The 72,089-nt window shown below is 37.2% G+C and overlaps 1 long non-coding RNA gene across 1 annotated transcript; it reads right to left on the bottom strand.

Moving 5' to 3' along the window:
* Positions 1-34,130: 34,130 nt before the first annotated feature.
* LOC116600683 lies at positions 34,131-45,680 on the bottom strand. Its single transcript, XR_004289751.1, has 3 exons — positions 45,525-45,680; positions 38,686-38,688; positions 34,131-34,141 (listed from the first exon to the last, which is right to left on the bottom strand). It is a non-coding gene; the product is annotated as an uncharacterized LOC116600683 (long non-coding RNA).
* Between the last annotated feature and the right edge of the window lie 26,409 nt (positions 45,681-72,089).

Below are 72,089 nucleotides of genomic sequence, written 5' to 3'. Positions count from 1 at the left end.
GGAGGGCTGGTTCTGAGGGGTTCATATAATGCTTTATTTTATAAGAGTGATGATGGGTATATGGATGCTTTTTTAAAAAATATATGTTATAACTATTTTGAAGCTATTCACTCTTCCATTAAAAAAAATGTAAAAGTAAACCTCTGTATCAGAGGCTTACCTCAGAGAGAAGTTGTAACATAACTGCTATGCAAAAACTTTTTGAACAGTAGAACAGAATGTAAACAGACAAGTTAGTATCTATTATTGTTCCTTATAACTTTATAATTGGAAGGTCCATATGTGCAGAAGTTGCCACAAGATAAAGACTTGAAATAGAGAGAACTGAGCAATACAAGAGAATGTAAACTGTTAGTTGATACCCACAAAACAGAAGAGGAGAAATGGAAAAAAATCAATAAGGAAGAAAGAAATCTACATAAGTGGCAACAGAGACATGTGCAAGTCTTGAAGGGTGACCAGCTGTTGCATCTCTGAGATTTGTCAAAAAAGACTTGTGGGGGAGAGTCACTTGACAGGAAGCTGTCACGGAGGCTTGGGAGGGAATCAGGGCGGTGATATCCTTCAGGGTGGGATGGAGAGCAGTAAACTATACTGGGAAAGAGCCCCAGGCAGATGCGGTACTTGAAGCAGGTCCTAGTCTGCTGCACAGACTGTCTACACACAAAGAGTTGCGATTGGCAGCAGAAGCACATGCTTGGCAGAGTCAAGGCGGCTTCTTTTTCTGGCTCTGCCACTCTTCCATTTTACCATTTTCAGTAACTGGCTTGAAGTAGAAGAAATGAGCTCTCTGCAGTGTTTCTTTCTCTCCTAGGATGAGATGATAAAAAAGCCAGAGTATGCATGACCCTGTAACAGGAGCAGAGAGCTATGTGGATACAAGGTGAGCCTGTTCTATGACCTGTCTCTCATCATATGTGTATAGGAAGGTAAAGGAGTGGTAGTCAGGGACTAGGACCACCCAAGTCTTCCCAAACAGTATTCAAAATGAGGTCATAACTAGTGTCCCTTCTTTAGAAGATCACATGATCATTACAGTTTCTGACTCTTCAGAAACAGAGCTAAATTTCATTCAGACTCTGGTCTGAGAGAACTGTGACAGCCATGAAAAAAGAAAAGAAGAAAAATACTTCTTTGATTTTTACTATGAAATGTACATGATAAAGAGTTCTGAAAACATGTGCAAAGGTGCCTACAGATAAAGTCTGAGTGTTTTTTGGGAATATTTAATCAGAACATCTGCAAAGAAAATGATACCACAGTCTAGCCCTAAGCCCTCCCCCTGCGAGTTCATATCTGCTGTGTCCTTTACCTCTTGGTGTCCTTTATAAAAGCTTGGGAAGTGCCTGAATCAAGACAGGAACTCAGCAAAGGAGAGTTAATAAAGCCTCTGCCTAAACATGAGCAAATGTGCACTGTCTCCTCGTATTTGTGATAAGCCCCCATGTATACCACCAGAAGTCTCTTCAGATGCATAATTTAGCTCAACCTTCAGAACATGCCCGAGAGAAAGAAACTTTCCTCTGTATCAAAGATGAGAAGACTGAGGCCTTTCCTCTGTATCAAAGATGAGAAGACTGAGAGAGAGGGGTCTTGCCCCCAATAGGAAGCTGAGCTTGGACTTGAACTCTTTTTAATCTATGAGATTTCAAAGTTAACATTTGTCTCATTGCATTACACTATGTACTAAATTTATTGAATATAAACTTAGTGTAGGTGTTTCTAAACAATTTAATCCTTGCAACCACTTTGAAGGCACAATTCTCCTTCCTTCCCAGCCTAGATAACCGACCACTTTAGGGAGCCAGTTCTAACACTCTCCAACTACTTTGCTAGTGCCACATAGCCCACACTGACATTCCATGTGGAGCCACAACTCTCAACCTGCCAATCTCAGCAGGCTTCCCTCCAAAGTGACTCCTGTCTTATCACACCTGCCAGGCAGCCCTGGCTGGGACCAGCACTACTCCAAAGTGACTGCTGCCTTGGGGAGGAAAGAAGAGAATGCTATGCACGAGCACAACCACAGTTCCTGCAGCTGAGCCACTCAGCTGGCTGCATAGGAAGCAAGCCCTGCCCATTGCTGTGCCTGTAGCTGTGAAGGAGAGGCTAACTGCAGACAGCTAGGCTGATTGCTGACACCATCCACCAATGAGCCAACTGCTGCCTTGGCCAGGTCTCTTAATAAAACAAGGAGCAGACTCTACCCAGTGCACTCATAGCAAGCAAAGGGGGTCATTGCATCTGACTGCACTGAGGGCATTTGTGGCTCAGCCACAAATGAAGGCCATTCTCAGCCCACACAGGGACAACCCAGGAATGAGTTTGAAGCAAACATTACTAGAGATAAAGAAAGAAATTGGTATTAACCCAATAATAGCAGTAGAATGTACATCCCACTTACTTCAATGGATAGATCATCAGGACAGAAAATCAACAAAGAAACAATGGCTTTGAATCACATATTAGACCAGGTGGACCTAATAGATATGTATAGAACATTTCACCCGAGAACTGCAGAACACACATTCTTTTTAAGTACACATGGAACAGTCTCCAGAATAAATTACATATTAGGTCACAAAATAAACCTCAACAAATTTAAAATGACTGTAATCATATCAAGAATCCTTCCCTACTACAACAATATGAAACTAGAAATCAATTATAAGAAAGAAACTAGAAAAAATATATAAATATGTGGAGGTTTAACAACATGCTACAACTCAACCAATTGGTCAAAAAAGAAATCAAAGAAGAAATCATAAAATATATGGAGACCAATGAAAATGAAAACATAGCACCCAAAGTCTTTGGACCCAGCAAAAACAGCCTTCCCTTCTGAGAGGGAACTTTGTAGCAATACAATTTTACCTCAAAAAATCAAGAAAATCTCAAATAATATAATCTTATACCTAAAGGAACTAGAAAAGAAAAAAAAATAGCAAGGCCCAAATTTAATAGAAAGAAGGATATAGTATATATTAGAGGATAAATAAAGACTGAAAAATAGAAAAAATAGGGATACCTTGGTGGCTCAGTAGGTTAAGTTGTGGCTCAGATCATGATTTCAGGGTCATGAAATTGAACCCCAAATAGGGGTCCATATTCAGTGGGCAATCTGCTTAAGATTTTCTCTCTCTTCCTCTGTTCTTCCCCCACACATACACAGGTGCTCTCTGAAAAAACAAACACAGAAAGAAAAAGAAACATTAAAAAAAAATGAAACCAAGAACTTGTTCTTTGAAAATACAGACAAAAATGGTTAACCTTTAGCAGAATTATCCCACCTGCCCACCCAAAAAAAGAGGAGACAGAGAACTCGAATACAATAAAAAATGAAGGAGAAATAATAACACCACAGAAATAAAAAGAATTACAAGAGAATCCTATTAAAAAAAACAACTATATGCCAACAACTTGAACAACCTAGAAGACATGGATAAATTTCTACAAACCTACAATCTTCTAAAACTGAATAAATACAAAACTTAAACAGATTATTAGTTGAAAAGTTGAATTGGTGATGAAAAAACTCTCAATAAACAAGAGTTCCAGACCATATGGTTTTACTGGTGAATCCTCCAAACATTTAAAGAGTTAATATATATTCTTTTCAAACTATTCCAAAAATAGAACATAAAACACTCAGATTCATTCTATGAGGCTAGCACTACCCTTATACCAAAACCAGATAAAGATACTTCAAAAAACAAAAAAACTATAGACCAGTATCTTTGATGAACATAGACACAAAATACTCAACAAAATATTAGCTAACCACATTCAACTATATAGCAAAAGGATTATTCACCACTATCAAGTGGAATTTATTACAGGGATGTAGGTGTGGTTCAATACTCACAAATCAATCAATATGATACATTCCATTAACAAGAAAAGGATAAAAATCATATAGCCATCTCAATAGATGCAGAGAATGTATCTGGCAAAATATACATTCATGATAAAGTCTCTGAATAACAGGAGTTTAGAGGGAATATACCTTAATGTAATGAAAGCCATATATAACAAATCTACAGCTAAGATCTTACTCAATGGTGAAAAAGTGAGAACTTTTCCTCTAAAATCAAAACAAGAATATCCACTCTCACCATTTTTATCCAACATACTTGCATGAGTCCTAGAAACAGCAATCAAACAAGAAAAGAAAAGTAATTAAATGCATTCAGACTGGTAAGGAAAAAAAAAAAACTGTCACTATTTGCAAAAGACATGATACTATATGGAGAATCCTAATGACTTCACTAAAAAACTGTTAGACTGTTTGAATTCAGTAAAGTTGCAGAATACAAAACTAATATACAGAATCTGTTGTGTTTCTATAGGATAATAATGAAGTAGCAGAAAGAGAAATTAAGAAACTATTGAACTGATGAAAGAAATTGAGAAGGACACAATCTATAAAATCATCTACAAAATCAATAACCTATAGAGATGAAAAGTAGAGCTTAGGGAATATAGTCAATAATATTATAATATGTTCTATTATGTTCACAATACACAATATGGTGTATTATAATCACACAGATGGTGATTACATGTATCATGATGAGCACTCAGTAGTGTACAGAATTGTCAAATAACTATGCTATACAACTGAAATTGATATTGTGTGTCATCTCTATTTCCACTTTAAAAAAGTGAAAATCAATGCCCTATTAGAGAAAACCGATAAGTCCAGTAACTGGAATATCAGAGATGATATCAGAGATGATCGTTTCAGCAAATAATTTAATGTATTCCAAATCATCTATCTACTACCTATTCTCACTTTCCTTCCTTTTATCCTCTAAAAATATTCTTCAAGTCAATATTTCAAATGTTTTTTTATTAATTAATTTATTTATTTTCAGCATAACAGTATTTATTATTTTTTCACCACACCCAGTGCTCCATGCAATCCGTGCCCTCTATAATACCCATATAGCTTAGTGCTTAAGAGGACAGCTTCTAGAGCCAAGACTATCTAAGTTCAAATGGGTTTGACCTAGAACTGAAATCTGTTTTTTTCCTATTGAGCTTCTTCTACATGAAAGCATCATTAATATAATGGCAGGTAGGTGGGACTCAGATATTGATACCCAAGTCACAATTCTAGAAAAAAATTTTAGAATGGAGCTCTTGAAAAACTTTTTTTTTTCCTCCTCCAGCCCAGTATGACAAACCATGCTACTGGAATAAGGCACATCACTAAAGGAAAATGATTGGTATTCTCTCTCTCTCATACACAAACTCATAAGAGAATAAGACGTTTTTCCATATTCTGAAATATACTCAAGAAACATTGTGTTTCTTTCCCTATAGCTTGCTTCTAATCCCAATTGAAGTAATACTATTCTGGCTCAAACTTTCACTTCTTTTGACATTATAATTTCACATAAACTAGTGACTCATCAGGAGAGAAGCTATTTTTTTTTTTTTTTTTTTTTTAGTCCTTCTCCTTCCCTTCACCTAAACTAGGAATAATTTGAACTTATTGACTTAGCTATTTCAAGAAACTTACATTTTCAGAAACTTACATTTCCAGGATTTTACTATTACTAGGGATCTCCAAATATAGTCAGGACCATTACCTTCACTAAGATTCTTGGAAGGATTCTTGAATTTGGGCAAAGTTAGGCTTGGTTGTGCCTGCCTCCACCATTAATTTTGCTTTAATCCCACACTCCTGGGAAGAAGGGGAAAACAGAAAAAAATGAGGCTCACAAATAGGTCAGTCCTGGATAATTTGGTGAAGTAATTACCATCCCAGAGGCCACATAGTACAAGAAACAACCTGGACTTGGAGCCCAAACTGCAGGACTCAGGGCTTTCCTGACCTGCTATTCCACATGTCATGTATGAGTTCATTCACCTGCAACAACCACATGGTATTGTATCTGCTTCATTATCTGTACTCTCCACTGGACTATAAATTCCATAATGAAAAGATTTATGCTTGACTTGTTCAGCATTGATTCTCCAACCCCAACCACAGAACCCAGCTCTGATTTAGAACTCTAGGCTTACATGAAACACAGTTCAATGAGGCCTCAAAAGGATTTATTTAGAAATGCCCTGAAATTACTTTAACCAGTTGTGTAACTTTTGGCAAGAAGCTTTATCGTCACTGCAGTACATCTTTAAAAAGAAGTTATTGAGGGGTGCCTGGGTGGCTCAGTGGGTTGGGCCGCTGCCTTCGGCTCAGGTCATGATCTCAGGGTCCCGCATCGGGCTCTCTGCTTGGCAGGGAGCCTGCTTCCTCCTCTCTCTCTCTCTCTCTGCCTGCCTCTCTGCCTACTTCTGATCTCTCTGTGTCAAATAAATAATAAAATCTTAAAAAATAAAAAGAAGTTATTGATATGGGCCCAACATATTTCAAAGTGTTGCAGTGAAAGTCAAGAGTCAAAAAAGAAGAGGTAGATATTCCAACATGCTAGGCAAGGGAGAGGTCTGGTCTCCCTATAAGTCTTTTATCTGGAATGCCTAACAGAAGGTATAGGCATTCTCCAAATGATTGACTCTGGCGTCCTTTAAAGTTCGTTCCAACCTTGAGATCCTATGATTCTATAATTCTAAATAATAGCTTCTGTATATTTGGAGTTACACATGCCTAGTTGACCCCATTGAAGCATAAAGAATAAATATCTTAAAACATTTCTTTGAAGCAACTAATAAATCTCTCTGATATAAGTTTATCTCTAGGACTCTACAGTATCTCCTGACCCACAGCTAAACTGGTTAGAGTGTTAATATTAAACATTTAGCTAATTCTAACCTTCACATATGTAAAATAGACTTTAATACAGCATATCATTAAGAATTGTTTTATCACTAAGTTCTCTAACACCTATTGTAACTTTCATGCTGTGGAGGAAAATGAGGGTCTTACTTGCAATGCTATTTTCCTGGAATAGAAAATAGCAGGAAGAATCATACATTTACTTTGGAAACATTATCATTGCTAATATATGTGCAAATTAAACTTAGAAAGTCAATTCTTCATCATTCCTGAGATTAAAAGTTTCTATTGGGTCTGTATGAGTTTCCTATTGTCGCTGTGACAGATTACTATAAACCTAGTGGTTTAAAACAACACAAGTTTATCATTTTATAGTTCCAGAAGTCAGAAGTCTAAAATGGGTCAGGAGGGCTATAATCCTTCTGGAGACTCAAGGAGAAAAACTGTTGCCTTTCTTTTTCCAACCTGTAAACATTACCTGCCTTCCTTGGCTTGTGGCCACTTCCTCCATCTTCAAAGCCAACAGCATAGTATCTTATCTCTTCCAGACATTTTGTCTCCTCCTGCTTTACTTTTAGAAAGGTCCTTGTGATTATATCTGGCCCACCAGATAATCCAGGATAACACCTCCTCTCCAGATCTTGAAATTACAACTACAAAATTCATTCTTCATCTAAGATAACAGGTCACAGGTTTTGGAGACCAGGAGGTCTTTTTGGTGGGGTAGACATATTTGGTGGGGTAGGAGAGGTAGGGGTAGGGGGGGCTTTATATCAACATTCTACAAGCTTATTTTATAAACTCAGTTTCTTCGGCCCCAAATGAGATGCCAAAAAAAAAAAAAAAAAAAAGACTCTACCAGGACTGTTTCACAGCACAGTGCTAATCAGAAGGACTTGTTCTGAAAATGTAAAAACTTGGTGTTAAATGTATTTCTTTAATTGGTGACCTTGATATTGTCACTTATCTCTTAATTTTTCATTTTCTCTCCAGGAAAAAAAAATTAGAGAGGCTATCATAATCCACCTGTACCTAGCAAAAAAAAAAAAATGTTATTAATAATCTATTATGCTAGCCTGTGTTAGGTGATTTCTGCATTTGTGATTTAATTTTCCAACTGATTTATACAAAGTCTTCATTTTTCTATCTTCATGGATAAGGAATTGAGTTCCAGAGAGGTTAGGAGATTTGCTGAAGATAACATGGTAGTAAAGGAGCCTGGATTTGGGCCCCAATCTATCCCATTCCAAAGCCTTCTCTTTTCTCCTAAGTTTAGGTTGCCTTCCTCAAAAGGCTGTGGGAGAGTCCAATGAGACCATGTTTGTGACAATATTTTTACACTGAAAGTACCACTTAGATGAAAGGCATTATTATTATTACTGCAAGTAAGAGACTTTGTTCTGACATTTCTATTAATGTGCCTGCCAACATCATAACTCTGTATGTGTATTTGCATAGTTTTAAAAATATTATTCAAAGAATAAAGCCTGTATTCTTATATCATTAAGTTAATGTTTTTCATTTAAAGTGGACTTAAGAAGGCTTTCCAAATATGTTATTAAATACCTCAAACCTCTTAACCACAGAAGTATCCCCTGGGAAGCCCCTAGCCCTGGGCAGCAGACATCAATCAATGAAGTCTCTTCAATTCTTGTGTTCTGCATGATCCTTAATTTTTCTCCCCTGAATCATTTTCTTTGTTTCTATAGATGATAATCTCCCTCTGTTGGGGCTGTGTGGATCAACTCACTTCAATACATACATGTATACAGGTTGGCACCTTGCTGATTTCTAATTCCCCCTGAGGAAGCAAAGCATCTCTATTTCAATTCACATTGTTTTTGACACTTGAGAAAAAATATTGTGTTCTTTATATACTTCAAGACATAATGTTAGTATTTGCTTAATATTTCCTTCCCTAAAGAGGATACCACTGAGACATCACCATTGATGGTGAAACACTGTTATGTTATTAGAGCAAAAAGGAGAGGGGCCGTGCATAATGGGGAATGAATATAGATCCTAAATAAGCAGTTGAAATGCTTATGTACTTATAGTATCACTGAATTTTATTTGCATGTATCCACCTTTCAGCACATTTTGCTTCCTCTGCCTGGAATATATTTCTGCCTACTGAACCCCAGTTTATTCTTCATGATATACCACTGATAAATTTTGAAAACCCATATTTATTTATTTTATTCTGAAAGCAAGCATTAGGTTTGTGGATCAAAGACCAGAATTATTATAATTTACAGCAATAACAGCATTGATTCTTTGTACCCCATTCTGCCCCCTCAGGACAGTGATGAGAGCAAACATCAAACTGCATATATAAAGAAAGGGTTCTCGAAATTATGAATCTGGTGTTTATATAGGAGCCACCACATACTTGCCACTCCCTACCCCTTTCTCAGGTCCCTTTCTCAGAGAGGGGAGAGAAACCTTTCTTCATATAAACAGATCCTTTCTGGAAAATTTCCCAAGGTGGATATAATCTTTTGGAAGCTTTATAACAAATGACTCCTTGTTTTAGCTTCCTTTGAGATTTAAACACCTAGCTCTAGTGGGATAAACCCCTAACTCTCTCTTTCTCTCTCTGGGGTAATTTACTAGTTTAGGGTTACTAATCAGTTATCCTTAATCCAGGTTGCTAATAATTTTTGTTCAGAAAGTTTATGATCAGGCAGAAACATGGAAGTATTTACATGGTTTCTTCGTACTATTATTCCCATATCCTCCAGCCACCCTCCCTCAGTGTCACCACTGCAGGATGCATCTCATTCTCTCATAACCTTTGTTGATCTGCCTCAGACTGGTCTCTATCTCCAGTACAAACAGTTTCTGGCATAAAGCAGAAGATAAATACGGGTTTACTGACTAAACAAATATTTTCTGAGCAACTGTATTATATAAGGCCACAGGTTATCTTAAAAATGAAGTACTTTTCAACCTGTTATCTCTTACAACAGTATTTTGAGATATGTCTGTTTGTCCCTTTTTTACCTATAGAGAAATTTTTGCTTTCTCTATTCAGAAGAAACATTCCTGAGGTCATAAAGCCAGTCAGTGATAGAGCTTGGATTCAAACCCAGATCTGATTTAGCAGCTCCTGCTTTTAACTATAACTCCTTGATAGGCTCCCAAGAAGCAAGTGAATGTTTGAAATGTGAGTGGATTCCCTAGAAACAGTCTGAAATGGGTATTCTCATGCAGATGTTTCATTGAAGGCTGTATTCTCAGGAGAAAGAAGGTATAAGGACCAAGGTAGGTAGCAGTAGGGTGGGGGGAGAAAGCTAAGAATGAGCTTGCAACTGAAGACTAGCTTCATCTTTATCCTAGAACGGGATCTGGAGCCCAGTTTATACCCCAGAGTTAGTCCCATCATCAGGCAAGAGGCCAGCCTTCTACAGCCCCATGTTAATCATTCCTTTTTGCAGTCTTCCCCCAGAATGAGAGCAGGCCTAACATTCTAGGCACAAAAGGGATTTCTCCAGGGAAGGGAATAGCTCTGTGCTATTAGCAACCAGTACTCATGGGACCAATGAATGGGTGTATTTGCCTCAAAAAGGGAACCCAGGTAGGGTTCCATGAGCATCTTCCCTAGAAGAGCTAGCTAGGATGCAGTGATTACACTCTTTGTGGATGGGGCAATAACCTTCTGGTTTTGCCTGGCTGCGTGCTCCAGAAGCCAAATAAGTATTGGCTGTCTTTCTTCTGGATCAGCACAGCTTCTAGCTTTAAGCTAAATTGGTTGCTTTTGCAAAAGAGGCTCTGGCTCTAAATCTTGCTGAAAATGTTGGGGCCTTTGGGCTCAGATTGCCAAAATATGCACTTGGCACTTCTAGATAAGGTATTCAAGGAGAGACTTCACCTGTACAGCCTCAGGAATCTGCTGAGCACACTGCTCCCGGGAACATGTTCCTTGGGCAGGAAATGGCAATTAAGCACCTGTTACCTTAGGTAATATCAACTGTCATTGTTCATTTCAATAAGTGATTTTTAATCATCTGTTTAGTTTTCTTATTTAGACATCTTGGTGTCAGACAGCACTTTAGTTTATTTACAAACTAAACAATTACCAACTCAGGACATAAAACTTAAACTGTATATAAGTCATTAATAGGTACTGAATTAATATTCAGTGTCAGGCATCTTGCTCCTTTTAAACATTATTTAAACATTTATTTAAAGTAGGTATTTTTGTTACTTCTTTTAGCCGATGAGGAAACTAAGATACAGAGAAGTGAGATAATTAGTCTGATAACAGAGTTAATGAACCCAGATTTAAAATCAGGTCATTTTTTTTCCAATTATATACATACATGTCAACTTCTCAAGAACTGAAAATCTTGCTTTCATCAAATCTTAGATTAAGTCCTATTTTTCTGTTTTCAAAAGGCTGCTTGGTGGTTTTGATTACTTTTTAGACAAGAAGGACCCCAAATATTTCAGGCCTATACCACATTCTCCATGCAGCAACAAGAGTGATCTTTTTAGAACCCTAATAGGATCCTGTCACCCCCAATTTGTAACTCTTTGGTGGTTCACCATTACACTCAGGATAAAACTGAGACCATGTATACAGCCTGTGATCAGCCCGGCTTGGACTCTGTGTCATCAGACCATCTCATACCACACCCAGCTTATTATCTCCAGTCTAGCCAAACTTCTCTCTTTCCCCATACTTCTGCTGTCTCCTCTCCCTGTACCACTTTTTCTCTCATAAGTAATTTTCTCTGTTCTTTTGTATCTCAATTCAAAGCCACCTCCTCTGGGAGGCTTTTTCTGATCTCCCACATTCGTTTAGGTGCTCTATATTCTCAAGAAACAATACCTTGCCTTCTTATCATTTATCAGTTTGTTGCTTCACAAATATTAACTTTATTAATGTTTCATTTTCATCACAAGACTGTACACTTCATATAGGCAAAGACTTTATTTCTTGTGCTTACTTCCATATTGCCAATATTTAGAATAAAGTACCTAGCGCATAACACATTGTCGAATGAATGAGTGAATAAGTTTTCCCCATCCCTCCTTCTTTACTCCATCATAACCATATGGTCCAAGCCTGAGATAGGAGCCCAAATCTTTTTCTTTTTTTTTTTACATTTGGCTTATATATCATGACTTAAATAACATTACGAGACAGGCTGGCATGCTATGCTGCACAACAGGGGATATCTCAGAGAGCCTCTTCCTTTACAGACCAGGAAGCATAAGCTGACCAGCTTTCTATGGCCTTGGATCTCAGATACCACACCTAATATCCAGGAATTCCTATCTGTAGAGGCAGGACATTTCAGATCCATTGTAAGCAGCACCAACAAGTACAAAGAACCTAGGCACTGAAGCCATATTATGTTAATTAAATAATCTTGGGAAAGTTCCTTAAACTTTCATGCACTCAGTTTCCTTACCTGAAATGATAGCTCTAAAAACAATGTATATAGTAGACAAGAGATGATCATGACTAAAACACAGACTGTTAGGTCAAGAGGGTGCTGCCCAGGGGATTTCATATGAAGAATTCTAAGTTTTGCAGAGGCCTAAGTGGAAAGCAGATCTATTATAATCTGTTCTATGTTCTAAAAGTTCTGAAGGTTCTAAAGAGTGTCTTATTTGAAAATACATTTTAGCTTTAAAAAAAACAAAACTTTAAAAGCCACTTATTTCATCTTGTATTCCCATTTTACAGATGAGGAAACCAAGTCCTGAGAAATCTCACATACCTCAACAATCCAGTGATAACGCTCATTTTTCTACCATCTCCACCTCGTATGTGCTTGGACTTTGCAGTGAATTATCTCAAAGTTTACGGATCACTTCACAAAGCTCCCTCTGCTACTCTCACTCAGATTAGTAAATCAGGAGACCGGGCTTCTGGTCTTGACTATATCAAGAAATGACTATATAACTCTAAGGTACAACTATTCTGAGCCCATGTTTCCTGTCTGAAGAACGTGGATGATAACACCTGGACTCCCTTGAGGAAAGTGGTTGTGAGGTTGTGAGAAGCAGAGAGCAACAAAATGCAAAACTGCTTTGATTACTATAAAACATCATCTTTCTATCTTTGAGACCTAGAAGAAAAATGGCCTATAGTCCACCATTTAATAAATGTTTGTTGAAGGAAGGAAAAGGAAAAAGGGAAGGAAGGCAAGAAGACAGGCAGATGGGCTTACTTCTATTCCTTTCCTATTAATGGCAAATTTCTAATCTCATAAAAATGGAAACACCTGGAGCGCCTGGGTGGCTCAGTGGGTTGAGGCCTCTGCCTTTGTCTTGGGTCGTGGTCTCAGGGCCCTGGGATCGAGCCTTGCATTGGGCACTCTGTGCGTTGGGGAGCCTGCTTCCCCTTCTCTCTCTGCTTGCCTCTCTGCCTACTTGTGATCTCTTGCTCTCTCTGTGTCAAATAAATAAATAAAATCTTTAAAAAAAATGGAAACACTCATAAAATTCAATTGCTGCATTCCTCTGATAGAGAAGAGATTCATACAATCCCTGGACCTTGGTCTTGTGAGTCCTAGATTCCACACAACTGGTTTCAGCCTTGAAATGGTTTGCCTCATGATCTGGCTGAATAAATGGAATGTTCAAGCCCTGGATCAGGAAACCCAAAATATGGTTCAGTGAAACCTAAAATGTGTTTTGCCCCCAGACCTTTTCCTTTTATCTTTCAAGACCTATGTAATTTAATGGAAATCGAAGAAGTGTGGGACAGATTCCACTCCTTCCCCACACTTCCCCATCCATTGTAACCATTAACTTCAAAAGAATTTAGCCTGGAAGGAAGCAAATATGAGTGTAGAAAGGGATAAGATGTGGTTTTTTGAGGGATGGGGGTGGGGGGAAGAGAACCACCCAAGTTCTTCAGGCACTAAAACCACAGCCTATGGGGCATTTCTTTTCATTCAGTGTGTTGAATGCAGAAGTGCATATGAAGTTGCAACTCACCCACACATCTTCCAAGTACACTGCCCAAGACTTCTACACCCTGAGGTTTCCAGTGGCCTGAACTGTCTTCCCACTCCCATCTCTGAGTCTTCTTGTATGTGTCCATCACTTATCATCAACTCAACATACTAAAGCCAAATCCATCACTTCTTCCCTGTGAGCAGTTTATTAGTAGCAATATTATTGTTGTTCTTCTCGTCAATTAGCCTATAATTAATTCTTAGACATATCTTTGACTCTTCTCCCTTGCTGCAACTCCATTTCCAATTATTATTATGTTTAATAATAATTTTAATAATAATCTCAGTTTGTACCTAGGGTTACTGCTAGAATTTATTTCATGCTTGATTAGCTCTTATATGAACTCTTATAGTAGCATAATGGGAAATATTTACTCATAGCAAGGTTTCTCAACCTTAGAACTATTGATATTTGTGTTAAATAATTGCTTGCTGTTTGGGGCAAGGGGATGTTCTGTGGCTTGTAGGATATTTAACAGTACCTTTAGCTTCTACCCGGTAGCTGTCAGTGGCATGCCCCTCCCTGCTCCCAGGTGGTGACAACCAAAACTGTTTCCAGACATTGCCAAATGTCACCAGAGGGGCAAAATCAGCAGTGGTGATTGAAAACCACTGTTTTAAGTCAAGAATGTCAGATACTCTTGATGTATGTCATCATTTCAGCTGTCTGATATTATGGGAGAAATCTATGACCAACCAAATAATTTATCTCATCTTAATCTTGCCTCTCTGTTCATCAGGGTCAGGGAATGTGGCTTTCTATTGCTATATCTCAAGTTCCTAATGCTCTGACATTTGAAAGTTCCTTGGAATATATTTTTGAAAGAAAAAAAAATGAATTATTTTATCACTTCTTGCTCCATTCTACCACTGGGAATTTAAAAATTCCATAGCCCACAGATATCTCAGTATCTCTTGCTCAGGTGCACTGCATAGCGATGCCTATCTTATATCATAAGCACTATAAAACTGTATATTTACCATAAACTTCTAACTGATGGAAGAAGTATCTTGAAGAAGTATCTTGAAGAAGATGTGATTTTTTGAAAATTATTGCACAAGATTATCCTGTAGCCTCGTGGAGACCCTGCAAACTCTTTACGATGAACTCAAGATTCCATTACTTAATCCTCTCTTTCAGAACCAGCATAAAGCTCAATTCTACAGCTTGACACCCAAAGCCTTCTAAGATCTGGCCCCCACCTACCATTCCATGTTTCCTTCTTACTTCTCTTCTTGAAGTTTCCACTTTATTTTGGGAGTCCCTGAACATACCTTGTTTTTCCACCTCTACAGTATTGTTGACCCATTTATCACCACCTGAAATGTTCTAACCACTAATCACATATATTTACTGACTTAACTTTATGGATTGACTTAACATTATGGGGCCTCATGGAACACATGCTTTATATATTATTCACTTAAAATCTTGTGGGTAAGATTATCTCCAATTTACATTTTTTTAAAAAATTTTATTTTATTTCTTCAGAGTTCCAAGATTCATTGTTTATGTACCACACCCACTCATTGTTTATGTACCACACCCAATGTCCAGATGGACAAAATCAGAGACTTGTCCAAATTGGGTAGAAACAGGATGCAATTTGAGGCACTAAACTGTCTATGATCCTTGATAGTTATTTCTCTTTTCCTATCTTACCTATCTTTCTACTCATTCCCATGAGATAAAACCAGTCTCTTAAACCCAGGTTCTTTGTAGAAATAAAACATGTAGTTGTTTACAGGGGCTGTTGGACAAAGACTGGTGGTTTTTTTTTTTGTTTGTTTGTTTTTGTTTTTTTGTCTCATCTAACCACAGCCTGCTACCCTAAGACTTATGTGTGCCTTCTGAGTCAAGATCTACAACACCCTACCACCAGTAGAATTTAGTTCAAAATATCAGAGCTTATCGTCACAAACTAAAGAACAATCTAAGTGTACAGGGCAGGAGGGGTAAAATGACCTTTCTTCTACAGTAACATACAGGACTATTGGCAGTGAGAGCCCAACTTCCAAAGACCAGGATAGCAATATGTACATATTCACGAACACAGATTAACTTTGTTAGCAGGAAGGGAAGGAAAAAGAAAGAGATAGAAAAAAGTAAAGAAATGAAAGTGTAAGGAAGAGATTATATAGGTTCATTTTGGGAATGGGGGTGCCTTATAGAATGTAGAATTCAAATGATCTGGATTATTTCCATAGTAGGCATCATCAATAATTTTTAGCATAGGAAAGATAGTAATCCTTTTAAGGGAAGGCAGACTTTTAATATTATCTTTACAGAAGGACACTAGTAGATATAAATCATCATTAGAGGAGAAAACTAGAGAGAACCTAGTATCATTTGAACAACTTACTAAATTTTCAGGTAAAGAAATTGGAGCCTCTGAAAAGGAAACAACCCCCCAAATCCATATGACAAATGACTGGCAGAGACTAGAACCCATGCTTCTACTACCTTGTATAGCACTCTTCCCACACATCCACTCAGAATCCTCTGCCAGTTGTGACCTTCTTTCCATAAATTACCACTGGAGGTTGATCATGGAAATTACCACAGACAACTGGGAACATGAAAGCTTGGCTACTTTCCTCTTGACAACATTTATTCTGCATGTGAGTCAGTGCAGAAAATAGTTTGCACTTCATTTATTCATGTACTAATTTTGAATTAAGCTGTACCACATAAATTCTCCTGAAAAACGATGCAATTAAGCCTGGACTATTTGAGGAAGGACAACAACATGTGGCTGTAATTATAATGGCAAAACATCTTAGTAACACACTGACTTATTAGTGCAGTAATTAGTGTTGGTGCAATGCATACTGAATAGTCCATAAAACAAATAATGCAATGTAAAATCCTGAAAAAGTGTCATAATTTTCAAGTGAACAATCTTTGGATATTTTGCCTGTAGCATCAACCATTTGGACCAAATTGTTTCAGCCACTACATATAGGAAGCTGTGCCTCCCTCATGAGTACAGATTGTTGGAAAGATCTTCAACTTCTGGCAAAATACTGAATTAGTATATAAAATCTGGAAAATTAAAGCAAAATAAACTCTGTTAGGGACCAATTATGTAAATGCTAGAAAGTACGTGAGGATTTGCTGCATAATCCTGAATTCTGGGGTAGGCTGGGCCAACAGCAGTCATTAAAAAACACAAAATGTAAAACTATGAGTCTCATAATAATTTTATCTTAGAATGGCCTGGAATCTTGAAACATCATTCTTACTGATCCCCTACTTTAGACAACATGTTTTATAATTTTATGGAAATAAAAAACTTATTCCCAGAAAATCTTAATAAGTGGAATCACAGAAAATATCTTAAAATAACTTAGTTTCCATCCAAATTCCACCCTTACTCATTATGTAAATTTACATTAGAACATCTCCTCAGATTTTAGGTTCATGCCTTTTATAATCCATCCTGAGATAGAAAGTTTGATCTAAAATACTGGATGAGAGAGTTTCAAGGATAGAACACTAGAAAATTTCCTCTGGATTGTTTTGGCTATATTAAGTGATATGTTACTCATGTACATTTAATAGCAAGTAATACTTGAATTTTAGGCAGGTATTGAGAAAGGGGAGGGCACAAGGTTAGGGCAGAACTGTGGTAGTACTACACAGTGTAGGAATCTTCTTTGAGTTGATTTACCAAGAGCCGGTGGAATGATCGTCAATGAGATACAACTCAGGCTTTGTCTTCTCTCACTTTGATATCCATGAAGATCAAGAATCTGCACAGATTCTTAAAGTCATGAGGATGGCACTATCATAATTTCAGATGGGAAATTCTTTGTGAAACAGTGTCTCAATCAATGGCCTACACGGAAAGCAAGATTTGGAAGGGTGCCAAAAAGCGGCTGTGAGTAACAATTATGAGACTGGTCTGGGGGTCATATCAGTGCTTAGGCCTTGGCTAGATGTGGGGCTTCACTCATAACTATTATAGCCTCCAGAAAAAAGTGCATCCCAGAAAGGACCAATAGTTTGCCCAAGGTCGCATAGATTGAATAAGATTTGAATACATACAGTTAGCTCTAAAGGTTTTACTTTATGAGCTCTAGAGTGTAGTGTTTATGTTACAGCCACCCCTTAAAAGGAATAGGAGAAATTCTAGTTTTAACATTTTGGTGAGTGTGAGGCTGCTAGGACATGGTCTAATTTGGATAATTTAGTTAACAGGTTAATTGAAGTCATCAGTCAATAGTTGAAAGGAGCTGGAGACAATAGGGAAATGACAAATACATTCACTGAACCTGTAACCAATAGATTCAAGAGCAGCCAACTTTATGTCTCCACCATGCCATACGGACCTCATGAAGATTTGTTGATATCCAAATACACTTTTTTTTTTAAAAGATTTTATTTATTTATTTGACAGAGAGAGAGAGTAATCACAAGTAGGCAGAGAGGCAGGCAGGGATGAGGGGGAAGCAGGTTCCCCGAAGAACATAAAGACCAATGCAGGGCTCTATCCCAGGACTCTGGGATCATGACCTGAGCCAAAGGCAGAGGATTAACCCACTGAGCTACACAGGTGCTCCCTAAGTGTACTTTTTAAAATATACTTCTGTTCTAACAGTTAACTAGTACCCAAAACAAACTCATAGTCTGGGGCTTAAAATCCTATCTTTGCTGCTTGTTCTTGATGACTCTTGGGCATTTCATTCTCCTTCTCAGAGTCTATTTTCTCATCTGCAAAATGGCAGTAACATTTTATATAATTACATGCAAGGTTAAATGATAATACATTTGTAAACTATGAGCATTTGAATGATAACTAATGCTACCTTTTTCATCTTGTGACCTAGGGCTAGAGATTTAAGTTCTCTGCTCCTCAGTTTCTACTTCTGTAGAATGAGAATCATAAGGAAACCTACTTTTTAGGGTGGTAATGAAAGATGAAACATGTTAATCCATAAAATGCTTCTAATTCTTTATAATATATGCTAGGCTCATGATAGCTATTGTAATTTTATTGTAATTATTGTTGTTTTAAAAGAGTACTTAATTGATTCCTTTTCTCTTTTCTCCACTTTCTTCCATTAAACAAGAGAGTAGGGACACTGGGGTGGCTTAGTCAGTTAAGTGTCTGACTCTTGGTTTCAACTCAGGTCATGACTTCATGAATTGTGAGATCAAGTCCTGTGTCAGACTCTGCGCTCAGAGAGAAGTCTGCTTGAGGATTCTTGAGTAGAGCAGTTTGTTCTTAGAACTATTGGGTCTGCTCTGCACCATTCACTTTATTACACATACCATATATATGTAGATTACAGGATGTCCCAGATCATGTACTTTGGCTCAATACACAATTTGAAAAGAGAATAGTTACCTTTAGGCACCTGGAATTTAAGTGTAAATTCCAGCTCTGCTCCTGAATTGCTTTATGATCTTAAACAAGTCACTTACATGCTGACCCACCTCAAGAAAGATAGTGTCTACATTCTGAGTTGCTCCATAATCACAATGGAATTCTCTTAAATCAGTGATGGCCAGGTTGAATCTTAGTGCTGCCAAATGCTAGCTGTGTTGTTGTGGTAAATTACTCAGTCCCCCTAATTCTCATTATTCTATCACCAAAACATTGAGATTTGCTGCTTCAAGAAAAATATGTGAGAGGTGAGTAAGCTAAAGTAGTAGGATGTTGTTAGCCATGTACTTGGCCCACGGGAGGAACCTTCAAACTCAAGAATACATGTAAGCACACACTCATACAGTGAAGTAACTTTATATTTTATTCAACATTATCTCTAAGTCTCACTTGAAAACTCTGTGTACTGTTGGGACAAAGTGGCAATGTGATTTTTCTCTAAGCCTTAATGTTCAGTATGTTCCTGGGTCATTTATTCTATTCACAAGGATCATTTTCAACAAAATATCTTTTAGCCACTTTCTGGGTAGAAATGATGCAAAGTAACATGAAAGCCAGACAGAAAACCCTCTATGAAGACTTTTCCGAACACAACATCAGAATTAAGCCTCTTTCTACTCTGTCACTGTGCTGTTCATCTCCTTCCTGGGTCTTAAAATGGATTTGCCTGTTTATAGGCCTTTCTCACCCTCAGAGCTGTGAGTTCCTTGAGGGTAGCAGGAGCTGAATATTTTTATTTCCCTATCCTCAACATTTATAACTAAGTCCAATTGCCTAACACAGAGAGGGTGCTTAATATTCAGTAAAGAAACTAATATAAACATTCTTTCCTCCTGGGGCACCTGGCTGGCTCAGTCAGTGGAGCATGTGACTTTTGATCTCAGGGTTGTTAAGTTTCAACCCCATGTTGGGTGTAGAAGTTACTTTAAATAATCTTTTTAAAAAAGTTCTTTCCTCCTCAATTCCCTCTTCTACTGCTGGCACAAACATGTACCCTTGTTGTTACACAGATTCACCACAAGGATATGGCCATTATGATTTAGTTAGGGAATTATTGGAAGACACATTTTATAACTCTTGCCATAATTAATGTGACAAGAAATAATAATTGACTTAGTAATGTAATCAAATCAGAATGTATTTGATTTGATCTGTCAAGTTGTTATTCATATCTCTAATCCTTCTAGTCAGAGCTTTCAACACCTAATTATTTCTGAAAGCAACGAAGGCAGGCATATTCGATGTCAGGCTTGGTTGAAAGAAATGAAGAATGGTTGGACTCTTGATCTATTCTGTAAAGCTGGAGAAGGTGGAGATATGCTCAAATGAATGGAAAAATGCTCATGAATTTCATATGCATATTTTGTGTCCACTGGTGTGTTTATACAAAGCTATGGGGTCATCATTCTAGTTTTAAAAACAATGGTCTTTTGAGGCATATAAATTGTTCTTAAATATATTTATACAAGACACATGGAGATGGAAAAACTGGTCTCATATTAGTTCTTTGGAAAATTTCTAGAAGTGCAAAGGAACCTCCTATAAGAGCCGTTCCTTATGGAGCATTAATATGTGCTGGATATTCATATATGTTAATGGTCTTACATACACACACACACACAACCCTGTCTTATCTCCAATTTAAGAAGAAGGACTAATATTGGGAAATTGAAGCAAGATAACACCGTTAGCTACAGTCTGGATGTCCAAAGTCATACCTGTGATCTGAGAGTCCATACTCTACCACCACACCAAGCATATACATTTATTTAAACACATTATGTTTATCTACTTTAGCCTGTTGGCTAACTTCTCTTTTTGATTAAAGAAATTTTAAAATAAAAAACTTATATTTCTAGAGATCCTCCTCAAAAAAAACACTTTAGTATAAAAAGAATACTTTAATGACATCAGCATAAGGATTTATTCAACACACATGGAAAATCTGGCCATTTGTAAGGTACTGAAGATATGGACAAAAACACAACCTCTTCTTCTAAGAATTATGACAGAGCATAATTATTTCCTTGGTGGAAATCATGAAATCATCATATGAGAAAAGTGTTTCAGGGAAAGCTTCCTAGAAAAGGTGATGATTGAATTGCATCTCAAAGGAAAGAGTTGGTATTTTCCAGGAAGACAAGCAAACTAGGCATCACAAGCAGAAGGAATAGTATATTCAAAGCCCCAGAAGTATGGAAAGTATATAAAATGGCTGGATCATAGGGTAAGATCAGTCAGAAGACAGCACTAGAGAAGACAGATTAGAATAATGAGGCAAGGAGGAAAATCTTAGCTTCCTCCTATTCTTCATAAAAATTTCTGACTAAATACTTGAAACTTGTGATACTTTGGTTCATTTAATATGGCTGAAGTTTCTATGCATGCTTAAAAACTAAAATTACATTCTCCCCCATGATATTACATTCTGGTATTATGCTCTCAATTTAGTAAACTAGCCTTAGAATTACTTAGATTGGATACATTTTATTGTTTATAAGTTATATCTCAGTAAAGTTGACTGAAAAGAAAAAGAAATAGGAGTTAACATGAAGTGGTTCCCCCTGGTTGAATCTGGGACAACTGGTTCATTAAAAATGAATAACTTAGGGATGCCAGGTTGGCTCAGTCATTAAGCATCTTCCTTCAGTTCAGGTTATGATCTCCGGGTCCTATGATCTCAGGGTCCTAGGATCGAGCCCTGCATTGGACTCACTGCTCGATGGGAAGCCCGCTTCTCCTTCTCCCACTCCCCCTGCATGTGTTCCCTCTCTCGCTGTGTCTGTCAAATAAATAAATAAATAAATAAATAATCTTTCTAAAAAGTGAGTAACTGGATTAAAAAGGAATTAATGAGTCCATAGTGATACTAAGCTATATAAATAGTACATAGTAGGGGCACCTGGGTTGCTCAGTGGGTTAATGCCTCTGCCTTCGGCTCGGGTCATGATCCCAGGTTCCTGGGATCGAGCTCCGCATCGGGCTCTCTGCTCAGCCAGGAGCCTGCTTCCTCCTCTCTCTGCCTGCCTCTCTGCCTACTTGTGATCTCTCTCTGTCAAATAAATAAATGAAGTCTTTAAAAAAAATAAAAATAAAAATAAATAAAAAATTAAAAAAATAAAAATAATAAATAAAAAAATAGTACATAGTAAAGATTTCTACAAAATTAAATGAAATACATGTTTATACTCTAGTACAGTTCTCATCTATACTGTAACTGTATGACATGTGTTAGCTAAACAAGAAATAGAAAATTTGAGGATTTCATTCGTGTTTTCCTAAAGCTAATGAAAAATGAAATCAATTTATCAACTTTGTTTATATACTCACCCCACCCAAACTTCAGTTTTCTTCTTCATAGATGAGCTGGAACAATGCATATCTCCCATTTCTTCATCCTATAGCTGATGTTGAGTTTCTTATTTTGGGAGAGGATGGTACATCAGGAGGTTCATCTACCGTGATACTCTCTAGAGTTTTCATCAAATACTTCTGGCTCTCCTTCCAAGCACCTGGTAGGATTTCACTCCCACACTATAACTCTGTGAAGTAATAGGTGGCTTCCTTTGGGCAGTAAGAGCAGAAGTGATCTGTGTCACCTGTGGGCAGAAGCTTTAAGATCCCATGTTACTGATTTATCATACCTTCTTTTCCTATTGTGGTGACTGTGGAAGCATGTGTAAAGCTGGATCCCTGAGTGACTATGATGAGCAAAGGTCTGCTGTCAATCTATATTAGACACATACTCTGAGTGTGAAATAAACATTTCGTTTTAAACCACTGAGATTTGAGAATTATTTCTTACTGCAGCTTAACCTAGTCTATCTCAATTGACACGTGTTACGTTGCACATTCTGTCCAACACAGGATGGGTTATCAAAGTCTAATGAGATGAAGTAATTTCCTTAAAGAGACCTAGCCTCAAGAGGAAGAATTCAGGCTGAATTTGCCTATCTTTGAATAAAACAAATTTGCCTCGCCTCCCACTGCATTTTATGATTAAATAGAAAGATGCTTCTAAGTTTTTTAATCTCCATCTTCTCTGCCTTCCTGAGGGAGAGAGGGAAATAGTTCCCTTCTAATTTTTTACATCCTGTTGAAAAAGTGGTTTGACTTTTTGTCAACAAAAGTCAACACTGTTGGAACGGTCAGAGTTGAAAACTGGAACCTCAAACCTGTCCTTAACAATGAAGGAAAGTGACATTTCCTATCATTAAAGGGTAGAAATAATTTAATATTTGAGCAGTTAACTTGCCAACAGTTTTCCTACAAAAATTTTGCCTGTTAGAGCAATTATACACAAGTTCAAATAAATATTCCCATTTCTAGCCAGTTGGCATAATTGAATAAATGGAAGGTTGCAATAAACCCTATCTTCACAACTGTCCCTGTTTCACTCCTGGATTGGTCCATTCTACACATACCCCAGTAGAGAAGGGAATTCCTGTGGTATCCCATCCTTGGCTCCTTGCTCAGCCACCACAAGATATTCAGCAACAGAGGTCATTGGCAGAGCTCTGGCATCAGCTGTCCTTCAGCTTCTCTAGTTGCTAATCTTGAATCCAAAGGAAGACTTTATTTTGTGTATGAAGCTGCCAGAGACTAACAACATCCATCTCATCTGGACATGGCCTTTCTTCAGAATAACAACCCCAAGACAGTCTTTTTTTTTTTTTTTTCAATTTTAGTAGCTTCTCTTTTCTTGATAGCTGGTTCCCCTACCTCCTCTTTTTCCCTCTCTTCCTCTTCACAAGGAGTGTCAAACATCCCAATTCAAATATTCGTTCCCATTATATTCCAACTCATTATTCAAATTCCATGTTAGATGGCACACCCTAAATTTTGTTTCTGAAAATAGCGTCTTGGTACCAAACATCACACAGCACAGAAGCTGACCCAACATGGGCCATTAATGTTCTTTCAGTGAATGAATAATATAATCAAAAGACGAGTGTAAAATGTAAACTTTCTGAGGGCAGGAGCAATGACTTACCTTCCTTTATACTCCCAACACCTACATGCTGCTTACCACACAGGACTTAAGAAATAGCTGTATTGTCAAAAGCAGGGTATTTGGAGTAATATTATTGACTCAATTTTATTATTATTATTTTATTATTTTTTTCAGTTTTCCAAGATTCATTATTTATGCATCACACCCAGTGCTTTGACTCAATTTTTAATTTTACCAGTTACTAACATTGAAAAGATGACTTAACCTACTTAAGACTCAGTTTCCTCCTTAGCAAAATAAGAATTAAATGAGATAATGAGCACAATGTACTTAGCATAGAGGAAGCTCTCGGTGAAGACTATTGACCTGAGTTCCACCTTAATAGCTTAGTCTCCTCATTAACACTGCCTTAACATTTCTTAACATTTCTGCAGCTTCAAAGGCATGTGCACCTGCAACTGGCAATTTAGATATTAATGTGATTCCATGGTGTCAGATCCTTAATCACAAGTAGCTTATGGATGAGTTCCCCCTCCCTCAACCTGGTGAATTCATTTAAGAAATTGTGTCTATCATACAAAAGAAGGCCAAATATCCAAAGTTTTTCTATTTTAAAACCACTGCCTAGAGAATGAGGGGAAAGGGATGTGTTTCAGGAATACATCACACCTGATTGCCTCAAGCATGCAGGTGTGCCAGAAATGCCTACCAAAAAATGGTTTTGTCTTTTACAAGGAAGAAAAATAAGTCACAGCATTCCCTAGGAAGATTCAGAGTCGTTGTTAGTGGTATGAATAATTTATCAGCGGCTCCCTAAACCAGATAATGACACTTTTGTTGTCTGCTCTAAAGAGTGGGGAAGCTGTTCAACAACAACAAAATTAGTTCCCCAAAACAAAACCATCGTTTTCACCCTTGAACTTGCCTTTTCTGAAAATTGCAGATGTATCAAGGCACCAATTGAGCCAAAGAATACAGAAAAGACTTTTGTTAAAAATAAATAAATAAATAAAACAAGAGGAAAAAAATACAAAACAAATTATTTAATAAATTTAAAAGATCATTTCCTTTACCTTGTTTTCTTAAAATCATCCAACATCATTCCATCTTGGATGTGTTTTCCAAGTATAAACTTGTATCTCTAAGTATGATAGAAGACTTATTTCCACACAGTTTAAGAATAAGTATTAAAATGAATGTGGTTTCTAATCTTTCAGCTCTGTTGTGGCCAAATGTGAAAAAGCACCGGTGTTCAGGCACTGAGGCTGGTTTCTTGGAAGACCAGTTAAAATAGTGTTAGATGCACGCCAACATGAAAATCAAAGCCATACCTGAAGCAAAGCAGAGTTGGGGTCGTTTCTTTGAAATTACTTTTCATGTGTTTGAAATGGAAACTTTCAGGAGGCTGGAATGGTTCCTTTAAGTCACTTGACCTCTTAAACATAAAACTCTTTTTTCTCCCCTTCAGAGAAAAAGGTCGGGTGGGAAAGGGCAAAAAGACATTCAAAAAAATCAGAGAAGGTCTTACAAGTAACTGTCCCAGAGCAACCTCTGCAAAGGAAAAGAGCCTTACCATGCAGGAAATCTGTCTAGCCAACTACCTCTCCCCTTTTAGCCACCCTTCATCACAGATGTTACCGATTTTGTTAGATAGTGATCCCCAGCTCCCCAAACAGATTCCAAGTGAGAAAGTAGGAAAAGTAATTGGTTGCTATTAGATACGCATTCTGAAGTAGAGAGAAATGTGGGCAGTGAGGAATTTCTGGCCTGGATTAGAGGTTCCATGGTAATTAAACAGTAATGACAAAGAAGATTCCCAATAACTTATTTGGAATCCAAAGATTGGGTTAAAAACATAAATGGGTAACATGCCTTTTTCAAGCTATCTCGGGAAGACATGACATTTTTTTCTATTAAAGCGATCTTCTTCACTGAAACATACTATCCATTATTGAGTGTTACCGACACACCTTCAACCGCACAAACATTCATTGAGCTGGCATTATGTGTTAGGTCTCATACTAGATGTGGCTCATGGCACTCAGTCCAATTTCTAATTATGTGTTTGGGGGGTGCTATGATACTTTTCAAAGGAATAGATAATCCCACAAGAAACTGGTAGAGTTCATTGCCCATTAGCACTTGCTGGGATCCTTGTGAATTCTTTGAATTAAGTTGTGACATGGAGGTTCATTAAAGACTGCTAAAATTGTCCTCGAAGCTTACACAATGGAAAGCCTGAGGGTTTTTTTTTTTCCTTTTAAATAGCTTATTAAGCTATAATCCCATATAATAAAATGCAACCTTTTTTATAGTGCACAATTCACTGAATTTTCAAATATTCACAAATATTTCCCCCAAAGAAGCCCATACCTATTAGCAGACCCTACTTGTTCCTTAGCTACCTCCATCCTAAAACATACACACAGCCCCAGACAAGCACTAACCTACTTTCTTGTCTCTATTCACACATTATATATAAATGGAGTCATGCTTTCAGGACAGCAGTACAAAGTTCAAATAGGACAGAAAGATTTTAAAATCATATCACACAAACTTCTAATCCTGAAAGGGTTTAATACAGCAAAGGAAAAAGTCTCAAAAATGTTTTTGTTTTATGACATACTTTGTCAGAGTATTTGTTTCCTAGCCAAGAGAACTAACACAATTCTGTTTATCAAGTAGTTGGGATACAAATAGCCTAATAAATATTCATATCCTAACTAATTAGTGGGTGTTCAAAAAATGGTATATTGTATATGTGCAGCCGAAGCGAGCACCAAAAAATGGTATATTGAAAGAAAAATATTTTATTTCATTTTTATGGAACCAAAATTACTAACAGAAATTGTGTGCCTTTTGGACACTGTATAACCTCTCAGACTTTGGAATGAGACTGGACACCCCCAGTCTAACTTCCTGTTTTACACTGATTCCCATGCGGTGGTTTTGTTTTTAGTGGACTTTTTTTTTAAGAGCAGCTATAAGATCACAGCAAAATTAAATGGACAGTACAGGGTGTTTCCATGTAACTCTTCCTCTCCCACACCTGGTACTTTATTTATTAAGATTTATTTATTTTAAAGAGAGGTGGGGGGAGGGATAGAAAGAATTTTCAAGCAAACTCCCAACTGAGCATGGAGCTTGATGGAGGCGGGGCTCCATCTCATGACCCATGAGATCATGACCTAAGCCAAAACCAAGAGTTCAGCGCTTAACCAACTGAGCCACCCAGACACGCCCTAGTGCTTGTTTTTAATAAAAATTGTAGCTTTGCAAAGATGTGACATCATCAAAAGAAATGCAGTGTAAGCTAATGTTGAAACTCTTGGGGAGCCTGGGTGGCTCCATTGATTAAGGGTCTAACTCTTGGTTTTGGCTCAAGTCATGATTTACTGGGACATGAGATCAAGCCCCAGTCAGGCTCAGTGGGGAATCTGCTTAAAAGATTCTCTCCTTCTGTGCACCCCCCAACCCCTGCCATCTTCCTCTCTCAGAAAATTAAATCTAAAAAAAAAAAAAATACAAGAAACAAAGCCAAAACCCAAAACTCTGAACTATATGCAGCTAGCAGGTCATGTGGTCTCTGAAAGATGAATATCTGAGTTTTTCTTGAAATTTTGAAAAAGTTCCTTGAGTTAGCAGAAGCACCCTAGGGTGCCTCAACACAAAATTTGAGAAATGCAGGCTTAGTATATTTAATCCTAGGAATAACGTTCTAAATACAGAAGTGTATAACTAACTGGAAAGCCCATGGGGATTAGGATGAGATGTAATTATTGGTTTTCTGACTCTGGTCATGTGATTGAACTCTGAGCCACATCTTCCCCATCGAAGAAATGGAGAAACCATTTCTACTCTGTAAGGTTATAATGCTGGTTGAGAAGGAACACTTGTAAAATGCCTGCAGCTCAATGTGTTGCTGTCTCTATGATTGGGTATATTGTGGTAACTGAAGGGAAAGGATGTTTGTAGAGGAAGTACACTCCTCAAAGAGACCAAGATCTGTGAAATCAAGGCAGAAAGAAATGTTAGGTTTAGAATGATGCTCCCAAAACCATAGCTACAATAAAAAAAGAACAAGAACTAGATATGTACTGTTTTGCTAATTATCTGAGATAGTAAAGCGTAATGTAGTCTGACCACCTACAGAAGTTAGAATCCTTGTTACTTAACAAATTCATGCCTCATTTACTAGGCATTCCTGGCTCATGTCAAGCACTTAGAATATTACTTGGAATATAGTAAGCATTCAATAAGTTATCACTACTTTGTGCTATATGCTCACTTTACCTTCACAATTAAATTTTGTGGTTTGTACAATTATGTTTCCTTTACAGTGAAGTTTAAGTTCTCAAACCCAATAAGAGTTATGGATTATGTCCCAAACCTCTATATTACTTTAAATGGAATCAAAACACTTGATTTTTTTTTTTTATTTCTTTATTTATTTATTTATTTTTATTTCCAGCATAACAGTATTCATTATTTTTGCACCACACCCCGTGCTCCATGCAATCCGTGCCCTCTATAATACCCACCACCTGGTACCCCAACCTCCCACCCCCCGTCCCTTCAAAACCCTCAGATTGTTTTTCAGAGTCCATAGTCTCTCATGGTTCACCTCCCCTTCCAATTTCCCCCAACTCCCTTCTCCACTCTAAGTCCCCATGTCCTCCATGCTATTTGTTATGCTCCACAAATAAGTGAAACCATATGATAGTTGACTCTCTCTGCTTGACTTATTTCACTCAGCATAATCTCTTCCAGTCCCGTCCATGTTGCTACAAAAGTTGGGTATTCATCCTTTCTGATTTTTTTTTATTTTTATGTGCCATGTAATGTGTCTGAAATTAAGGGCAGAGGTCCAAATCTGAATTAAGTCACAAAGGACAACTGAGTTGCATGTTGCTGCTTTCAGGCCCTTAAAAAAACAAAAGCAGCCTATTTATTGAGTATTGAGGGCAGAAGGCAAGGAGGACCATAGTAGTGCCAACCACCCATCTTCACCTTCGAAAACATCTTATACTATGAGTCCAACTGATCCTACTCAAGTCAATATGGCTGCTGATGGATATGATGCTAAGGATACATCCAGGACTATGACTTTAACTCTACTGTGTCTTCATCTTCTGCTACATGTTTTTAAAAGGCTATTGATGACACAATTTTGTGGGAGATGGGCCATCCATATGTTCACATATCACATAGTTTTAATGATTGAATTGACTCTACCATCTGTTACACAATTATTTGAGAATATATTTTAAAATGCAATAATCTGTCTCTTTCCCCTTTATCAACTCCAGCCCCCTGAGATAACTAATGTTAACAAGATGGTGTGCATTCCTTGACCATTTTTCCATGCTCGTATTAATACATACATAGCCTTAGTTAGAGGATTGTGTTTTAAAATAGGACCATATTATTTCATATTCTGCAACTTGTTTTTTTCCCCTTCAAAAACTATCATGGATATTATATAAATCCCAATCATTTTCTTTATTTTTTTTTAACATTTATCAGTAGTTGATGTATTTGCTTATATTTCTTTCTCCATTAGGATCTAAGTTCCATGATGTTAGCAAATGTATCTGTTTTATTTCTCAAACACTTTAATCTTTTCTCTAGAAGTTATAATTTCCCTCTTCATGACGCAATCCCCCCATTCTCTGAAATTCAGTTCATCTGTCACATCTTCTAGGAAGTCTTAATGTCTCAGAGGTAGTTTTCTTTTCTCTTTTAACACCTTCCTAGCTTTTACCTTTTCCATTCCCCTGAACTGCTTCTCTTCAAGCTCTCATTCTCACTATCAGTATTCTGCTTACCCTTTAGCTGAACCACAGAGCCAATATTGTACTACCTGTGAACAAAACTCACAGATGATAACTGCATCCCTAAATCCCAAATCCAAAATACTGACCTCTCGAGGCTCTTTGTTGTGTCAACAACAATAACAATAGTTCATATTTCTGAGCGCTACAGTGCCATTCACCGTTCTAAGTGTTTTACATGTACTTAATCATTTAATGTTTACAATTTTAAGAAAAAAGAAATGTTACCTCACTCACTTTACACTTGAGACAAAATGAACACAAGGTGATAAAGTAGTTGTTCAAGGTCACTGAAATAGGAAAAAAACTGTCCTTCCTCCATGACATGACTAGCAACCTTCTATGTAGAACTCATGGGACTTTAACAACGGCTTGACAATTTGTTCATGTGTTTGGGAGAATAAAGATTCCTTGTTGGGTTCCCAGGTTTCAATGCTGGTTCCACACTCCTTTCCCAACTTACACTTGGTGGTATAGTTAGCTTAATATTTCTCCTAAACACAAAGTGAGACAACTGTCTAGAATTGATCATGTGTTCTATAAGAATAAGGACCACATTTATTTTATTCACTGCTATATTCTGCCTAGCAAAACATTCAATAAATACTTGCTGAATAAATAAATTAATGAGAGTGAGAACGCTTCTGGCAGCAGAACATCACAGGTTTGGGATTACCCAGTACAGACTGAGAACTGAAACAGTCTCTTTTTCCAGTTCATTACTCACTGGAGGAGAGGAAGATGGAAAAAAATGAGAAGAAAGCAATCAAGGAAAAAGTAAATATGTTTGCAAGCTGTGATGAATGGTATGGACTCCAGGTAACTTTGGTAGAATAAATAACTCTGTTGTATCTAAAGTACACAAGCAGATTATATAGTATGTTCAAGGCAAGAGTTGGATTTCAAGATAAAGAAACAGTTTTAAGTTCTGATGATGAATAATTCAGTGTAGTCAGATCCCAGCAAGGACATGTGCCTATAGTTAAATAAAGTTATCAACTAAGAGACATCTCTATAAAGAACATGCCCTCTGTATACTCTCCTGAGCATCTCTTAAATTAATAAACAATGGAAGAGGGAAAGACTTATCTTGTACAATGATCACTACATGTGAGCCAAGTAGAGCATTTTATTCAGTAAAATATAAAGCACATGATATGTAACTCATGTCTGTCCTCTAGGCACTACAGACACTTCTAGAAATATTGGGCATGTGCTTGTGGCACTTGACCTAAGTGGGCTTTGGTGAAGGAAGCCTGATATCTAAGTGAAAAATTACACACTAAATCTTTAATCTCCATATCTGGGTTCCAAGAATATACACTGATGGACTTCCCCAACCTAATTTTTCACTCAGATTCATATCTCTATCCCATCATCATTTGTTTTGCCTCTTCTAAACTTCTTTTTAAATAGTCTTCCAGGGGTGCCTGGGTGGCTCAGTCGGTTAAGCAGCTGTCTTTGGCTCAGGTCATGATCCTGGAGTTCCAGGATTGAGCCCCACATCAGGCTCCTGGCTCAGTGAGGAGTCTGTTTCTCCCTCTGCCTGCTGCTCCCCAACCCCCAACTTCTGTTCTGTGTGTCTCTCTCAAATAAAAAAATAAAATCTTTTGTTTTTAAAGTGAAAACCATAAATAAGTAAATAGTCATCCAGCTCGGTGCCAGCAGTATATTTCATAGAGACTATAATTCCAATCAAACTCATGTCAATAAGAAAAAGGGCACTGAGTTAGAAGTAAGCAGAAACCCTGGATCAGAGAATTATGGATAAATAATGCTGGAACTCTCAGAAGCAGGATACTGTTTAGAGGTAGTCCCTTGAACCATCTGTACCATGTGTGTAAGGAGCAAAGCCCAAGGAATTGTATGGGGTCTTCTGTGGGATTTTGGCCTCCAGGACTAAAGCAGGGCCAGGAGTGGGATGTAAGATTCAAAACTTCGTAGCAGATGGCAGGTCAGGTTTTTGGGACGCTTGCAGTGGCACTATGCTTGGTTTCCTCCAGGCATTACACTCTGGGCATATGGCAACAAGGTCTTTGCAGGGGCCTTGTCTTCTTGTGGAGGGAGAGCTCCAAATGTATTACTTGTCCTGGCTTGCAATGTTTTTAGGGCTGAGGTGTAACTTAACCTGAAAAGGACAAATAGTTACTGTTGGCACTTGAATGGAGTAAAACAGGCATTTATTTTTCGGCCATTATCCAAAATACAATCTTAATTTAGGAGCTGAAACCTTAGGGAAAGCCAATAAATCAGATTTCATTAGAATAAAGCTTATGAGAAATGATGAACATTTAAAAAGATAATTTTATGACACACACTAATTATGGCCCTTAAAAATGTTTGCCTTAGCTTGGGTTTCCCCCAAGACAGAGCTTGATAAGTATTCATGTACAGGAAAGGCATTCCATAGAGTGAGAATGAGAAACTAGACCTAGTGAGAGAGCAAGAGGAAAAGCCAGACTATAATTGCAGTATCCAGGTTACTCTGTGGGCAACAGGACATCAGTTCTGTTAGACTTTCCTAAGAAGCATAAAAAATGTCATCCTAAATTGTTTATCCAAAGTTATGGGTACAGGTATTGTACCATCTGATTATAATAAACCTTTGGTCAGGCCTGCCCTCAGAGGTGCTAACTCCCCAACACTGTTGACTTTCACATATGCACAGACTAAAAAACACCTGGTATTGAGGGAAGAAAAGCAAAGGTGTGCAAAACATTTATGACGAGATACAAATGAATTGAAGGGTCTACAGAAGAGACAATCTCAGCTCTAATGAGAGATCTGGCAGAAAGGATGAAAGGCAGGGCCCCAGAGGAACTGAGTACAAACTTCTTTCCCATTCACACAGTGATGAAGATGAAAAATGAAAATGTTTCCAAGGGGTTAAGAATATGAAAAGACAGGGCTCCTGGATGGCTCAGTGGATTAAGCCTCTGCCTTCTGCTCAGGTCATGATCTCAGGATCCTGGGATTGAGCTCCACATTGGGTTCTCTGCTCAGCAGAGAGCCTGCTTCCCACCCCTCTCTCTCTCTGCCTGCCTGCCTGTCAAATAAATAAAATCTTAAAAACAAAACAAAAAAAAAGCATGGAAAGACATTTCCAGCATAATATAAAGTTGTCGGGAAAAGGAAATTATATACACGGAATGATCACACCATCTAAAAACAATCATGTGTAGAAAAGTATATAAAATAATCAAAATAAGAAGGTAGTTGTATTCAGAACTTAGAACTGAAGGTACAATTTTCCTCTATTTTTCTACAAGAACCATAAGAAGAGATCAAAATGGTTCTGTCATAAAGGTCATGCATTGCTATCAATTTCTCCTTCTTGAGTCTTGATGCCTACAGATTATTAAATCCTATCAGGTTGCTCATTCAACCCATGCTCTAAATTACCCATTTCTGCATTCTGATCTTACTCCTGTTTTCCCAAATCCTCTAATTATAAAATTGTTTTTTTGCCTCTCTTTGTCCGTTTTAAAAACATTTAATTCCATACTACCCCTAGCTACTTCCTACCTACCCATGCCTGTCCCTTGCCATTTCCGTTTCAGTTAGTACTCTTGTTTACTCCTATTGGACTCTGTTCGCATACATTCTAGCACCTATGACACTGTTCTGTGTTGTCTGTGTAACTTTTTTATATACCACTTCTAACTATAAGTCCTATTACATGCATTATTTTCATCAATCATCACAACTGTTCTGTCAAACTGGTATTATCAACTCCATTCTATGGAGGAAAATTCAGAAGCTTAAAGGACTTTAATGACCTGTCTGAGGTCACATAACTAATACATTGAGGTCAGCATCTGAGCCAAGATCAGAATTCAGGACAGTTTAGCCTTCAAATTCATTTTTTAACCATTCTCCTTGATAGGGACAATAATTAAAACCAACACAGGACAAAGGATTTTGTTAACTGAGTGTTTTCTTACACTTTGCTAAACCAGTGAATAGTCTCTGACTTTTCAATGGTATCAAGAAATCTGATTATAAACATCCAATCATTCCTGTATTTTGTTCTAAATACAATCTCATTTACAGCTAAATGTCCAAAACTAGCTTAAATAGCCAATTGAAGAAAATAGCTAAGTAAATTATGCACGTGAGTAAGCCACCAGTAATTGTTTACATTTTAAAGATGCACTGCTATGTGAAAAACAGGATATAAAAATGTATGTATATGCAGTATATTTCCAAAAATATGTACACACATGAAACTAGAACTCATATATTAAAATATCAGATTTTGAGTGGATGCTAATTATTTTTATTTTTCTATATTTTTCAAATATTCAACAATAAAATTTGTCATTTTATAATTAGAAAATTAATCTTTTAAAATATATGTATGAAATTTGTTGTGTATGAATTTATGTGAGATACTTGGGTCATGTACTTTAGCTTTAGCTCTCCTGTTGGGGCACCTTCTGTGTGGAGATATGTGGCACCACCCTAGCATGTGCCCACTTCAGCTCTGGGCATCCAACCAGAACAGTACCAGTGTGGTGTGCCCCCTGACCCCTAGCTTATGTCAGCCACAGCACCAGTCAGCTAGCCACACCCAGTTTACACTTGGGATGACCATAGATATGACCATTCTTTCAAGTTTAGAAGTAACTATTGTGCCTAATTCATAGAAACAAGCACAGAAAGTGAAGTAAAATGAGGAGACAGAGAAATATGCTCCAAATGAAAGAAAAAATATCTCAAAACAAAACAAAACAAAAAACCCAAAAACATGCTAAATGAAATGGTGATGAGCCAAACTGGAGAGAAAAATGGATGAACTTAGTGAGACATCAACAAAGAGAAAATATTTTAAAAAGAATCAACCAGACTTGCAAAATATAACCAAAATGAAAAATACATTAGAGGGAATCAATAGTACATTAGAGGATACAGAAGTATAGATCAGCAGTCTGGAAGACACAATGATAAGAAAGCACCTAAGATGAAGAGTAGAAAGAAAAGAAAAGAATTTTTAAAAGTGAGGATAGGTTAAAGGATTTTTTGGGCAACATCAAGCAAACAAATATTCCCATTGCAGGAATTCCAGAAGGAGAATAGAGAAATAATAGAATAGCTAAAAATTTCCCTGCAGAAACAGATAACCAGGTTCAAGGAACACAGAAAGTTCCAGACAAGTTGAACACAAGGACATCCACACCAAGACATGATGATTTAAATGACCATGATTACAGATAGAGTATTAAAGGCAGAAGGAAAGAAGCAAGTTAGTTACATACAAGAGGAACTTCATAAAACTATCAGCTGATTTTTCAGCAGAAACTTTGCAAACCAGAAGAAAGTGGCATGATATATTCAAAATGCTGAAAGGAAAAAACAAGAACAAAACCCTACAACCAAGAATAGTTAACCTAGCAAGGTTATTATTCAGAATTAAAGGAGAGGTGAAGAATTTCCCAAACAAAAATTAAAAGTGCTCATTATCACTAAACCAGCCTTTTAAGGAATGTTAAAGAAACTTCTTTTTTAAGTTTGGGGAGGGGGAGGCTTATTAAAAATTTATGAAAGGAAAGAAGTTCCATGAGTAAAAGCAAATACTCAGTAAAGGTACTATAGCAGTCACTTAGAAAGCTGGGTATGAAGTTTATGACAGTAGTGAAATCTAAGAAAATAGGTAAAACAGTTAAAGGAACTCACAAAATAAAAAAGATATAAAAATGTGATCACATACACATAAAATGTGGAAGGGGGAGTGAAATTAATTCTTTAAAAATGTGTTTAATTAGATTATTTATGAACTTTATGGTAACAACAAACCACAAAACTACAACAGATATACATACAAAAAAATAAAAAAATCAAGCATAACACTAAAGAAAGTCATCAATCACAAGGAAAGAGAGAAAGAAAAAAGAACAGAGAATAACTACAAAACAACCAAAAAATATTAACAAAATGGCCATCAGTCCATACCCATCAATTACTACTTTAAATGTAAACAGTCTGAATACTCTAATGAAAAGATATATGGTAAAAGAATGAATAAAAAAAGACACATCAGGACTACTTCAGCTAGCCGGAGATCAGCTAGATAGCTTATCTAAAGATTGCAAACACCTGAAAATCCATCGGCAGATCGAAGAGAAGAACAGCAATTCTGGAAACAGAAAAACAAACACTTTCTGAAAGGTAGGACTGGCGGAGAAGTGAATCCAAAACGACGGGAAGATAGACTCCGGGGGGAGGGGCCGGCTCCCGGCAAGCGGCGGAGCAACGGCGCACAAAATCAGGACTTTTTAAAAGTCTGTTCCGCTGAGGGACATTGCTCCAGAGGCTAAACCGGAGTGAAGCCCACGTGGGGTCAGCGTGGCCTCAGGTCCCGCAGGGTCACAGAAGGATCGGGGGTGTCTGAGTGTCGCAGAGCTTGCGGGTATTGGAACGGGAAAGCCGGCTACAGAGACAGAGCCGACAGTAAGCTCACAGCTCGGTGTAACCTTGAACCGGTCGCAGGCTCGGTGAGCTCGGAGCGCGGCTGGAGGTCAGGCAGACGGGAGTAACTGGCGCTGTTCTCTGAGGGCGCACTGAGGAGTGGGGCCCCGGGCTCTCGGCTCCTCCGGGCTGGAGACCAGAAGGCCGCCATTTGTATTCCCGTCCTCCGGAACTCTACGGAAAGCGCTCAGGGAACAAAAGCTCCTGAAAGCAAAGCCAAGCGGATTACTCAGCCCGCCCCTGCTAAAGGCGGTGCAATTCCGCCTGGGGCAAAGACACTTGAGAATCACTACACCAGGCCCCTCCCCCAGAAGATCAACAAGAAATCCAGCCAAGACCAAGTTCACCTACCAAGGAGTGCGGTTTCAATACCAAGGAGAGCAGCAGAATTCCAGAGGAGGAGAAAGCAAAGCACGAACTCATGGCTTTTTCCCTGTGATTTTTTTTAGTCTCGCAGTTAATTTAATTTTTTTCTTTTTCATTTTTTGTTTTTAATTCTCGCCTTCTGGTAAAATTTTTTTTTAACTTTTACCTTTTTCTTTTTTAACGTTTTTTAACCAGTTTATCTAATATATATATTTTTTCTTTTTTATATTTTTCTTATTTGTTTTCTTTTTTTTTAATTCTTTTCTTTTTTTTTTCGTTTTTCTTTTTTTTTCTTTCTTCCTTTTTGAACCTATTTTTATCCCCTTTCTCCCCCCTCAAGATTTGGGATCTCTTCTAATTTGGTTAAAGCATTTTTTCCAGGAGTTGTTGCCACCCTTTTAGTATTTTACTTGCTCCTTCATATACTCTTATCTGGACAAAATGACAAGACGGAAAAATTCAACACAAAAAAAAGAACAAGAGGCAGTACCGAAGGCTAGGGACCTAATCAATACAGACATTGGTAATATGTCAGATCTAGAGTTCAGAATGACAATTCTCAAGGTTCTAGCCGGGCTCGAAAAAGGCATGGAAGATATTAGAGAAACCCTCTCAAGAGATATAAAAGTCCTTTCTGGAGAAATAAAAGAACTAAAATCTAACCAAGTTGAAATCAAAAAAGCTATTAATGAGGTGCAATCAAAAATGGAGGCTCTCACTGCTAGGATAAATGAGGCAGAAGAAAGAATTAGTGATCTAGAAGACCAAATGACAGAGAATAAAGAAGCTGAGCAAAAGAGGGACAAACAGGTACTGGACCACGAGGGGAGAATTCGAGAGATAAGTGACACCATAAGACGAAACAACATTAGAATAATTGGGATTCCAGAAGAAGAAGAAAGAGAGAGGGGAGCAGATGGTATACTGGAGAGAATTATTGGGGAGAATTACCCCAATATGGCAAAGGGAACGAGCATCAAAATTCAGGAGGTTCAGAGAACGCCCCTCAAAATCAGTAAGAATAGGCCCACACCCCGTCACCTAATAGTAAAATTTACAAGTCTCAGTGACAAAGAGAAAATCCTGAAAGCAGCCCGGGAAAAGAAGTCTGTAACATACAATGGTAAAAATATTAGATTGGCAGCTGACTTATCCACAGAGACCTGGCAGGCCAGAAAGAGCTGGCATGATATTTTCAGAGCACTAAACGAGAAAAACATGCAGCCAAGAATACTATATCCAGCTAGGCTATCATTGAAAATAGAAGGAGAGATTAAAAGCTTCCAGGACAAACAAAAATTGAAAGAATTTGCCAACACCAAACCAGCTCTACAGGAAATCTTGAAAGGGGTCCTCTAAGCAAAGAGAGAGCCTACAAGTGGTAGATCAGAAAGGAACAGAGACCATATACAGTAACAGTCACCTTACAGGCAATACAATGGCACTAAATTCATATCTCTCAATAGTTACCCTGAATGTTAATGGGCTAAATGCCCCTGTCAAAAGACACAGGGTATCAGAATGGATAAAAAAACAAAACCCATCTATATGTTGCCTCCAAGAAACTCATTTTAAGCCCGAAGACACCTCCAGATTTAAAGTGAGGGGGTGGAAAAGAATTTACCATGCTAATGGACATCAGAAGAAAGCAGGAGTGGCAATCCTTATATCAGATCAATTAGATTTTAAGCCAAAGACTATAATAAGAGATGAGGAAGGACACTATATCATACTCAAAGGGTCTGTCCAACAAGAAGATTTAACAATTTTAAATATCTATGCCCGCAACGTGGGAGCAGCCAACTATATAAACCAATTAATAACAAAATCAAAGAAACACATCAACAATAATACAATAATAGTAGGGGACTTTAACACTCCCCTCACTGAAATGGACAGATCATCCAAGCAAAAGATCAGCAAGTAAATAAAGGCCTTAAACGACACACTGGACCTGATGGACATCACAGATATATTCAGAACATTTCATCCCAAAGCAACAGAATACACATTCTTCTCTAGTGCACATGGAACATTCTCCAGAATAGATCACATCCTCGGTCCTAAATCAGGACTCAACCGGTATCAAAAGATTGGGATCATTCCCTGCATATTTTCAGACCACAATGCTCTAAAGCTAGAACTCAACCACAAAAGGAAGTTTGAAAAGAACCCAAATACATGGAGACTAAACAGCATCCTTCTAAAGAATGAATGGGTCAACCGGGAAATTAAAGAAGAATTGAAAAAAATCATGGAGACTAATGATAATGAAAATACAACGGTTCAAAATCTCTGGGACACAACAAAGGCAGTCCTGAGAGGAAAATATATAGCGGTACAAGCCTTTCTCAAGAAACAAGAAAGGTCTCAGGTACACAACCTAACCCTACACCTAAAGGAGCTGGAGAAAGAACAAGAAAGAAACCCTAAGCCCAGCAGGAGGAGAGAAATCATAAAGATCAGAGCAGAAATCAATGAAATAGAAACCAAAAAAACAATAGAACAAATCAACGAAACTAGGAGCTGGTTCTTTGAAAGAATTAATAAAATTGATAAACCCCTGGCCCGACTTATCAAAAAGAAAAGAGAAAGGACCCAAATAAATAAAATCATGAATGAAAGAGGAGAGATCACAACTAACACCACAGAAATACAAACTATTATAAGAACATACTATGAGCAACTCTACGCCAATAAATTTGACAATCTGGAAGAAATGGATGCATTCCTAGAAACATATAAACTACCACAACTGAACCAGGAAGAAATAGAAAGCCTGAACAGACCCATAACCAGTAAGGAGATTGAAACAGTCATTAAAAATCTCCAAACAAACAAAAGCCCAGGGCCAGACGGCTTCCCAGGGGAATTCTACCAAACATTTAAAGAAGAACTAATTCCTATTCTCCTGAAACTGTTCCAAAAAATAGAAATGGAAGGAAAACTTCCAAACTCATTTTATGAGGCCAGCATCACCTTGATCCCAAAACCAGACAAGGATCCCATCAAAAAAGAGAGCTATAGACCAATATCCTTGATGAACACAGATGCGAAAATACTCAACAAAATACTAGCCAATAGGATTCAACAGTACATTAAAAGGATTATTCACCACGACCAAGTGGGATTTATTCCAGGGCTGCAAGGTTGGTTCAACATCCACAAATCAGTCAATATGATACAACACATCAATAAAAGAAAGAACAAGAACCATATGATACTCTCAATAGATGCTGAAAAAGCATTTGACAAAGTACAGCATCCCTTCCTGATCAAAACTCTTCAAAGTGTAGGGATAGAGGGCACATACCTCAATATCATCAAAGCCATCTATGAAAAACCCACCGCAAATATTCTCAATGGAGAAAATCTGAAAGCTTTTCCGCTAAGGTCAGGAACACGGCAGGGATGTCCATTATCACCACTGCTATTCAACATAGTACTAGAGATCCTAGCCTCAGCAATCAGACAACAAAAGGAAATTAAAGGCATCCAAATCGGCAAAGAAGAAGTCAAATTATCACTCTTCGCAGATGATATGATACTATATGTGGAAAACCCAAAAGACTCCACTCCAAAACTGCTAGAACTTATACAGGAATTCAGTAAAGTGTCAGGATATAAAATCAATGCACAGAAATCAGTTGCATTTCTCTACACCAACAGCAAGACAGAAGAAAGATAAATTAAGGAGTCCATCCCATTTACAATTGCACCCAAAACCATAAGATACCTAGGAATAAACCTAACCAAAGAGACACAGAATCTATACTCAGAAAACTATAAAGTACTCATGAAAGAAATTGAGGAAGACACAAAGAAATGGAAAAATGTTCCATGCTCCTGGATTGGAAGAATAAATATTGTGAAAATGTCTATGCTACCTAAAGCAATCTACACATTTAATGCAATTCCTATCAAAGTACCATCCATCTTTTTCAAAGAAATGGAACAAATAATGCTAAAATTTATATGGAACCAGAAAAGACCTCGAATAGCCAAAGGGATATTGAAAAAGAAAGCCAACGTTGGTGGCATCACAATTCCGGACTTCAAGCTCTATTACAAAGCTGTCGTCATCAAGACAGCATGGTACTGGCACAAAAACAGACACATAGATCAATGGAACAGAATAGAGAGCCCAGAAATAGACCCTCAACTCTATGGTCAACTAATCTTTGACAAAGCAGGAAAGAATGTCCAATGGCAAAAAGACAGCCTCTTCAATAAATGGTACTGGGAAAATTGGACAGCCACATGCAGAAAAATGAAATTGGACCATTTCCTTACACCACACACAAAAATAGACTCAAAATGGATGAAGGACCCCAATGTGCGAAAGGAATCCATCAAAATCCTTGAGGAGAACACAGGCAGCAACCTCTTTGACCTCAACCGCAGCAACATCTTCCTAGGAACAACGCAAAAGGCAAGGGAAGCAAGGGCAAAAATGAACTATTGGGATTTCATCAAGATCAAAAGCTTTTGCACAGCAAAGGAAACAGTTAACAAAATCAAAAGACAACTGACAGAATGGGAGAAGATATTTGCAAACGACATATCAGATAAAGGACTAGTGTCCAGAATCTATAAAGAACTTAGCAAACTCAACACCCAAAGAACAAATAATCCAATCAAGAAATGGGCAGAGGACATGAACAGACATTTCTGCAAAGAAGACATCCAGATGGCCAACACACACATGAAAAAGTGTTCCATATCACTCGGCATCAGGGAAATACAAATCAAAACCACAATGAGATATCACCTCACACCAGTCAGAATGGCTAAAATCATCAAGTCAGGAAATGACAGATGCTGGCGAGGATGCGGAGAAAGGGGAACCCTCCTCCACTGTTGGTGGGAATGCAAGCTGGTGCAGCCACTCTGGAAAACAGCATGGAGGTTCCTCAAAATGTTGAAAATAGAACTGCCCTATGACCCAGCAATTGCACTATTGGGTATTTACCCTAAAGTTACAAACGTAGTGATCCAAAGGGGCACGTGCACTCGAATGTTTATAGCAGCAATGTCCACAATAGCCAAACTATGGAAAGAACCTAGATGTCCATCAACAGATGAATGGATCAAGAAGAAGTGGTATATATACACAATGGAATACTATGCAGCCATCAAAAGAAATGAAATCTTGCCATTTGCGACAACATGGATGGAACTAGAGCGTATCATGCTTGGCGAAATAAGTCAAGCAGAGAAAGACAACTATCATATGATCTCCCTGATATGAGGAAGTGGTGATGCAACATGGGGGCTTAAGTGGGTAGGAGAAGAATAAATGAAACAAGATGGGATTGGGAGGGAGACAAACCATAAGTGACTCTTAATCTTACAAAACAAACTGAGGGTTGCTGGGGGGAGGGGGTTTGGGAGAAGGGGGTGGGATTATGGACATTGGGGAGGGTGTGTGCTTTGGTGAGTGCTGTGAAGTGTGTAAACCTGGTGATTCACAGACCTGTACCCCTGGGGATAAAAATATATGTTTATAAAAAATAAAAAATTATTAAAAAAAAAAAAGAGTCAAAAAAAAAAGAGTCAAGAAAAAAAAAAGACACATCAATTTACTGCCTACAAGAGACTCACTTCAAAGCTACATATACATGTTAGACAATATGGAGGGACAGAGGAACATAGTCCATGCAAATGGAAACAAGCAAAAACTGAGGTAGCAATAGTTCTCTCAGAAAAAAATAAACTTTAAAACAAAGAGTGCACCAAGAAACAAAGAAGTGCATTACAAACCAACGGGAAGATATAACAATTGTAAAAATCTATGTACCCAATATTGGAGTACCTAAATGCATAAAACAAATACTAACAGATTTATAAATCCCTTTATAAAGCGAGATAATATAATATATAATAATATATAAAGAGTAATATAATAATAGGGAATTTTTATACCCCACTTATATCAATGGATAGATCCTCCAAACAGAAAAATCAATAAACGGTATCTTTGAATGACATATTAGATTTAACACATATATATTCAGAATATTTCACCTAAAACCACAGAGTACACATGTTTTTCAAGTGCACATGAAATATTCACCAGGATAGATCAAATGTTAGGCCACAAAACAAATCACAGTAAATTCAAGAGACTGAATCATATTAAGCATCTTTTCTGACCACAGGAATACGAAACTACAAATCAGTTTCAAGAAAGAAGTTGGGAAAAAAACAAGCACGCAGAGGCTAACTGTCCTACTTCCATACAACCAATAGGTCAATGAAGAAATTGAAAAGGAAAAAAAAATCATGGAGGAAAAAGCAAATGAGACCACAATGTACAAAATCTTTGGGATGCAGCAAAAGCAGTTCTAAGAGGCAAGTTTATAGCACTACAGGTCTACCTCAAGAAACAAAATCTCAAACCTCAACTTAGACCTAAAAAATAACAACAAAGCCTAAAATTGGCAGAAGGAGGGAATAATAAAGAGAGGAAATGAAATAGAAATAAGCAAACAAAACAAAAACATAACAATCAATAGAAAAGATCAATGAAACCAATATCAGTTTCTTTGAGAGGAAAAATAAAATTGATAAACATTTACCTAGACTAAGAAATAAAGAGAGAGGACCCAAATACATGAAATAAGAAATGAAAGAGAAGTAACAACCAACATCATAGATACACAAACAATTATAAAAGACTACTATGAAAAAGCATATGCCAACAAATAGAACAACCTAGAAGTAGATACAATCTTCCAAGATACAATCTTCCAAAACTAAATCAGGAAGACATAGAAAATATGAATAGACCAATTGCTAGTAAGGAAATTGAATTGGAATCAAACTCCCAACAAAATCCAGTACCAAATGCCTTCATAAATGAATTTTAACAAACAGTTAAAAAAAAAATGAACACATATTCTCTTCAAACTATTCCAAAATATCAAAGAAACCTTCCAAATATATTCTATATGGCTAGAAATACTCCGATATCAAAAGAAAAGCCACTATAAAAAAGGAAACCATAGACCAATATCCCTGATGAACATAGATGCAAAAATCATAAACAAAATATTAGCAAATCATATTCAACAACACATTAAAAGAATCATCTACCACACTTAAGTGAGATTTATTTCAGCAGAGCAAGGATGGTTTCAATATTTATAAATCAATAAACATGATACACTAACTTAAAATGAAAGAAAAAATCATGATTAACAGATGCAGATCAATAGATGCAGAAAAAATTTGACAAAATTCAACATCTGTTCATTATAAAATTCTCAACAAAATGCATACAGAGGCAACATACCTCAACATATCAAACAATATATGACAAACCCAGAGCTAACGCAATATTAAGTGTCAAATACTGAGAGCTTTTCCTCTAAGATTGGGAACAAGATAAGGATGATTATGGTCACTACTTCATGTACATATATATGAAGTCCTAGCCCCAACAATCAGACAGGGGAAAAAAAAGACATCCAAATTTATAAAGAAGTAAAACTGCCACTATCTGCAAATGACATGATACTACATGGAGAAAATCCTAAAGACTCCACCAAAAAACTATTAGAATAAATAAATACAGTGAAGATGCCAAGTACAAAACTAATATACAGATATCTATTGCTTTCCCTTTTTAAAAGATTTATTTACTTATTTTTAAAGAGGGAGAGATAGAGAAATCATATAGGGACGAGGGGCAAAGGGAGAGGGGAAGAGAGAATCTGGAGCAGACTCCCTGCCAAGCATAGAGTCCCCCATATGGGGCTCAGTCCCATGACCCCAAGATTATGACCCTAGCTGAAATTAAGAGTTGGATATTAAAATGACTGAGCCACCCAGGTGTCCCTATTATATTTCTATACTCTAATAATAAAATAGCAGAAAGAGGAATTAAGAGGGGTACCTGGGTGGCTCAATCATTAAGCAGCTGCCTTCCGCTCAGGTCATGATCCCAGGGTCCTGGAATCGAGCCCCCATCAGGCTCCCTACTCTCTGGGAAGCCTGCTTCTCACTCTCCCACTCCTCCAGCTTGTGTTCCCTCTCTCACTGTGTCTCTCTTTGTCAAATCAATAAATAAAATCTTTTAAAAATTTTTTAAAAAAAGAGGAATTACAATTTATATACCTAATTTACAAAGGTATACCAAAAGGAATAAGATACCTAGGAATAAGCTTAACCAAGTAAGCAAAAGACCTGTACTCTGAAAATTATAAAATGTTGATGAAAGAAACTGGACACACCACGAATAAATGGAAAGGCATATCATGCTCATGGACTGGAAGAATTAATGTTGTTAACATAACCAAACTACCTAAACAATCTACAGATTCAATGCAATCCCTGTCAAAATATCAATAGCATTTTTCACAGGACTTGAACAAATAATCCTAAAATATGAATGGAACCACGAAAAAATAACCAAATAATAACCTGAATAACCAAAACAATCTGGAGAGAAAAGAACAAATCTGAAGGTATCACATTCTCAGATTTCAAGATATACTACCAAGCTGCTGTGATCAAAACACCATGGTACTGACACACACGAAATAGACATATAAATCAATGGTACAAAATAGAGAGCCAAGAAAGAAACTCATACTTACATGACCAAAGGGGTAAAAATATATAATGGGGAAAAGATAGTCTCCTCAATAAATAGTGCTGGGAAAACTGGACAGCTACATGCAATGAAATGAATGAAACTGAACCACGTTCTTAGATCATACACAAAAATAAACTCAAAATGGATTCAAGACCTAAATGTGAGACCCGAAAGCAAAAGACTCCTAGAAGAAACACAGGCAATAACTCTGGGACATCAGCTTTAGCAACATTTTTCTAGATATGTCTCCTCAGTCAAGAGAAACGAAAGCAAACAAACTATTGGGGCTGCACCAAAATAAAGAGCTTTGGCAAAGTGCGTGAAATCATCAACAGAAAAAAATACAACCTACTGAATGGGAGAAGATATTTGCAAACGATATATCCAGTAAGAAGTTAATATCCACACTTGATCTTAGCCAAAAGTCCAAGAAACAATAAGGAGTTAATATCCAAAACATATAAATAGCTTATAACTTCAACACCAAGAATCAATCTATTAAAAAATGGGAAGAAGACCTGAATAGAAATTTTTCCAAAGATGATATACAGATAGCATATACATGACAAGACACTTAATTTCACTAATGATCAGGGAAGTACAAATCAAAATCATAATGAGATATCACCTTAGGCCTGTCAGAATGGCTACAATAAAAAATAAAAGAAAGGTGTTGGTGAGGATGTGGAGAAAATGGAACTCTTGTCCACTGTTTGTGAGAATGTAAATTGGTATAGCCTCTATGGAAAACAGACTCAAGGTTTCTCAAAAAATTAAAAATAAAACTATCATATGATCCAGTAATTCCACTACTGGCTTTGACCCACAGAAAACAAAAACACAAATTTGAAAAGATATATGCATTCCTATATTTACTGAAGCATTATTTATAATAACCAAGACATGGAAGCAACTTAAATGTCCATTGATAGATGAATGGACAAAGAAAATGTGGTATAGATATACAATGGAATATTATTCAGCCATAAAAAAGAACAAGATCTTGCCAATTGTGACAACATTGTTGCACCTAGAGAGTATTATACTAAGTGAAATAAGTCATATTTAGAAAGACAAATACCATATGATTTTATTTATATGTGGAATTTTTAAAACAACAACAAATGAACTAACAAGAGCAGAAACAGACCCACAAATCAGAAAACTTACGATTACCAGAGGAGACGGCCTAGAAAATGGACAAAATAGATAGAGGAGAGGTACAGGCATCCATTTACAGAATAAGTTAGAAAAATTAAAGATACAGCATAGAGAATATAGTATAGAGTATGGTGACAGATGGTAGCTATACTTGTGGTTGACATAGCATAATATATAGAGCTGGTAAATCACCGTGTTGTACACATGACTTATACTTCAATTAATAATAATAATTATTATTATTATTAAAAATTAAACCTGGTATATTATTCTATAACAATGTTGTCAGGGGTCAAGGAAGCCAGAGCTTTATTACTGAAGCTCAACACCTGTGGATACCAATCTGTTCAAGCTGCATTATCCTTTAACATGGTAGTTGAAATTCAAGATGCTTAACCTTCTGAACAATTCCAGCAGCAAAATTTTGCCACTTTATTTGTAGTGAAAGAATCATAGACATGATGCTAGGGAGCCTGGGTCCATATTCCACCCTAATTATCTGTGTGACATTAAGTTAGTCTTTTAACCTTTCTACATCTAATTTATACAACCATTTACAAAACAGACATACCTAACCCTTGTGAGAATAAAATGAAAGTAATTAGCACTGTGGTTTTAAATATTTGGGCACATATTGGGGCGCCTGGGTGGCTCAGTGGGTTAAAGCCTCTTCCTTCGGCTCAGGTCATGATCCTAGGGTCCTGGGATTGAGCCCTGCGTGGGGCTCTCTGCTCCGCAGGGAGCCTGCATCCTCCCCCCTCTCTCTCTCTGCCTGCCTCTCTGCCTGCTTGTGATTTCTCTCTCTCCGTCAAATAAATAAAATCTTTTAAATAAATAAATATTTGGAGATATACACACACACACACACACACACACACACACACATATATATATATATATATATATATATATATATATATATGTGGAGAGAGAGAGAGAGAAAGCGAGCACGCAAATAGCCATTATATCTAAACTACATTAGAAATAAAAATTGTAATGACTGCAAGAATGGGGGATTAAATGTCAACAATGGTTGTTTCAGGATGATAGGATTATGGGTTGGGAGTTTTGGATGACACTTTATTCTTTTTCATTTATACTTTTTTGCATTTCTCTGGGAGTACAAAGATTCCACAACAACCAGATGAAATCATCTGTGTAGGCAACACTGTTGAAATTACATATTCCCCTCTTCCCTTCTGGTTACAAAATACTGAGTAGCTCCATTTCCAAATTTCCCCAGTGGTCAATCTTTGGCATTAGATCAAACATCACAATATACTTTAAAAGGGTGTGAGAAAAGGAAAGCAGACCACTAGAACTTAAGGGCTTTGGCAATCTGAACTATGTGGTGAGTTTGGAAAGGATAGTTTAAAATAAATGAGAAAGAAAAGCCTGTGGCTTTTGGCAAGAGCTACGTGAAATACCACTGCATGACTCTCCTACCTCCGTGCCCCCATCCAGTGTTATTAGGAAGAGGTAAATGTTCACTTGCTTTGGATTTAGTATTTGGCGGCTTTTCATAATATCTCATCCATTTACAAATGAACACCAGGTTCTTTCAGACCCCCACATGGTAAGACATTTTAGCGTATAGTTTAAGGCACAATGCCACAGTAACATGGGTATTCTGGCCTATTGGGAGATGTTTATAATGAAATCTTAAGTTCTTATGGGTGTTATCCATGTTTTCCATTTAATGCATTTATTCAGAAGAGACTTACTTGAAATTCTCCAAAGATACTTCCCCTCTCAAAGACGCCTCCCCTTCTCAGTTGTGAAGGCTCCTACCTCTTTAAGGTCTCTCCAGGCCATGTGGGGTTTCCTGAGAACTGGGTAAAGGGGCCAGCTCAAGCCCCAGCCATTGGCTGGAGGGCAGCCTCTCCCTTTGGCGGTGGTAAGAATCAGTCTTTTGTCTAAAGGAAAACCAGCCCAACAACTGCCTCCACATTGTTCTCCAGTGTTGGGTGGGTTTGTGGAAAAGTTACCTCTGAGCAGATGGCAGTGCTGCCCAATGACTGTATTTCTTGTGCAGCAAACCAATGAATCACCGTTTGTGTGTTCACACTATGCACTTCTTTGTACCTGGCACTATTTGCATATTTTTAACGTGTTGCCTGTGGATATGGCCCATTTAAACTGTGCCTGTGTGGGAATCATGGCTCAGTTTATGTCCTGTTACAAACCTACCACATAGGAGTTTACCAGCTTTTCAAAGGAGACAGGGAAAATGGCTTTTTACCTTTTTTTTTTTTTTTTTTTTTTTTTTTGGTAAAAGAGCTATAACCTTTATTGAAACAAAATATTGCATCTTCATCACCCATATTCCTTTCAAAGGTCTCCTTTATATTAATCACCTTTATGTTAAATCCTAAACATTCCAAGCCCTCACCTTTTTCCATACTTCCAAATTCCTGCTGCCCAATCCATATTTCTTTCTTTTCTTTTTTTAAAAAATATTTATTTATTTGACAGAGATCACAAGTAGGCAGAGAGGCAGGCAGAGAGAGAGGAGGAAGCAGGCTCCCTGCTGAGCAGAGAGCCTGATGTGGGGCTCTATCTCAGGACCCTTGGATCATGACCTGAGCCAAAGGCAGAGGCTTTAGCCCACTGAGCCACCCAGGTGCCCCCCATATTTCTAACAAGACACAAAATTTATCAAATTCAATATATACAAAACAATCACCTCCCTTCCTAAACTGCTTATTTGTCTGCTCTTCGCATGTAGTTTGTCTTCATTTACCCAACCCAATGGTCTACATTAGAAATCTCAGAGTTGATCTTGATATATTTCTCACAGGCAATCAATTAGCAAGTCTTTCAATGACACTGCTGAAACTTCTTTCACATCGTTTCCCTTCTCACAACCCACTATTTCTTCCTTCATCTGAGCTTTCATCATCTCAGTTAAGTTAGTACAAGACTCTTCTAAGTAGTCTCTCAACCCATGGACACTCTTCCACCAATATTATCTTTCTAAGACATAGATTTGATTATATCACTTCCTATTTAAAAAAAAAAAAAAAACTGTCCAAGAATCCCACAGATAATAGCAAGGTTCTCTGGGGAAAATGGCTCAGCCAACACTGCAGAAAGTAGAAACTCCCCACAATGCACACCAATCTGACTCAGCTAATTCATCACCCCTTTTTAAATTTTAGTCAACCTCTCTCGCCTCACTGCTTGACCCCAAGTACCCTACCCCCGATGTTCTTAGACATTTTCATTCCTCTGTATTTTCATGTCTCTGTCTTCATGCATTCCTATTAATTTTTTTTGGAAATTGTAACCCTCCTCACAGACAGAATTAATTACTTTCTCATCTATGTTTCCAAAGAAATTTATACGGCCTCTCTTAATAAAGAGAGAATATGAAGAATGCATTATTTATGTGTCTATCTCTTCTTTGTCCTTGAAGTTTTAAATGCTTCAAGGACAAGGACTGACCCTTGTGTATCTTCATATGCCAGCCCATGTGTGGTGGCTGCCAGAGAGGAAGTGCTCCCAGAACCTTCTCTGAATTGAATTTTTAAAAAATTGCTTTGTTGCTTGCAATGAATTAGAAAGCCACCCAAGCAGAACTCCAAAATCATGAATCCCCCACCAGTTGCTAACAGCACTGAAAACACCTGGAAAAGTGTATAAGGTCCAGAACACCCCAGTGAAATTAAAATTGTTCATTACCACAGTGCTTTGGCCTACAAAATCTGTCCTTATAATTTAGGCTGAATGTGTGAGGTTTGAAGACATTTTTGGCTCTTGCCTAAGGTTTAACCCATTCCTTTTGTCTTTACCCCTTAGGATGCCATGAGAACCATGGATAGAAAATGCACTGCAAAGCAAGAGACTGTTTTTTAATGGACAAATTGTTAATACCATTACACACACACACACACACACACACACACACACACAGACTTCTGCTTCTAGTAGAAGGACATGTTATTTTTGGACATGTTATTTTTAAACCCAAACCTCTACTCCTTTCAAGGGGCTGAGATTTGACCTTGGATTTTCTTAAATATTTGAGGTCTCTTTTAATGGGAGTGCTGAGGAAGTACCCAGCACAAAGAAGTTTTCTGTGGAATATCCCCTCCTATAGTTAGGGGCCTCTCATAACCTGGGGAAAAGGAGACATGAGAATGCAGAAACACAGATGCTTTTTGAATGGTGATGACACTGTCAGAGCTAAACACTAGCAAGATAAGAGTAAAAGCAATATGTAAAAAAGTAAATTGGAACAACATCCTTGAGGCCAGGAGATCAGAGAGGAACATAGTAGAACATCCTAAGTAAGAGGTCCTGAGATCTTGATTGAGAGAAGAGGAAAAATAGAAAGTGGCAGGAGAGACGGTGGTGGCAGTATTAGCAGAAGTGTAAGTGACAGAACTGGGTCCTAAATTTCAGTCTGACAGTCTCTAGAGAGTCTGCTCTTGGGCTTTGGATGTAGGATAAACAAGATCTAGTGAGTTTATAAAGGGGTGCGGCATGTGAGGGGAAGAGGAGAGCCAAAAGTAAGCCTAAGGCTTTTTGTGCCTGAATAACTGAGAGTTTAGTAACCCCTTTAGTAATGATGGAGCACAGAAAAAGAGTGAATAGATTTCCTGATAGGGATGAGTTCTGTGCCATGCAGAGTTTGAGATGCCCCTGGGACATCTAGAGTGAGGTACTCAATAGGCTATTGCAAATGGAGGACATAGCCACAGTATCATTTTCTCAAATCCCCCAGGACCAAATTTGGATTACAAAATTGGACATATGGATCTAACCTTCAAAGGCAGATATAAGAGTTAAAATCTCAGTGCTTAAGCATTTAAAATTCCTGAATACCCCAGATAATGTATTCCAGTTTCTTCTATACTCTTGCTTTTAAGAGTCAGTATACATTTTATATCATTATAGCATATTTCCACCACAACCCTGGGCCTGCTAGTCTCTTCCTTTTTTTGTAACATAATTACTTAGAGAGCACCCTGACCAATAATTTGAATTTTCCCCAGGAGAGCCTGTAAGTTAGATACTATGACATAAACCTATCTATTCTGAAAAAAAAAATTATATATATATATATATTTATATATAATCAGTAAAAATTATATATATATAAATATATATATATTTATATATATATAATCAGTTAATACATCTAGTTTTCCAGATTTTTGAAAGTTCTTTGTTCATGTTTAAAGTAATATTAGTTCACATTTTCACCTTCTCTGTCTCATATCTGCTACTTCCTTTCTTTCCTTTTATTTAATTAATTTATTATTTGAAGATACAGCTTTAAATGAGTATGTTTGGAAAGCCAAGTTCCTAGTTGATACAATAGGGTATTCATTCAGGCTACTAATTCTATCATATTCTTGTATAGGAGATATACTAATTGGGATATCCTAATGTAATATAAAGACTAGGAAAGGAAAAGTAAATATTTTTTTTAATTTTTTATTTTTTGTGGAAAAGTAAATATTTTGAAGTAAATACTTCCAAGACATTCATTGTTAAGTATAAATTAACCAGAGACTGAGAGAATTCCTTAAAATAGCTCTTAGAATATATAAGAAGAAAAATAAGCTGGGGAAGGTATATGAAAGGCTCAGGTTTTAAGCAACTTATAGATCCAGTATTATGTGGCTTTTACTTCAGTTTAATTCAGTACATATTTATTAAGCATCTATTTATTATATTTAAGATATTCTTCTCAGTACCATTCAAGGTACCTGGTTTAAAAAAAAAAAAGCATCACTATGCTTTGTCTTTAGGAAGTTTTTATTTTAATAAATAAGATTGGGATTGGTAAACTCATGGTACATGTTCCATTACTTTCTAATGTGGTATGGAGACAAGATAAGAGGATTCTTAGAAGACCTTCTGGTTCTTTAAGTTCTACAGTTTTGTGAAGATTACTCTGATCAGAAGAATGAAAAGGTCAAAAACCACCCTTTTACAGTATACCCTAAATTAAATTATATTATAGTCTGGCAAAATACCTAAAGTCTCTGTTTGATGTCCAGGGATGGGAAGGAAATGAATGAGGTCAAGATGGAGCACAAACAATAACTCAGTTCACTAAGGCTTCAAAGCTGAGACTAAAGGATCTTTCTGAAGACCAGTATTTGAGAAACTGCTTAGTCATGGTAGGCTGAAGCAAGCCACCTCAACTATCAGTGCCGTAACAGGAAGGGGGAGCACTGAACCACACAGTCACTCAGGGACCCAGGATAGTTCTATCTTGTGTACTAATCATTCCTAGGGTCTCAGAGTCCTCTGGTGAACCTCCTATGTGCAACCACTTAACAAAAAAGTTGCCCTGAGGATAACACAGCTGCTCTTAACTGATTCACCTCAGATGTGACACAGATCAATGACAGCCTCATGTCATTGGTGAGAATTTGCTTCATGATCATATTTAGAGGCAACAGGAGTGAAGTATGTCAAAGCTGAATGCCAGAGAAAAAAATAGAGTTTGACAAATATATAGCATTTTCTCCATCACATTCCTCTAACTGATAGATGATGGTTAACCACTTTTTTCTTAGCACTCAAAAAATCTATTCTCCTTTCTGGTGGTTTAGAGTGGGCTCAGATACTCCCATCATTGTAGAGGAAGGAATTTAGAATTTCTTCATTGGTAAAGAACAACTTCCTAAATATCTACAGCTAAGTAAAGCCTTCTCAAGAGATTTCTCTTTACAGATATATGATCCAAGATGAAAGATCAAGGATATTTGGGACAGACAGAATAATGACCCCATCAGACATGTCTACATTATAATACATAGAACTGGTAACCATGTCACTTTACATGGATAAAGAGATTTCTTTATTTTAAGGACCTTGAGATGAGGAGATTTCCTGGATGGTTCAGTTTGCCACAGTGTAATCACAAGTGTTCATGTAAGTAAAAGAGAGAGGTAAGAGAGTCAGAGAAGAATACGTGACAACATAAGCAGAGGTCAGAGTGATATAATGTGAGAAAGACTCCACTGGCTATTAATGGCTTTGAAGACGAAAGAAGTCCCCATATGCCAAAGAATGGATGCAACCTCTAGATGCTAAAAGAGACAAGGAAACACGTTAACACAGTTCTGCTGACACAATGATTTTAACCCAAAGGTCACCCGTAAGATAGTAAATGTATCATAATAAAAACTGTAAGATAATAAATTTGTGTTGTTTTAAGCCACTAAGTCTGTGGTGATTTGTTACAGCAATGATAGGAAAGTAATAGAGAGGTATAGGACCCAAACTGGTAATAACTAACAGTAACTGAGTACACACTATTTCCAGGCATTTTTCCAAAACTTACAGTTGTTCACTCATTCAATTCACAAAATAAACCTATGAGATACATACTATTCTGAGTCCCATAAAGCAATGAAGAAACTAGGGAATGGAGAGGCTAAGGAAATTGTCCTAAGTCACACAGCTATTAAGTAGTAGAGTTAGGATACTAATCCACTACTGGGATATTATTAAAGAAAGAGTTGAATAGGATAGGTTAACCGAAACAGTCAGTCAATCCCTTTCTCATGTGTGCACACACACAGAGTTACAAAATTTTGCATTTCCTTTCTTTAAGAGCCCAGGAATTGAAATTTCTAATATTATTTTCAGCAAACATATATAAAGGAAAGGCCAAACCACATGGGATTTGGAGTTTATTTTTCCACACCTTGAATCTGGAGTTGGCCACGTGATTCGGTCAGTGGGACATTAACAAACAGGATGAAAGCAAGTTTGAAAGTATTTGCACACTGGAGCTTACCTTCTCTGGCTGTTTTTGGAACCCAATTATCATAAGAACTCAGGCCTTACCTATCAGATACTATAAACATGTGGTCCAGTTGCCCCTATCACCCCAGCCAAACTCCTAATATCTGGGACCAACAAGCTGACTACAACCAGCCCTCTAGTTGGTGGCAACCAAAGGAGTGAACCTTGGTAGGACCTCCAAGATAACCATCCAGCTGAGCCCAGACTACCTTGCCAACCCCAAAAGATCATGAATAAATGTTTCAGAGTAGTTTATTATACACCAAAACCCAGCACATTAAAAAAAAAAAAAAAAAGCCATTGAGAACTTACAGCGCTTTGGGAATCATATTCAATTCCTTAAGCTTTCTCAACTAACTCCTATCTTCTAGGGAACTGTGTTGTGTTTGATGTTTAAACAAATTCTCTACCCTCCAAACCTCTTTATAGGCTTTGTAAAAATAAAAGTAGCAATTTCTACAGGTGTGCTCTAAAGCAAAAGGAAATGTGCTAATTTTAACCAAAATAATGACAAAATAAGAATATTATAGGTCAGAAAAATTTCAAAAAATTTCTTTAGCATCAACAGTATCTGCAGCTTTACTAAAATGTTTAGCACTTCAGTTGAGAAGGTCTTGGTGTCTTTTATCTGTAGTTTCTGAATTCCCACTTTAGCATCTTTAAAACAAATTTTTTTTCTTTTTTTTCCTGAAGAAAATTATTTGGACTATAACTCAGGACATCATTAAAGCAATTTCTTTTAAACGTAGAGCAAGATTTTCCAAGAGTAAGTATGTTGGAGGAATTACAAGACCCCAACAGAAAAGTCCCATATTGTTGCTGCTGCTTCAATTCAATTTATTATAGTGCGTTTTTGACCTAAAGCCAACCCATCACCATACCCTAGATTTCTAAATGTTTACGATGAAAACTCCTGATTCTAGAAACCACACCATTGCTATTCATTTAACAATTTCCATTACATTTTTCAGAAGAGTTTATATGTTCCTAGAGTCACCAGAAAATTTTGTATCTTGCCTTTGATTTCACCTAGGGAAATTACACTTTCTTATTTCCCATAACCTTCTAAAGCAACTGTACGAAAATCAAATTGTTTTTCTAGAAGTCACCAATAATGTTTCACGTTTTAAGCAACACACACAAAAAAAGAAGCCTGGGTTCCGGCTCATTCAGTGATTTATGACTAACCCCTTCTAAGCAATTCCTATTTATACATTCATTTGTCGTGTCTCTTGGTGATATATTTTTGGCAGCATCACTGGACACAATATAGAGTGTCCCATTTCTCCCCCTGAATCATAAGAAAACATTTAGCAGAAGTGAAATGATATTGCCTTTTAATTTTCTTGTAGAAATCTGTGGTTTGTGTAACATGACTCAGTCCAGTTCTGATTAATGGGGATGCATTTTACTCTCTGCAACTGCCAAGTCCACAGGTATTAAAAGCTCTCACAGTCCAAATACAGGAATTAAATGCAAAGCTCTCTGAGCTCAGAATTTACTGCTCTAAGGAAGAGATTACAAAGGAATTGGAAATAAATCCAGTGGTAAATTTAAGAAGGTTCCTGAGCTACTGTTTCCTCTTGCAATGGATTCCTTGTGACCCTGAGTGGATAAGTTGCTTGGATAAGAGCTGGCCCCAAACTAACCTTTGTACTAGCAGTGATGTAACCAATGACTCCCCAGTAACTATGTGAGTATCACATACAAATTTGGGGCTGATGTATTACATACAGGATAGGGTTATCCTGTTGGGACTGTCAATGGTGAAGTCATTTCTGATGTCAGTTACTCTCAGATAGCAAACCTGAACATGGAAACCATTCCTTTATAAACATGCTCTGACCACATTAGTATCTCTGCTCAAACTTTCATCACTCTCTGTTGCTTATGAAAATAAATTTAAAGGCCCTCGCTGGACAAAAATTATCCTTCAATACTGAAATTCTCAAACTCCAATTTCAGAGAAGTCTTCTCCTTTTTGTGATCTGAATTCCAATATTCCCCCTTGCTCCTCTTTGTTTATCATGGTCTCCCTGACTGGAAAAAAATATCTTATATGTTTCAAGGTTCTCCAATGTTGCTTCCTCATTGCCATCATCCGCTTTCCACAGAAGGAATGAATATCTTTATCTTTTAAAATGCACTAGCATTTCCTGCATGTTGGTTGGACTACTGCATTAGTCAGCTCTGATTACCACAACATAGTACAATAAGCTAGATGCCTTAAATAACAGAAACTTAAATTTTATTTTCTCATAGTTATGGAAGCTAAAGGTCAATATTCTAACTGATTTGGTTTTTCCTGAGAGCTATCTTCCTGATTTTCAGACGGTTCCCTTCTCACTATGTCCTTACAATGCCCCTTTTTTCTGTGGGTGTATACAAAAAGAGCAATCTCTCTGGTGTCTTTTCTCCTAAAGACACAATCCTATCGGATCAGGGCCCTGCCCTCTGAACTAATTTAACTTTAATTACAGAATCCAACACGAAATATATCCATACTGGGAGTTAGGGTTTTAGCATATGAATTTACGGGGTACACATCCAAACTGTAACAATTTACTGCCATTTCTTTAATTCAGTAAAAAAACATTTATTAAGTAACAATACACCACTGTACTAGGTACTGGGAATAGAAATAAGAATAAATGGAAATTCCTGATCTTAATAGGTCAAAAACTGGTAAAGGATATAGGAAAAGAGTATTTACTATTATCACAAGATTAAGGAACATAATCAGTTATTATAGGAGTGCATATTTAATTTCCCTTTTAAGCTACCTAAGCTAAATGTAAGATTGGTCTCCTGAGAAAAGATAGGTAGAGATTTTAGGCTTTGACTCTTGATAAGATGTTCACCTCTGGGGGGGAAAAGTGTTTACCTCTGGAATGATTCTAACTTATACTCTCAGAAATACATACCTATATAATGGTCACTCCAAAAAAGATGTTCCCCTTTCATTATTAGCACCATTCTCAGCTTAAATCCCTAGGTAGTTCTCTACTGGGCCATGCTGGATTAAACAACTGAAAACCATTTTTCTATCTCCTCTCTTCTATTATTTAGGGCAAAACTAATCTAGACATCCACTCCAGGCATTCCTCTGGTTGGGACTGACCTTGTTACTTTTGTCCTTCCAAGGATGCCACTTCTAGACTTCATTTTACCATGACCAAAGTCAGAGAGTGGAGGATGAGTCACAAGGTAGATCCGAGTTTAACACTGCATCTGTCAGAAAGTACACTACTCTCTGTGGTGATTTCTTATTCATCCTTCAAAAATCTATCTTGTTCTTGAACCAGAGCAGCCCCTCTGAGAGGCCTCCAGGAGATATCACTAGAGATGAGGGTGGGTAGCCCATCCCAAGGTCTGTCACTAATTTCTCTCTCCCCCTGTATATATAAATCAGTACTGAACCCAAGACTTGGCCATAGTAGGTGCTCAAACAATACTTGCTAAATGACTAAATGAAGTAATTGCTAACTTACTACCTGCCAAAAAATGTATTTTCTTTCTTAGACATGGTCATAAACAAACCATATAATTTAATGTTTGTAATTGGACTTGAAAATTATTGAACTAACCTCCCACTCATTCTCCTTCCATTTGAGTATTATAACATGTTATATACTTAACTGGATAAAACCTACCCTCTGAAATGCACAGTAACCTTAGGACTCCCAGAAGACTGCTTGAGATAACAAGACACCTGCTGCTTTACAGCCCACGTTCAACAGTAGCCCAGATTGCTGGGACTAGTTGCATGGACTTCTAATCATCAAGCTTGTTGCAGCAACTGCTCCTTCAGCACATAAGCACCTCCAAATGGAGTGTTGATCATATTGCATAATGCTTTCCAGAAAAGGATCAGTGCATCAGAAACATGGAAAGGACAGATTGTCCTGATCTCCAGCTTAACCTCAAAGCTAATTGGCAAGCAGATTTCCACTGAATTTACCAATCTTTCAACAACTATTTATAGAGGTTGTTTGCTATGCTGAAGGCTTGGATTAACATTTTTTCCCAAAATCTTATTAAAAATTTCAAACATAGAGGAAAATTGAAAAAAAAAAAAACCAAAAACCTTACTGTGAACACCCATACTTATGCCACTTAAATTCTACAATACACATTTTACTACATGCGCTTTATCACATACTGTTTGTTGTGGAAAGAACGCTTGTGTCCCTCCAAAAATTCACATGTTGAAGCTCTAATCTCCAATGTGATGGTATTTGTAAATGGTCCCTTTGGAAAGTGATTAGATTAGGTCACGAAGGTAAAATCTTTATGATGCGATTAGTGACCTTAAAAGAGTAGGAAGAGAGAGAGAACTCCTCACCCCCCCACCCCCAGCACAGGCTGTCTGTAAGCCAGAGAGATCTTTCAATAGAAATCAAATTTAATTGTACCTTGATTATGGACATGTAGCCTCCAGAGCAGTGAGAGCATAAATGCCCATTGTTTAAGTTACTAAGACAAATATTGGTACCAAAAAGTAGTGTGTTGCTGTGCAAATACCTAAAACTGTCCAAGTGGAACTGGGTAATGGGTAGAGGCTGGAGCAGTTTTAAAGTGCATGCTAAAAATGTGGATGTTAGGGCAATTTTCATGAGAGCTCAGGAAAAAAAAAAAAAAAGAAGGTGGTAGCTAAGCGAAAGTCTTCATCTTCTTAAAGAATATGTAAAAATCATGAACACAATGGTATAGAAATGTGAGGCAGAAAAGGCCATTCTGACGAGATTGCAGCTAGATATGAGGAACACTTTATTAGAAGAAACCAGATGAAAGGGGATCCTTGTTTGTAATTTTGTGCTTTGTGGAAAGTAGAACTTGGAAGAAGGCAAAGAAATGGATTCTCCCCTAAAACCTCCTGAGAGGAACACAGAACTGCTGACACCTTAATTTTAGCCCAGTGAGACCTGTGTCAGTCTTCTGAACCACAAAACTGTGAGATAACAATTATGTGTGGCTTTATGCCACTACGGCTTTGGTAATTTGTTACTGCAGATAAAAGAAATGTACAGTAGACCCTCATACATTATGCTGATGCCATGTGATGAGTCCTATGATGGAAGCAGACACAGTTATGCTAGAAAACAGAGCCCCATCAAGGAAGGAGTCATCTCCCTCTCAACACATGCAAGAAGGAGTTTATTAAGCAGACAAGCAAGAAGGATTTTTCAGACAGCAGGAACATTTCTGTAAAGTCCCAGAGATTTAAAAAAAATATAACATATCCTTAAAATGGTAACCTGCTTAAAGTTATGACAGTCATTCTTTACCCTATCAAAGCCTCTCTAACAAATATTTTGTAATGTCTCCTTTATTACTCTAAGATAAAATACATTGGTATTATGTCCTAACCCACATATATACATATGTATGTATGTATATACATATATACTTGTATATAAACATATTTATGGGTGTATGTTATGTTACACATAAATACATATTCATATATATGAATAGTATTGACCATACATGTAATTATATATTTCAATATATAATTGCTTCTCAAGCATAACACTTGAATATATAATAAAGTTGTCATTTACTTATATCTCTCTATGTATAGATTCATAGTGAACACAATGAATATAAATGCAACCTAATACAGGTGTGTTATATTGATAACTCAAATTCCATAAGCAGTGTTTCCATTAATGAACGAATTTTTCAAAAATGATGATGAAATGTTAATAAAGTTTTGGAAAAACAAACTATTCTTTTAATTCAATGTAAAAAGAAGCTGCACTTCCTATAACAAGCAATGTAGAGTAAAATTCTGCAAAGAAAGGGGGCGTAGTCCCATAGAAAAATTTAGGAGAAAGATTTTATACCCTCAAAATTGAAACACATGGATGAAAAGAAGTTTCCTATTTCTGCCTCTGGTTGCTGAAGGAAGTGCTCATGTTGGAATGTGCTATGGACATGAAATCATGAGACAGCTGAGGACAAAAGCCAGCATGATTCTTTGAGACCATTCAGCTATTGATTTAATAGATCCTCGAATCTCCCCATGTTCCAAATTCTTACTACATAAGATAAATGCTTTTATTGAGTCAATATCATTTTTCCCTGGAACCTGCAGCTAAAAGCAATACATTGGACACACAGTGATGTGAACCTATCAGCATGTCACTAGCAGACTGGGTTTCAGCACATGCTGTTGGTGGCTTATCCTTATCAAACTGAATTGTAATAGGGATACAAGATAAACTATACCTCCCAAATCTTTACCTTTCTGGATACATGTTTAATACTTCATAGTTGACATTCATTACTCTTATTGTTTGAAAGATAAGCATTTGGTATATGAGTTATATATCAAATTCCTAATGCTGCCATAGCTAACTCCCACAAACTTGGCAGCTTAAAACAACACGAAAGTAGAAGTCCAAGATAGATAAAATCAGGGTATCAACAGGGCAGCATTCCTTTCTGGATGATCTAGGAGAGACCAGTTCCTTGTTCCTTCTGGCTTCCAAAGCCTGTTTACATCCCTTCCCCCATATTCAAGGTCAACAATTTCTTCATTCTAACTTCTGCTTCAGTACCATCACCTCCTTGGACCCCATCTTCCCTGCATCCCTCTTATGAGGACTCTTATGATTATATTGATCCATCAGAATAATCCAGGATAAACTCTTATCTCAAGATCTTTGACTTAATCACATCCTCTTGCCATGTTGGATGCCACCTGCATAGGCCCAGTCTGCCGTAAGTTGGGGAAGAGTAATAGGTGAATCCAACAATAACACGTGGTTAGGAGAATATCGGTTAAAAAGAAAAATTTAGGTATTCTTCCTTGCTCATCTAAAGCTTTGTACCACTTTCTTTCTTTATGTATTAGCCATTTTGGAGGAGGGGGCAGATTTTTCCTGATTGAAACACCATACAAAGTGACTTAAACAAAAACTAGAGGGTGAATGGGTTGTCTCAAAGAAATGCTAGCTAGCATCAGGTACAATTGGGTCCATGTCCTCAAACATCATCAAAAATGTGTTCCCTTTTTATCCCTTGACTCTTCTTTCCCCTGAGTTTTCTTTATGCTTGGACAGTTGGACAGGCAACATAGCCATAAGCAGTCCCAGGTATATATTCTAAATGAAGATCCCATGGCAATGAGAAAAGTTCCTCTCTGAATAAAAGAAAATCTTATTTCACCAATAATCTCAAAAATCTCAGGGCCAGCTAACTCTGATAAACCTGATCCAAGTCATGTGCTCCTGCCCAGAACCAGCATATGTGGTCAGTGTTAATGGGTAAGAAGAGAGGGTAGTGTTTCTCCAAAAGCAAGTCAAGCCAGAGAAAGGGGGCACAGATGCTGGGCAGCAAACTCCACAGATGCCCTTCCCAACTTCTTCTGCAATGATCAGAAATCAGCTCTCCAGAGCCCCTTTTGGATGTGAGAACCCAGATACTTGTGCCTTCGGCTTTAGTGCCATGGTGGGCAAAGTCTCCTGGCAGTGACAGAGTGTTATACAGCCAAACTATAACTAGATTTAGAAAGAGAACAGAGGTATATTTCATTCCCGGGCATGAAAATCAATCTGCTCTTCTGCAGCTATGCCTACTATCCTTTTTTATTTTTGCATGAAGAATGATTATTATGTTTGCTCAAGGTCCAGGGAACCATTCGGAGGCTCAGAAGCCCAGATTTATAGACAGGTGCTCAAAAACTGAGAAAGGGAAATGAAGTGTTAACAGATCCAGAGATCCTTTCTTCTGATGACTCCATGGGTATCAATATACATATAACTGAAGCACAAGGGCCATGGAGGCAGATGGCTTGGGTGGAAAACCAGCCTCATAATTTTTGCATTCTGTGGCTCTCATTCAATCTCCTTAAGCCTATTTTCCTTGTCTGTGAAACAGATCATAGTAGTTCCTAAGTCCTATGGCTATTTCAATAATGAAATATTAGCTACTGTATCAGGACTAATATGTGGAATATTGGTCTATTATACACAGTTTATTTGCTCTACAACTGAGAGATGTAGAAAACTTGCCCACTATCACACAGACACTGGTGACCCAGTAGGAACTAGAATCAGCAGTCACTCGGGTACAGAATTAACTAGTGCTAAAGTGACAGAATAAAACTAGCTATCCTTAGGTGTTGACTTTTGACAATTTTTTCCAATGTATGTGGACTTTATAAGCATTATTTGATAAATATTTCACAATGACTGTAAAATGATCCTTGTTAGAACATAAGAGAAAACATATGAAAGGGACAGTGAACTTCAATTACTTGCCCCAAAACACAGTTTTTAAGTAGTAAAATCAAATCTGCCTTTAAACTTCTGTACATTCTTATTGACCCTCCTTATTTGTGTGAGCATGAGGAATCCAGATCAGGACAGGGAGGACAGTCATGAACCATGTTGAATGAAGATGCGTAGTTAGAATTCCCCGCAAACACGGGTTGCAAAATTAATAGCAGAGGAGTTTGAATTCAGGTAATACGTAGTTTAAGTATATAACTGAAATATATAGAATAGAGAACACTTATTATATAATTTTTTATTATAGATAATGCTATTCAGCTTAGTTTGTCGTATTATTATAACCATTTCCCCTATAATATTATTCTTGACTTTATACAGTCAAGAATCCTGGAATCCAGGAATCCTGGAAACAGAGAAAGTGTAGCAATTTTTCCAGGATCAGCTGGCTAGTGAGCAATAGCACCAGGACACAAACAGAGGACTCCCCATGCTGGGTCAGCGCTCCTTCAATAAAGTCACACACACACAAAACCAAACACGTACCCAGCCTGCAGCCGCACAAGCCTGCGTACACATCTCGGCAGGACTCACGGGCCTGCAATTTTCCTCCTTTCTCACTCATTACAGTCCTGCTGTTCCCAGTGAATTTAATTCCTGCAATTTGCACTGTTTTTCACAGTCTGTTCATTTCCTAGAAGTGCTTGCTCAATAGCTACACTGTCACGATACCAGGCCTGAAGAACATGCAAAGTTCTCACACATACACTGCTAAATCTGAATTCAGGGAACCCAACCAATGCAAAATTACCGTAGTATTACCCATAGACAGTAGCTTCCATATAAAGACACGATTCTAATTCTCGATCTTTAATCAGATCCATCATAAATCAAGAGGTGGTAGGAGAAAAGCCCACTGGAACAGACCTTTGAAAATATTCTGTTGCTTTTTTGTTGAGAGGGAAGTAAAACAAAATCCAGTGTAGTATGTTTCCCATGTGCTTGTGCCATTGTCTGCAATACAAGGATAACTGTGACCCAGTCACCGCCCTCAAGAGGTACACAATCTAGTGGGATAGACAGGCCAACCAACAGTTACAACATAAGAAGTCAGTGGGTCACAGGAGCAGGGTCAACTTCAAGAATATATGATATGTGTAGTCGTGCTTAGTAGGGACCTTGTTTGGCTTAATGTTATACCATCCTGAAATTCTTAGTAAGTTTTTTTATTTTTTTTTTATTTTTATTTTTATTTATTTATTTATTTATTTAGTAAGTTTTTTTTTAAGAGGATGAGGGGAAGGGGAAAACAGAGAGAGGGAGAGAAAAATCTCAGACTCCCTGCCCAGCATGGAACCTGATGCAGGGTTTAATCTCATAACCCTGAGATCATGACCTGAGCTGAAATCAAGCATTGGATGTTTAACCAACAGAGCCACCTAGGCAACCCTTTGTAATTTTTGAAAATGGGGCCCACATTTTCATTTTGCAATAAGCCACAAAAATTATGGTACCTGTCCTGCACACACAGTATGCTCCTCACCTGTGTTGATATTAATAGAAATGGCTCAGGAAAGGGTAATGCCCTTTGAAGGATGAAAAAGAATAAGAAAGTGGGAGAGGACATTACCCTTACTTTGGCACAGAGGTATGAAAGGGCATGCTGAGGCAACAACTGCCAGCATTTATGTGTAAATGAATGAGAAGTCCAGGACAGGAAGCAGGATGCAGGGAAAGTGAGAATGAAAAAGAAGGGGCAGCCAGAACATGGGAGGCTTTGGATGGCATCCTTAAGATTGTGATGTCTATCTTAAAAGTGATAAGGAGCTACTATAGAGATTACATGGGGGATTGATAGGTTAGCCCTCCATTTTAGAAAAATTGCTATGGGGGAAAAAACAAAATTTAAAGAAGGTAAAGATAAATCAGGAACTGACTACTTAAGGAGATGATTATAACCATCCAGCTAAGCAGTGAGAACAATAGGAGAGGAAGTAATGAAAGAAAAAAGTATTTGGAAATAACATCGGTATAATAAGACAAATAGTGGCAAATATGTCAAGTTTCCTATCTTATAATGGTTTTCTTCTTCTTTATGAATGAACCTCAGTTTTAGGGGGGATAAATCCTGCCTCTTTACTTCTTTGAGGTTGGAGAATGTCATGAGATATAGATCTGGACAATGAGATATATACAAAGGCACTAGGCTGCCAGTGGAAGGTACCTTGTGGGAAAGCATTTTCCTGATAAAAAGGGACAAATTCAGATGAAACATGTCTTTTTTTCATGCCCTTCCCCATTTCTTCCCATCTTGTGATGGTAAGAAAGACAGCACATGCTAAGGAAGGAAGAATAAGAAGATGCAAGGAGCTTAGGGCTTTAGTGATTCAGACCACCATTGTCATTTGCCGCTGATAGCTTATTTCTAAACTTTTTGTTACTGAGAAAAATTAAACTTTTTCAAAGACAACAAGTCTTAGAGGTGATGGAACAATAGCAGCACATATAAATGTGGAAGAGAAAATTGAGCAGAAGATAGCGTGATAGAAGCCTGGAGTTTTCATCATTAGGCAAGCCAGGTCTGGGACAGCAAGGTGGAAGGCCATGGACAGCTCAGGCCTCCACTGAAATAGGAAACAAGAGTGGCTGAAGTAGACTTCATCTTCAATTTTGTCTGGAGGCAACTTTGAATAAAATAAACATTATATTTACTAGTGAAATACTATTGTACTTCAGGGCTCAGTGAAAGTAAGTAACATAAAAAGACACTTTGTTAGTGAGGTGTGGAGCTGAGATTTTATGGCATATCCAACCATCGCTGAAGCCATAAGAGAACCAAGCAGAGAAGAGAAGGTGGCAATAAGTATGTGCAGGCAGCAGAGAGCCTGGTGTCTGACAGGCAGCAGTGAGAAGAAGCATCCAACCATCATTCAGGGAAAGAGACAGAGATGGCCAAAAGCAGATCTAGATCACCCATTAAAAAGAGTAGGAGTCTGGCCAAGGGACCAAGAGATTGAGGGAGACAAGCAAATACCTCTAGATCCTAAGAGAAAATGAGGCTGGGAGAACAAAGCTGGTCAGTGACCCATGACTTCAGAAAGCTACATCTGGGGCGCCTGGGTGGCTCAGTGGGTTAAGCCACTGCCTTCGGCTCAGGTCATGATCCCAAGGTCCTGGGATTGAGCCCCGCATCGGGCTCTCTGCTCAGCAATAAAATCTTTAAAAAAAAAAAAAAAAGAAAGAAAAAGAAAGCTATATCTGGAACCCAGGCCTTGGGTATGAGTTACACATGGCCAGATGGTAGGAAAATGAAGTGTCTTCATACATGCCACCAAAGAAGGCCAAAACTCTAAATTTTCACTATTCTGTCCCCCCTAATCAATAGAACAAGAAACTAAGTATAAAATTCTCTTAATTAGCATAATTCAGAGTGTTTATCACTGTCAGACTGTGTGAATCACTGTTATATAACATATTTCTTTTCATACATTATCTCATCGCTTAAGATTTGGTTCTTCCACTCTCTATTTATTTCTTAAAGTTGATACTATGCTTCACTTCTTAGTATTATTGCTGAGGTGAAACAAGGTGGAAACAGGAATCTGACCCAAAGCAGGGGCTCAAAAAAACTCTTATTTTCACTATACATTCAACATCTCATTAAGCAATATCTTTGTCATATTACAGATAAAGCAAATATGAAGCATCATAAGTGTCTCAGGAGAAATCTGAACCCATATCATTTTATTCCAGAATATATAAACCAAAGCTCGGGGCATCACAATGCCTGACTTCAAGCTATACTACAAAGCAGTGATCATCAAGAGAGTATGATAATGGCACAAAAACAGACACATAGAGATCAATGGAACAGAATAGAGAGCCCAGAAATGGACCCTCAACTCCATGGTCAACTAACCTTCAACAAAGCAGAAAAGAATATCTAATGGAATAAAGACAGTCTCTTCAATAAATGATGCTGGGAAAATTGGAGAGCCATATGCAGAAGAATGAAACTGGACAATTCTCTTATACCAAACACAAAGATAAACTCAAAATGGATGAAAGATCTAAATGTGAGACAGGAATCCATTGAAATCTTAGAGAACACAGGGAGTGACCACTTCAACATCAGCCACAGCAACCTCTTTCATGACATCTCTCCAAAGGCAAGGGAAACAAAAGCAAAAATGAACTATTGGGACTTCTTCAAGATAAAACCTTCTGCACAGCAAAGGGAACAATCAGCGAAACTTTTTAGAAGGCAACCTGTTGAATGGGAGAAGATACTTGCAAATGACATTTCAGATAAAGGTCTGGTATTCAAGATCTATAAAGAACTTATCAAACTCAACAACCAAAAAACAAATAATCCAGTCAAGAAAAGGGCAAAAGACATGAACAGACATTTCTCTAAAGAAGATATTCAAATAGCCAAGAGACATAAGAGAAAATGCTCCATATCACTTGCCATCAGGGAAATACAAGTCAAAACCACAATGAGATACCACCTTACACCAGTCAAAATGGCTAAAATAAACAATACAGGGAACAAATGTTTGTGAAGATGCAGGGAAAGGGGAACCCTCTCTGCAATCTGGTATAGCCACTCTGGAAAATGGATGTTCCTCAGGACATTAAAAATAGAGCTATCCTATGACCCAGCAATTGCACTACTGGGTGTTCATGCTAAAGATACAGATGTAGTAAAAAGAAGGGGCACCTGCACCCCACTGTTCATAGCAGCAATGTCCAAAATAGCCAAACTGTGGAAGGAGCTGATATGTCCTTCAGTGGGAGAATGGATAAAGAAAATGTGGTTCATAAACACAGTGAAATATTTCTCAGTCATCAGAAAGGATGACTATCTACCATTTACACTGACATGGATGGAACTGGAGGGTATTATGCTAAGTGAAATAAGTCAATCAGAGAAACAAAATTATCGTATGGTTTCAGTCATACGTGGAATATAAGAAACAGTGCAGAGGGCCATAGGGGAAGGGAGGGAAAACTGATTGGGAAGAAATCAGAGAGGGAGATAAACCATGTAAGACTCTGGACTCCAGGAAACAAACAGGGTTAGAGAAAGGGAGCTGGGTGGGGAATGGTGTAACTGGGTGATTAAAGAGGTCACATGATATGATGAGCACTGGGTGATATACTCAACTAATAAATCATTGAACATTATATCAAAACTAATGATGTATTATACCTTGGCTAATTGATTTTAAATTTAAAAAAAGTATAGATTTCACTGCTTTTCAGCTACAAATTATTATTATGAAGACCACCATTCCTTAAACATTTAACTATTGGCCAGGCACTGAGCAAAATGCTGTGTATATTTAATTTAATCTATTAAAATTATATCTGTATCTGTAATATAACTTAATCCTCTCAGAAAATCTATAGAATAGATATTTTAAGTATATGTATTTGCAAGTCAAGTCCTAGTGTCCTAAAGTAGCAGGACTGTGATATAAAATGGGCTTTGTACCAGGAAAGATTGTATAATAACTATGAAAGACTAATTTCCTAACACTAAGAGATGGTTCTAAAACCAGTGCCCTGGTATATAATCCAAAGACCTTGTCTTTCAAACTATCAAGAAAGCACCTTTTCAAAATTCTGGAACATGCTTGGATCTGATTACAGGCATTGGTCAGTTAAAGCATACTTGAAAGAGTAAGTGCTGTTGGTAGTTTATCTGGAAAGTGACCTAGTACTCATCTAACAAGTCTTTTATCTATCCTACTGGAAAAGGTAATGTTGTGAGATCAGTGATGGAGAAAGTATGGTGTGGCCTCATGTTCAGAAAAACTAGCTCCTTCTAGAATTCTGAACTATTGTGCCCTGGGAGTGTAGCAGTATCTACATTCTTGGGAAAAATTAATGTTAGCATTAATAGACTAATAAAATTTAAATAAATCATTTTACTTATCTTAACATGTGTCCTTGACCAACTATTAACAATAAAACCATTCACTACTCACAATTAACAATGAAAACAATAGTTATTACTTACCAAGTATATTCTACATGCCTTTTATTCATTAGCTACTTAATTTTACTTGTTTTTTTGTTATTATTAACATAGAATATATTATTTGATTTAGGGGTGCAGGTCTGTGATTTATTAGTCTTACACAATTCATAAGGCTCACTATAGCACAAACCCTCCCTGATGTCCATCACCCAGCCACACCATCCTTCCCACCTCCCTCCACTCCAACAACCCTCGGTTTGTTTCTTGAGGTTAAAAATAATCTAATTGATAAAGCTTATAATCTCCAATGAAGATGAAGAAACTGAGGCATATAGTGGTAAAATAAATTATCTAAGTCACCACTGATTAATGATAGAGGTACAATTTAAACAGAGATCTGTCCATCTAAACCCATGTCCCTAAGTTCTCAGTCCTAGGCTCTGTGTCCCTTTACTTGAACAAAAGTTGTGCTTTGTCACAGACTTGTACCTACCCATAATGACTAAGAATGTCTTACCTGCCAGCCACCAAAACCCAAACTAAATTAAATCAAGGCTCACTTCCTTCATGAAAAATGCTTAATTTTTTTTCCTTATTTTCAACTAAACATGGTCTCCTTCCTCCAAATACAAATTTCATTTGGTTGGCCTGTGCATGGTGTTTATATCTGCTTTGACTATAACTAAAATTCTTCAATTTAGTTTCCATCTCTTATATTTTCCATATGTACTTCTGCTCCAACTGTCCTCCCAAAGTGCCACCTGTGCAAGGCTCCCTAAGAACCACCACCCTGGTTTGTGCCCATTTATCTCCAGCTGCCCTGCCAGGACACTCCACTGTGAAGAATGTCTGAGAACTCACAACAAGTGCCTGCTTCAGTTTCAGCTATCCTACCAGGCCACCCTCTGCAGACCACCTGACCCATTTCTGCTTTAGCTCCAGCCAACCTACCAGGGCAGCCCGGGTGCATAGTTCTCATTGATTCCCAACCCACAACTGCTATAGCTCCAGAAAGACAGCCCAAACTACCAGGCATACACAGTCAACACAGAGACATCCCTGTATAAGGCCATTCCATCAAAACTAGAAGAAAGAAAGAAAGAAAGAAAGAAAGAAAGAAAGAAAGAGAAAAGAAGGAAGAAAAGGAAGGAAAGGGTAGATGTCGTTGTTCCATTGACTTCACAGAAACAAAGAAAGTCAAAGAAAATGAGGAGGCAGAGGAATATTCTCAAAATGAAAGAATAAAATACCCCCTTCAAAAAACACTAAACCAAACAAAGATGAGTAATTTACCTGATAAAAATGTTCAAATAATGGCAATAAATAAAAGAGTGGATGAATTCACTTAGAAGTTCAACAGACAGAAAATATAAAAATGAAGCAATTGGAGCTGAAGAATGTATTAAATGAACATAAAATATACTAAAAGGAATCAATAGCAGATTAGAAAATTCAGAACAGATCAGTGATCTAGAAGTGGTCTAGAAGACAGGGTATTGAAAAGCACATAAGCTAAATAGCAAAAAGAAAAAAACAAACTTTTTCTAAAAAATGAAGATAGGTTAAGGGAACTATCAGGAAACACAAAGCATACTAACATTTGCATTATAGGACTTCCAGAAAAACAAAAAGAAAGAAGCAAAAAATAATTTAAAGAAATATGGTTTAAAATTTCCCTGACCTAGGGAAGGAAATAGACAACAAGGTCCAGGATTTACAGAGAGCCCCAAACAATAAAACCCAAAGAAGTCTACATCAAGAGACATAATAATGAAAATGTCAAAAGATTAAAGAGAAAAAAAATAAAACAAAACCTTAAAATCAGCAAGAGAAAAACATTAGTAGTGTACAAGAGAAACCTCATAAGGCCATCAGTTGATTTTTCAGCAGAAATTTTATAGACCATAAGGGAGGGAGTGGCATAATAAAGTACTGAAAGTAAATGTAGTCATTCATAACTGAATGATAGTTTCCCAAAAGTTCAATGAGTCTGTCATCACTAAACTTGACTTATAAAAGAAGACTTCTTTAAGCAAGAAAATGAAAAATAGAAGAAAAAATATGAAAGGAAAAAAATTCCCAAAGAAAAACAGTCATACATAATTGGAATTTGAGAGGCAGGGCAGGGGGTCATAGGGGGTAGGAAGGGAAAAAATGAAACAAGATGGGATCAGGAGGGAGACAAACCATAAGAGACTCTTAATCTCACAAAACAAACTGAGGATTGCTGGGGAATGAGGAGGTAGGGATAGGGTGGCTGGATTATGGACACTGGAGGTATGTAAAAAAAAAAAAAAAAAAGATTACAAAAAAAAAAAGACATACAATTAGTAGATCAACTACCTTACAAAGTTAATGTGAAATTAAAACACAAAAATAGAAAATCAAGTATATTTTAAAAACTAGCACAGTCAGAAAATAAAAATGCAAAATATGAAAAAACATATACATAAAAGATGGAAGTGGAGAATAAAAATGTACTATTTTTAGAATTTTTTTGAACTTGAGAAACCATCAACTTATATAAACTGTTATATATTTGGGTTATATAAGAACCTCATGCTAACAACAAACCAAAAACCTATAACAGATACAAAAACTAAAGAAAAAACACTCCAAGCTTAACACTAAAGAAATTCATCAAACACAAAAGAAGAGAGCAAAGAATAAAAAAGAACTGGAAAAACAACCAGAAAACAATTAACAAAATGGTAACAGCAAATACTTATGAATAATTACTCTAAATGTAAATGGTCTGTATGTTCCAATTAAAAAAAAAATAGGGTGACTAAATGGATAGAAAACAAGACATATCTATATGCTGGCTAAAGGAGAGTCACTTTAGACTCAGACACAGACTGAAAATAAAAGAATAAAAAGATATGCCATGTCAACGTAAGCAGGAAAAAAAAAAAAAGGAAGAAGAAGAAGAAGATGGAGTAACAGCCAGACTAGCAATACTTACAAAAAAAAAAAAAAAAAAAAAAAAAATAAAAAAAAAGCTGTAATAAGAGACAAAGTAGGTCATGACATGATGATGAAGAGAAAAAAAAAGATATCTGTATTTGAAAAGAAGAAATTAAATTTTCATTATTTGCAGATGATATGACACTATGCATAGAAAACCCAAAGACTTCATCAAAAAATTGTTAGAATAAATCCTACAGGAAGACACAACAATTATAAATATATTTGCACCCTACATAGCAACACCAAAATATATAAAGCAAATATTAACAAACATAAAGTAAGAAATTGGATAGTAATACAATAATAGTAGGGGATTTTAATATCCCACTTATGTCAATAGATAAACCATCCAAACAGAATACCAATAAGGAAACAGTGGCTTTGAACAACACATGTGCTTAGATGTACCTAACAGAGACTTTCAGAACATCTTATCCAAAACCAGCAGAATACACACTCGTTTCAAGTGCACATGGAAAATTCTCCAGGATAGCTCACATGTTTGACCACAAAACGAGTCTCAATAAATTTAAGAAGATTGAAATCATATCAAGAATCTTTTCTGACCACAGTTGTAAGAAGTTAGAAATCAAGTACAAGAAAAAAGCTGG

This window comes from Mustela erminea, chromosome 10 (genome assembly GCF_009829155.1).
Source record: "Mustela erminea isolate mMusErm1 chromosome 10, mMusErm1.Pri, whole genome shotgun sequence".
Taxonomy (NCBI): domain Eukaryota; kingdom Metazoa; phylum Chordata; class Mammalia; order Carnivora; family Mustelidae; genus Mustela; species Mustela erminea.
Note: the sequence above shows the minus strand (reverse complement) of the source record. Positions and strands in the feature narration are given on the sequence as shown.